This window comes from Lathyrus oleraceus, chromosome 1 (assembly GCF_024323335.1).
Source record: "Lathyrus oleraceus cultivar Zhongwan6 chromosome 1, CAAS_Psat_ZW6_1.0, whole genome shotgun sequence".
In the NCBI taxonomy this organism is placed as follows: Eukaryota; Viridiplantae; Streptophyta; class Magnoliopsida; order Fabales; family Fabaceae; genus Lathyrus; species Lathyrus oleraceus.
In genome coordinates this window covers 29,752,429-29,824,517 of record NC_066579.1, presented here as the reverse complement: position 1 = coordinate 29,824,517, position 72,089 = coordinate 29,752,429, and the positions used below count along the sequence as shown (strand labels likewise).

The 72,089-nt window shown below is 37.9% G+C and overlaps 2 protein-coding genes across 7 annotated transcripts; one reads left to right on the top strand and one right to left on the bottom strand.

Annotated features, from left to right (window-relative positions):
- Nucleotides 1–47,120: 47,120 nt before the first annotated feature.
- On the top strand, nt 47,121–48,770 carry LOC127076560 (uncharacterized). 5 transcript variants are annotated; one of them, XM_051018589.1, is made up of 3 exons: nt 47,134–47,283; nt 47,414–47,503; nt 47,758–48,770. In XM_051018589.1, exons 2-3 carry the CDS (start codon nt 47,474–47,476, stop codon nt 48,550–48,552), a joined length of 825 nt encoding a protein of 274 aa, XP_050874546.1. In that variant the 5' UTR covers nt 47,134–47,283; nt 47,414–47,473; the 3' UTR covers nt 48,553–48,770. The 5 variants fall into 5 exon arrangements, with proteins under 5 accessions (XP_050874473.1, XP_050874239.1, XP_050874314.1 ...); XM_051018516.1 differs by lacking the exon at nt 47,414–47,503 and having other exon boundaries at nt 47,121–47,283; nt 47,542–48,770; XM_051018282.1 differs by lacking the exon at nt 47,414–47,503 and having other exon boundaries at nt 47,126–47,283; nt 47,533–48,770.
- Nucleotides 48,771–50,007: 1,237 nt separating this feature from the next.
- Nucleotides 50,008–52,795, bottom strand: LOC127076417 (ankyrin repeat domain-containing protein EMB506, chloroplastic). 2 transcript variants are annotated; one of them, XM_051018171.1, is made up of 8 exons: nt 52,562–52,795; nt 51,801–52,209; nt 51,283–51,362; nt 51,104–51,202; nt 50,924–51,022; nt 50,738–50,836; nt 50,557–50,655; nt 50,008–50,426 (listed from the first exon to the last, which is right to left on the bottom strand). In XM_051018171.1, the coding sequence occupies exons 2-8, from the start codon at nt 52,198–52,200 to the stop codon at nt 50,331–50,333; spliced, it is 972 nt and encodes a 323-aa protein (XP_050874128.1). In that variant the 5' UTR covers nt 52,201–52,209; nt 52,562–52,795; the 3' UTR covers nt 50,008–50,330. The 2 variants fall into 2 exon arrangements, with proteins under 2 accessions (XP_050874128.1, XP_050874061.1); XM_051018104.1 differs by having other exon boundaries at nt 52,531–52,685.
- Nucleotides 52,796–72,089: the final 19,294 nt, after the last annotated feature.

The window sequence follows — 72,089 nt, the reverse complement described above, 5'->3', positions numbered from 1 at the left end:
ACAGAAGAGGAGTGATAAAAAACCGCACCACTCTCTTCTTGGTTCTTCTTGCATACCACTCCTACATCGGTACTTTATGGAATTTTCAAATGTATTGATCTAAGTAAGCGTATTTTTGAAATGATGCATCTAAACTAGACTTCCCTTTTCTCTCAGTTACTTAATATTTTTGTTTATGCAGATTTTTGAGAGAATGTAAAATGGATTACGTTATGGAGACTTACATTTAATATATATATATATATATATATATATATATATAAATAAATTTTATAATAGATTTGTCATGATTAAATAATGACTAAATAAAATCTTTATTTATTTTATCGTAATTGAATTCAAATTAACTAATATAAAACATTCAAATACTTAAAATAATATTTTTTAACTTTGCTTTAAGTCGGGCCATAATGCCAAACCAAAAATGGACTGTAGGTATCAGATTTAAAGCAAAAGTAAAATTGAAATTGAAGCATTTTATGTAAATAAGTAATATAAAATATATTGGTTAAATTAAAATTTTAATCTCTCGTCAATTCACAAAATTAACTTTTTTATTTTATTTTTAAACAGTTTTAATTCTCTATTCTATTTTTGGTAAAAAAAAAGTGATGATGTGTATTTTTTTTAATTATTGGCACGTTAACATGGGAAGAGGCCACGTGTGTTAATCTAGTTTACATGCCATTTATATTTTTTCTTATGTTTATTTATTTAATCTAACTTTATTTTAAAAATTAATAAATTAAAAAAAATACAAAATAATAAAGTTAGTAAACTAGAAGATGCTTCCTATTTATCATTTTCTTCTTCCTTAAACACCATTACACCAATCACCATAATCACTTTTTTTTTTTGGAGTGTTCATTAATGACTTCAATTTTAAATTCTCATGATGAAGAAGATTAAGATGAGAGAACAAAGAGAACAGAGAATAACAAACTCCAACTGTAACACCCTTCTAAATACCCCAAATTATTATAATTAAAATAACAATAAATTCATCAGAGTACTTATGCCCCGAAGGGTGTCACACAATCATTTCACAAAATTATCAAAATGTCCTGTCATGCTCATTTATTTAATCAAAATAAGATTCTTTTGCATAATTCGCAGCGGAATAAAATTCAACTCAATGTAAAACATGTAACACAATACATGTAAATCATCAACAACCAATATCAAATCAATTAAGACATCCCCTCCCGATGTTACATCTATCAGAGCATGACCCATAAGAACTACTCTAGACTCCAAGCATTAGCTTCTACTCAACTCATTTCTCGTTACCTGAAAAATAGGCGTAAGGGTGAGTTCCTCAATCAATATAATAAGCATTATAGAACAACATGTAATGCCAAGTAATTAACACATTAGTTCACCCTAATTAGACTACGCATTCCGCAACAGTAATATCCATTCAAACATCATACTCAACAGTACAAATCTCCATCATATTCAATCATTAACAACACAACACACAACACACATATGATACTGGAATACATCCATTCATATCATATGCCATACATTCATTATGCAATGAGACTCTATGCATGCGGTACCGACTATTTGTGAACATATAGTTCAACCTCACCGTCCAAATCCAGGCACGGCTACCAAGCTCACTAGTCCCACTCATTTGAGACATAGTGACTCACTCACTAATTCCTCACCATGGGAATTAGCTACCACCCCAAATGGGCCATAAAATGCACGCTAATCACCTAGCATGCAAACATCAACAACAACAATCAAATGATATACTCACTAATTCCTCACCATGGGAATTAGCTACCACCCCAAATGGGCCACAACATGCATGCTAATCACCTAGCAATGCAACATCAACAATAATCAAGAATAGACACATGCTCACACTCTAAGCCATAATACAGTCTATTCACAAACGTATACATTCACATTATCATGTATACCATCACACATCATCAACATAATTAATCACAAAAGCACATCATATCATGCCACATAATCAACCACAATATTAGCCCGCTCTACTAATACCTATACCACTCAAAACAACGGGAATTGACCCCTACAACATCATATCTCAGCTAAGTACATCACTCAGCCTAAACAACCAAAAACTGCACAACAACAGTTCATGAAAATCCCAACTCTGCCCATACGCGTACTGCCCATGCCATACGCGTATTGCCCAAACCTGGCCAACTCCATACGCGTAATGCCTACTCTCATACGCGTATTGCGCATTTCCTCGCCCAACTCATACGCGTATCACCTGTCCCATACGCGTACGCTACGCGTAACAACTTCCCATTACGCGTACCAACAGAGACCAATTCACGTTCAAAATGCCATCTTTTCCACCCATACGCGTAAGGCTTCCCCCCATACGCGTACCAACATCTCATACGCGTATTGCCTAGTGCCATACGCGTATGACCAGAGATCAGAATTCTCAGATCTGCAATGGCTTTCTCTGCTACGAGATCTACCCAATTCAACCTTCTACAGTCCAAATTCCACACACAATTCATTCATCTCATCTAACACGAATCATACACTTTCGATTTCACAAATTTCTAACCTTTCTACCTCTAATTCCTACGAATTTCGTCAATTATAATCCAAATTTTCGTTCATCTCAAAAGTTCACAAATTCAACATATATCATCCAATCACAGGTAAAACAATGGTCTATCACTACCCAGTACATATCATCCCATAATACCCGTTAATCGATGATAAACCCCCCTTACCTGAGTTAATCCGGCAGCCTCTGAGCTCCAAGCTTCTCCTTCCTTCAACCTTCGTTCTTTGGTTCTCTTTTTGCCCTTTCTGCCTCTTTTCCCTTTTCACGTGAAAACCTTTTTCCAAAAAATTGGGACTTTTTATTATTCCAACTTATATACTCCAATAATATTATTCCACTAAATAATTATCCCAATAATTATTATTCCAAAATAATAATAATAATTCAAATATTCTAATTAAATTAATAAACATATTATTAATTTAATTTAAATAAATACATATTATTATCGGGGTGTTACAACTCTCCCCCACTAAAAGAGTTTTCGTCCTCGAAAACATACCTCAAGCGAACAACTCCGGATAAGACTCCTTCATCTGACTCTCAAGTTCCCAAGTCACATTGCCACCTGCTGGTCCTCCCCAAGTTACCTTCACCAAGGCAATCTCTTTACCCCGCAACTGCTTCAACTCTCGATCCTCAATCCCCATAGGTGATGTTTCGACAGTCAGGTTATCTCTCACCTGTACATCATCTACTTGGACTACATGCGACGGATCATGAACGTATCTCCTCAACTGAGACACATGAAAAACATCATGCAAATTCGCAAGCGACGGCGGTAAAGCGATACGATAGGCTACCTCTCCTATCCTCTCCAAAATCTGATAAGGACCAATAAATCGAGGTGTCAACTTCTTCGACTTCAAAGCTCGACCAACACCAGTTATCGGAGTAACACGAAGAAACACATGGTCTCCCTCTTGGAACTCAAGTGACTTCCTCCTCTTATCATGATAACTCTTCTGACGACTCTGAGCAATTCTCATCTTCTCCTGAATCATCTTAATCTTTTCTGTAGTTTGTTGAACAATTTCCGGTCCAACCACAGCACCCTCACCGGACTCATACCAACATAAAGGTGTCCGACATCTCCTACCATACAAAGCTTCAAACGGTGCCATACCAATACTCGAATGAAAACTATTGTTGTAGGTGAACTCAATCAAAGGCAAATAACAATCCCAAGCACCTCCTTTTTCCAAAACACAAGCTCTCAAAAGATCTTCTAATGACTGAATCGTCCTCTCAGTCTGTCCATCAGTCTGCGGATGATATGCAGAACTCAATCTCAGCTTAGTTCCCAAAGCCTTCTGCAAACCTTCCCAGAACTTCGATGTAAATCTAGGATCTCTGTCCGAGACAATACTCGACGGAATACCATGCAAACTTACAATCTTCTCAATATACAACCCAGCTAGCCTCTCTAACGGATAATCCATTCTGATCGGAATGAAATGAGCCGACTTCGTCAATCTATCAACAATCACCCAAATGGCTTCAAAATTCTTACTCGTCCTCGGTAAACCCGAAACAAAATCCATACTGATACTATCCCACTTCCACTCTGGAATAGCCAACGGTTGCATTAGCCCAGACGGCTTCTGGTGCTCAATCTTTGACTTCTGACAAGTCAAACAGGAATACACAAAACTTGCAATTTCTCTTTTCATTCCCGGCCACCAAAATAATCTTTTCAAATCATGATACATCTTCGTAGCCCCAGGATGAATACTCAAACCACTACGATGTCCTTCTTCAAGAATACTCTTCTTAAGCTCAGTAACATCCGGAATACACACCCGGTCACCAAATCTCAAAACACCATTCTCATCAACTCTGAATTCACCACCTTGACCTTGATTCACTAGAGTCAACTTATCAACCAAAAGCATATCGGATTTCTGACCCTCTCTGATCTCATCCAGAATATTACTCGTCAACCTCAACATTCCCAATTTAACACTATTGTGAGTACTCTCACACACCAAACTCAAATCTCTAAACTGCTCAATTAAATCCAACTCTTTAACCATTAACATAGACATATGTAAGGATTTCCGACTCAACGCATCAGCCACTACATTTGCTTTACCCGGATGGTAATTCAAACCAAAATCATAATCTTTCAGAAATTCTAACCATCTCCTCTGTCTCATATTCAGCTCTTTCTGATCAAACAAATACTTTAAACTTTTATGGTCACTGAAAACTTCAAATCTTGACCCATACAAATAATGCCTCCACAACTTCAGAACAAATACCACAGCTGCCAACTCTAAATCATGTGTCGGATAGTTCCTCTCATGAACCCTTAGCTGTCTCGAAGCATAAGCTATAACCTGCTTATTCTGCATCAACACGCCACCCAAACCCAACAAGGAAGCATCACAGTAAACCTCAAATGGTTCCGACGAACTCGGTAATATCAGAATAGGAGCAGTAGTCAACCTTCTCTTTAACTCTTGGAAACCTTCTTCACATTTTGAGTCCCAAACAAACGCTTGCCCCTTTCTGGTCAACATTGTCAACGGTAACGCCAACTTGGAAAATCCCTCAATGAATTTTCTATAATAACCAGCCAAACCAAGGAAACTCTTTATCTCAGAAACTGACTTCGGAGCTTCCCACCTAGATACCGCTTCTATCTTAGAAGGATCAACAGCAACACCACCTCTTGAAATCACATGACCAAGAAAACTAACTTCTTCTAACCAAAATTCACACTTCGACAGTTTAGCAAATAACTTCTTTTCTCGTAGAACTTCCAACACCACTCTCAAATGCTCAGCATGCTCTTCTTCAGATTTCGAATACACCAAAATGTCATCAATAAACACTACCACAAACTGATCTAGATACGGATGGAAAATTCTATTCATATACTCCATAAATACTCCAGGCGCATTAGTCACACCAAAAGGCATCACAGAATACTCATAATGTCCATACCTTGTTCTGAAAGCAGTCTTCTGAATATCTTCAGTTTTCACACGTATCTGATGATACCCAGATCTCAAATCTATTTTGCTGAACACACTTGCACCAACCAACTGATCCATCAAATCATCAATCCTCGGTAAAGGATACCGATTCTTGATCGTCACTTTATTCAGTTGCCTGTAGTCCACACACAACCTCATAGTACCTTCTTTCTTCTTAACCAACAACACTGGTGCACCCCACGGTGACACACTCGGACGAATAAATTTCTTATCCAACAACTCTTCCAACTGACTCTTCAATTCAGCTAGCTCAACAGCAGACATACGATACGGAGCCATCGATATCGGTCTAGTACCAGGTACCAAATCAATCGAGAACTCAACTTCACGTTCTGGTGGCAATTCATTCACTTCTTCCGGAAATACATCAGGAAAATCACACACTACAGCGAGATCGCCCATCACCAGTTTATCTTTAGCCTCCAAAGTCGCTAACAGCATAAACAACTCTGCCCCATCTGCCACTTCCTCATTCACCTGCCTCGCTGAAAGAAACAAACTCTTTCCTTCCTCAATCTCAGGGAATATCACAGTCTTATCAAAACAATTGATAGAAACCCGGTTAAACACCAACCAGTTCATACCCAAGATAACATCAATCTGCACTAATGGAAGACACACAAGGTCTATCCCAAAGTCTCTACCAAAAATACTCAAAGGACAACTCAAACAAACCGAAGTAGTAGTCACTGAACCCTTCGCAGGAGTATCAATCACCATACTTCCAAGCATCTCAGATATTTCTAACTTAAGCTTCACAGCACAATCCAACGATATAAAAGAATGAGTAGCACCTGTGTCAATAATAGCTACAAGAGGAAAGCCATTAATATAACACGTACCTCGGATCAAACGATCATCTGCAGAAGTCTCAGAACCTGATAAAGCAAAAACCTTGCCTCCTGACTGATTTTCTTTCTTCGGCTTAGGACACTGTGGACTGATATGACCCAACTCTCCACAGTTAAAACAAGTCACAGTCTTCAACCGGCAATCTGCAGCTAAATGACCACCTTTTCCACACTTGAAACACTTCTTCTCATTACTAGTACACTCATGGATACGATGTCCAGCCTGACCACATCTGTAACACTTGGCAGGAGCACTAGAGTCTCCCCCACTAGGCCTCTTCATCCCACTCTGTCTCTGAAAACCTTTGCCAGCAGCATACGGTTTTCCACGATCAATCTGATTCTTGCCCTTCCTATCAACCCTCTGCTGATAACTCTCAGCTCTAGCCTTGGAATCCTGCTCAAAAATCCTGCAACAGTCAACCAAATCAGAAAACACTCTAATCCTCTGATATCCAATCGCTTGCTTGATCTCGGGACGCAACCCGTTCTCAAACTTCACACACTTTGAAAATTCCCCAGCAGCCTCAGCATAGGGAGTATAATACTTAGACAACTCTGTGAACTTAGCAGCATACTCAGTAACAGACCGGTTACCCTGCTTCAATTCCAAGAACTCTATCTCTTTCTTTCCTCTGACATCTTCGGGAAAATACTTCCTCAGAAATCTCTCTCTGAATACAGTCCAAGTAATCTCAGCATCTCCAGCAGCTTCCAACTCAGTGCGGGTAGCAACCCACCAATCATCAGCTTCTTCTGACAGCATATGTGTACCGAACCTGACCTTCTGGTTATCAGCACACTCAGTTACTCTGAAGATCCTCTCTATCTCCTTCAACCACTTCTGAGCACCATCTGGATCGTATGCTCCTTTGAACATTGGAGGATTGTTTTTCTGGAACTCACTCAACTGACGAGCAGCTCCCATTCCCACAACATTTGGATTTCCTCCAAGTACTCCAGCTAGCATACCCAGAGCCTCAGCAATTGCAGCATCATCTCTACCTCTTCCAGCCATCTCTATTCTGAAAACCCAACAAGCTAAAACAATAAGTACTGATAGGGTTACACAACACCTATCCCGTACAGGGGAAACAGAAAAACTACGACTCGACACGACCGACTATGCTCTGATACCACTAATGTAACACCCTTCTAAATACCCCAAATTATTATAATTAAAATAACAATAAATTCATCAGAGTACTTATGCCCCGAAGGGTGTCACACAATCATTTCACAAAATTATCAAAATGTCCTGTCATGCTCATTTATTTAATCAAAATAAGATTCTTTTGCATAATTCGCAGCGGAATAAAATTCAACTCAATGTAAAACATGTAACACAATACATGTAAATCATCAACAACCAATATCAAATCAATTAAGACATCCCCTCCCGATGTTACATCTATCAGAGCATGACCCATAAGAACTACTCTAGACTCCAAGCATTAGCTTCTACTCAACTCATTTCTCGTTACCTGAAAAATAGGCGTAAGGGTGAGTTCCTCAATCAATATAATAAGCATTATAGAACAACATGTAATGCCAAGTAATTAACACATTAGTTCACCCTAATTAGACTACGCATTCCGCAACAGTAATATCCATTCAAACATCATACTCAACAGTACAAATCTCCATCATATTCAATCATTAACAACACAACACACAACACACATATGATACTGGAATACATCCATTCATATCATATGCCATACATTCATTATGCAATGAGACTCTATGCATGCGGTACCGACTATTTGTGAACATATAGTTCAACCTCACCGTCCAAATCCAGGCACGGCTACCAAGCTCACTAGTCCCACTCATTTGAGACATAGTGACTCACTCACTAATTCCTCACCATGGGAATTAGCTACCACCCCAAATGGGCCATAAAATGCACGCTAATCACCTAGCATGCAAACATCAACAACAACAATCAAATGATATACTCACTAATTCCTCACCATGGGAATTAGCTACCACCCCAAATGGGCCACAACATGCATGCTAATCACCTAGCAATGCAACATCAACAATAATCAAGAATAGACACATGCTCACACTCTAAGCCATAATACAGTCTATTCACAAACGTATACATTCACATCATCATGTATACCATCACACATCATCAACATAATTAATCACAAAAGCACATCATATCATGCCACATAATCAACCACAGTATTAGCCCGCTCTACTAATACCTATACCACTCAAAACAACGGGAATTGACCCCTACAACATCATATCTCAGCTAAGTACATCACTCAGCCTAAACAACCAAAAACTGCACAACAACAGTTCATGAAAATCCCAACTCTGCCCATACGCGTACTGCCCATGCCATACGCGTATTGCCCAAACCTGGCCAACTCCATACGCGTAATGCCTACTCTCATACGCGTATTGCGCATTTCCTCGCCCAACTCATACGCGTATCACCTGTCCCATACGCGTACGCTACGCGTAACAACTTCCCATTACGCGTACCAACAGAGACCAATTCACGTTCAAAATGCCATCTTTTCCACCCATACGCGTAAGGCTTCCCCCCATACGCGTACCAACATCTCATACGCGTATTGCCTAGTGCCATACGCGTATGACCAGAGATCAGAATTCTCAGATCTGCAATGGCTTTCTCTGCTACGAGATCTACCCAATTCAACCTTCTACAGTCCAAATTCCACACACAATTCATTCATCTCATCTAACACGAATCATACACTTTCGATTTCACAAATTTCTAACCTTTCTACCTCTAATTCCTACGAATTTCGTCAATTATAATCCAAATTTTCGTTCATCTCAAAAGTTCACAAATTCAACATATATCATCCAATCACAGGTAAAACAATGGTCTATCACTACCCAGTACATATCATCCCATAATACCCGTTAATCGATGATAAACCCCCCTTACCTGAGTTAATCCGGCAGCCTCTGAGCTCCAAGCTTCTCCTTCCTTCAACCTTCGTTCTCTGGTTCTCTTTTTGCCCTTTCTGCCTCTTTTCCCTTTTCACGTGAAAACCTTTTTCCAAAAAATTGGGACTTTTTATTATTCCAACTTATATACTCCAATAATATTATTCCACTAAATAATTATCCCAATAATTATTATTCCAAAATAATAATAATAATTCAAATATTCTAATTAAATTAATAAACATATTATTAATTTAATTTAAATAAATACATATTATTATCGGGGTGTTACACCAACTACTCTGCTAAAACGGTTATGAAAAATTGATCGAACACACGCTGCACTCACACTGCTCTGCTGTGCACAAGCTGTTACAGTACTTAATAACTAAGCACACTACTACTTATATACACAAACAATAATGACACATATGCAAAATACTAAAATACTGAATTATCCTTCAACATCATCCCTTAATTCAGGATTTAACTAATCAAAACTAATAACACAAATTTCATTCCTCAAGTGGAGAAATTGATCAGTCTTGATCGCTTTCATCAGAACATATGTCAGTTGCTTATGTGTGCTAGAGTGCATAACTTCTAGCACTCCATTATGAACCTAACTTCTCAGAAAGTGATACTTAGTCTCAATATGATTGCTTCTCCCATGCATCGATCACTGGATTCTTGGCAAGATTGATTGCAGACTTGTTATCAATCATCGTCTTCAGATGCTTGTTTAGCTTGATCTTTCGATCCTGCGGTAAACTCAGAAGTCAAATAACTTGACATGCAGCCACGTCATCTGCAATATATTCAGCTTCACAGATTGACAAAGAAACATATGATTGCTTCTTGGAACACCAAGAAATATGACTTTCCAGATGCTTAAACAAATATCCATAAGTACTTCTTCTGTCAACTTTGTCTCCACACCAATCAGAGTCTGAGTAACACATCAGCTATGAATTAGCTTTTTCTCCAGAAAGGAACAAAACTCCATACTTCAGAATCCCCTTTATATACCTCAGAATCCTGATAGGAGCTTGGTAATGAGACCATTTTGGTTTACTCATAAACCTACTAACCATTCCAGTTGCACAGAAAATATCAGGTATGTATTACACAAATACCTCATAGAGCAAACCAACTGCTTGAAAGTTGTGGCATCTACATCATCATCTCACTACGCCAAAAACTGGAATAGACAGCGCCCCTTAGAGGGCGCTTTATTACAAAAGCGCACTCTAAAGTGAAGAGAAAAAATAAGGAGCATACTATTGGAATAGACAGCGCACTTTAGAGGGCGCTTTTGTAACAAAGCGCACTCTAAAGTGAAGCGAAAAAATAATGAGGAAATGGAGGGACACCAATAGAGGACGCTTTATTAAAAGCGCCCTCTAAGGGTAACCTTAGAGGGCGCTTCTAAAAAAGCGCTCTCTATGTCCATGTACATTTCCAGTTTATAAGGCGCTTTTGGAAAGCCTTAGAGAGCGCTTTTAGAAGCGCCCTCTTAGGCCCCCTTTAGAGGGCGCTTTTGTAACAAAGCGCCCTCTAAAGTGAAGCCAAAAAAAAATGGAGGGACAACAATAGAGGGCGCTTTTGTGAAAGCGCCCTCTAAGGTTACCCTTAGAGGGCGCTTTTGAAAAAGCGCTCTCTAAGTCCATGTACATTTCCAGTTTAGAAGGCGCTTTTGGAAAGCCTTAGAGAGCGCTTTCAGAAGCGCCCTCTTAGGCCCCCTTTAGAGGGCGCTTTTTTTAAAAAAGCTCCCTCTAAGGTCCCCTTTAGTAAACATTAAAATTATAACATATACTGCATGTCTCTTTATTTTCCCTCTCTATAAGCTATTTCGTTTACGTAACTGGGTTTTCTCTCAACTGCGATTACTCTCTACTGCGATTACTCTCGTCCTCCGTTCGTTCTCCCTCCCTCACCGTCATCGTCGCCGTTCGTTCTCCCTCCCTCACCGTTCACGTTCACTGCGTTAACCTCTTCCACCGTCACTGTTCACTTTCTTCTCCGTCGTTACCGTCACCTTTAAGGTATTTCTCTTCTCCATCGTTACCGTTCACTTTCTTCATGTGTTTGATTAGGGCATTTTCTAAACTTAGTTTTTCATTTTGTGCATTATGTTGATTAATGTTGTTTAGGGCAAACTGAGTTTTTTATTTCTGATTGAAAACTGATATATTTGAAGTGTGTTTGAGCTTGTGCTTGGAAGTTTGATGATTATGGATGCAAGTTTGTTCATGTTCCAAACACCATAAGTTTGCATTGGTCTTTTGCATGCAGTAGGTGTGTGTGAGTTTGTATTCAATAATGATAAAAAAAAAGAGTTTAGATTGTTGTAACATGAGAGAAATGGAAGGTATATGAATGTGTTCACGTATTGAATCATTGTCTTACTTGGGTCTTATTGAATCATTTCTATATTACAGATAAAATGGTTAACCAAGACGATACCCATGCCGCGAATGAATCACGTAATAATGTTGAAAAAGAAATCAAACGAGGATTGACTGTTATGAAGTCAATCATTCGTGCAAGAGACAAGGGTGTAAAATTTGAAGTACATTGGAGTGCTGAAGACCAACTAATTGAGCCTAACGGTTCAATGTTGGCAAGTTACATTGGTTTCCTTGTTCGCCAACATATTCCGATTACATGTGATAATTGGAGAAGTCCGGACTTGAAGGTTGGCAAGGAAAAAATATGGTCGGAGATACAGGTACTTACCATATATTGTTATATGTTTTTTTTGTTGACTATTTGTTAACCATATATTGTTATAATATTACTTTATAATAACACACTCTATTTGTATGTTTTTTAGAGATCCTTTCACATCGATGAAAGCCGGCAAAAATATTGTATTCAATTGGCCGGAAAAAGACTCCGAGGATTTCGATCCTTTTTGTGCAACAAATTTCTCAAGGATGAGGAAGGAAAATTTGTTGAAGGAGAACGGCCAATGAAGTATGCCGAGATTATTTCAGCCGATGAATGGGATAACTTTGTCGCCAAACGAAGAAACGAAAAATTCCATGTAATGTCTATTAATTATGGTATTATACAATTGTTAAGTTACTTGGTTCTAATATGCCTTAAACTTTTTTATCCAGGAAGTAAGCGACATAAATAGGAAAAGGGCATCAAAACCCGCGTATCCGTACAAAAAAGGGCGTACGGATTATGCACGGTTACAACAAAGAATTGTGAGTATATTCAAATGCTATGAGCTTATACATTGTCACAATATGTTATAATTGATGATCTTATAATCTAATTCAATGTGTAGCTAGCCGAGGAGAAAAGTGACGCAACATCTCTTCCGGATCACGTATTATGGAAGGCTGCTCGGGTTGGGAAGGATGGGGCTGTCGTTGAAGCGGTCCAAAATGTTTATGACGAATGTGTAAGTATATGTAACATTATTTCTTTAATTATATCGAAAATTTTGTTAGACATATAATTCATTTTTAATCTCCTCTAATAATATTTCAGGAGACTTTATCCCAAACCGTACCTTCAACCGAGGTCCAGGATTGCAGGAGCGTACTTAGTCGAGTACTAAATGTTCCTGAGTATTCCGGTCGTGTGAGGGGTAAGGGTTTTGGTGTGACTCCGTCGTCATTTTATAAAAAAACAAAAACAAAAAATCCTACCAACAAAGAGGTGATGGAGACCTTGGCGGAGTTAAGGGCACAAGTACTCCAACTGCAAAACGAGAATGCAAGGTATAGAGAGGAAAGGTGCGCTTCCGAGGCAAAAGATACTAGTGACCGAGCTAGTATCAATCATCAACCGAAATTTCCCGAGGTAATTATATATGTTATTATGAAATTAAAATAGCACTTTTTTACTTGACACATATACAAGTTAACAATAACATTTATTATTGGTTTAGGGCATTTCACCTTGTCAGTTGTATCTATCGTCACCAACTTATCGCATGGTTGGCAAGGGAAAAGTGCACAATACTTCGGGTGAATTACTTCACCATAATCCCCTCCCGGTGGGATTTATGAAAGTTTCGGTTGACCTCGTATTAGATACGGACGCCCGTCTACCATTACCCGACGTTGTTTCAGAGACAACGTTGATGCGAGATGCAGTCGGATCCTTTGTTGGTTGGCCGTCAGATCTAATTTTCCCTGATGCCGAGGTATATATGTTCTAAATGATTATGAATATTTAGTATTCACATTTCAATTCAGCTACAATTATGATATTTAATCAATCCTTATTACATGGTAATGTTAGACTCCTACAAGACCCACCCCTAAAGCTGGTAAAGGGATTTCAAGACGCATCGAGTCGGTTGCATCTCAAAAAGAGGTACAAATATATATACCCATTGAATTATATACACAATGATTCTTTTGCATCACAAAAAGTAATGATTTATTTTATATGAATTTTTAGGTTCCCGGTCGAAAGTTGAAAAGCGATGGTAAGGATATTCCAACGAAGGATATTCCAACGAAGGATATTCCAACGAAGGATATTCCAACGACGGCCGGGACAAAATCTCAAATTATGATGCGTCTTGAGAAAATGGTGGAAGAGTCCGATATTATGGACGGGTCCATTCGTAGTATAGATTTTGATGAAGGTATTTTCGGAAAAGCTCATTTCGAAATAATTGGAAAGGAGGACATGCAACAACTTTTTGAGCACGACGAATTGGGCATCGCTATCATTCATACATACATATGGTACTCCGATCAATCTATAATTTACTTAGTTGAACAATTTATTTACACATTTCAATGAGTAGTCTAATATTTATTATGTTTCTATTTAAGGTATATGTATGACAAATTGATGCGGGGAACTGAATTGTGTAACCGTTTTAATTTTATTGCTGCTTCCCGTGTCAACGCAATGTTAATATCAAAAAATCCAACATCCGTAAAGAATGATCTAGTCGATAGATTCATGGCGGCCGGCGATAATACTACACGCAGTTTGTATTTTTTACCGTTTAATTCTGGCAACGGGTTAGATTTTCTTTCTAATAATTTCATTCTAATCTATGTATATCTTTTACGTAGAAAATTTTCATTCATCTAAATTTTTGTTTTATTTTACAGTGGTCACTGGGTGTTGGTTGCTATGGATCTTTCGAGACTAATAGTGTATTATCTCGATTCGTTATCGGGTGATTGGAGTAAATATCCGGGTTTGAAGAAGACGGTTGACACGTAAATGAAATTCCCCTAAATATTCGTGTGTATTTCTATATTTAATTATGTCTGTCAGATTGATCTCAATATACGTTTTTATTTTGTTAGGGCAATAATAAAATTTAGATCGAAAAAGAATTACCGCATTAGGAAGGACATTACCTGGGTCAGAGTTCAGGCATATATTAAGTATCTTATTTTTGCTTATAATAGTGTTTGTTTTTTTGCTTATAATAGTGTTTGTAAGAAATTAACTATATATATATATTGTTTGTTTTTCTGTGTAGTGTCCTCAGCAAAATAATTCGGTCGATTGCGGATTTTTTGTATTGAGATTTATGAGAGATATCATTGCGTTGAATCGTATAGACATCCCAAAAATGGTATGGAATAATAACTTAGGGTTTATTTTAATATTATCGGATAACTCATCTAATTTGTTACTAAATCATGAATATGTTTTATTCTCTTAATTGTAGTACTTTGAGGAATACAAATCTTACTCAAGAGCTCATTTGGATGAAATGAAGGATGAATTGTGTCAATTCATTGTTGATCAAAGAATCATATAGCTAGGTTGTATATTGTTGTACATATATGTATGGAATGTTGTTGTTGTATGCTGTTGTTGTATATATGTTGTATATTGTTGTTGTACTTTTACTAAATCATGAATATGTTGTTGTATATTGTTGATCAAAGAATCATATATTAATGTTGTATATATGGAGGATTAATGTTGTATATAAATGGATTCATGTTGTATATATCAATGGATTAATGGTGTATAACATTGGATTAAAGGATGAAATCAATATGAATTTTACACTTTTGCAGCATGCGAACAGGTTACCAATTAAATATCCACTATTTTTCAAACAAATTTTTTTAAAATAACTAACACTTTAGAGGACGCTTTCTGTAGGAAGTGTAACACCCCGATTAAAATAAGAGAATTATTTAATTGAGTTAATATTATTTTATTAATTTAGTTAAATAAAGTTGAATTATTGGATTATTATTATTATTATAGATATTATTTATTTTAATAATAATTAAATAAATAAAATAATTGGAATATGAAGAGTGGAAGGGTAAAAGTGGAAATTGGATAAAAGAGGTAAAAGTGAGAATTCAGTTTTTCACGTGTTTTGTCTCAGAGTCAGAGAAAGGGGAGAAACGCTGAAGAGAAAGAGAAGGAAGAGGAGGAGGCCAAAGATTGCTCAGAGCTCCCTTCAATCCAAAGAGGTAAGGGGTCTGAACCTTATTAAACAATAATATGCGGAAAATGTTGAAATATTGTGTGAGCGAAATTGGGATTTTAGTCGAAGGAATTCGTAGAAATTATATGCAATGATGTTAGGATTGTGAAATCGAATAGGAGACTAATTGTACTAGATGATATGAGTGATTGTGTGCGAAATTTGGACTGTGGAAGGATGAATTTGGATAGATCTCGTAGTAGAGAAAGCCATGGCAGATCTGGAGATCTGGTTTCTGGTCATACGCGTATGGCACTAGGCAATACGCGTATGAGATGGCCTGGTACGCGTATGGCACTAGGCAATACGCGTATGGATGAAGAAGATGGAATTTTGAACGTGAAATGGTCTCTGGTGGTACGCGTATGGGGAAGTGATACGCGTAGCATACGCGTATGGGAATGGCCAATACGCGTATGGATTTGGTCAGGCGTGGGCAATACGCGTATGAGCATAGGCAATACGCGTATGGGCAGACTTGTGGTCTTTCCTGGCTGTTGTTATGCAGTTTCGGTTGTTTAGGCTGAGCGAGGTAACTTAGCTGATGCATAGTATACGAGGGATCAATTCCCGTTGCTTTGAGTAGTATAGATATTAGTAGAGTGTGATAATACTGTGTTTGATTGTGTGGCATGATGTGATATGCTTTTATGATAGAATGTGTTAATGATGATGATAACATGACTATATGATGCTGTTGTTGCTATGTTGATTATGATGAATGCTTGGTGTGCATGCATTCATTAAAGGCCGATGCCTAGTGATGAACGGACTGAGTTCCGATGATGTTGTTGACTCCGGGCTTGTTGAGAGGCTTGGTTCCTTACGGGGAACTCGGATTCTATGGTGATGAATCTGGGAGTGGTGATCCTGTAGTTGGTCACAAAATGGGTATACCGAGTCGTGTTGAGTCATGCATGGGTGTGTGCATTGCATTAATATGTTGTTTTGTTGATGTTCATGAGTATGTTGATTATGATGATTATGATGAGCTGTGTTGGTATATGTGAAATATATTTATGTTTATATTTCTGTCGTTATATTATTATTTAATAATGAAATTCTCACCCCTTCTGCATGTGTTTATGTTCATCTATGATGAGCAATGTGCAGATAAAGCGGAGTAGATATTGTTGAGGTTCCAGGAATAAGTGTAGAGTTATTCTACAGAGTCGAGTCAAATGCTCTGGTCATGTGACACCGGGATTATGGGATTCGATAGATAATATATTATTATTTACGTTGTTTATGATAACTAATGTTGAGATGTTTGTTGAGATAATGTTGAGACATTATTATGAATTTTTATATGATGAATTATAATAATTGTGTTGTTGTCCGCTGCGAAGTTTTAAATATTAAATAATATATGCTATGTTGGAATGAAATAAGTGTTATGTTGTAAGGAATGTAAACTCTTCTACATGTTGTACTCTGATAATCTATTTAAATACGTCGTTTGGGGTAGAAGGGTGTTACATTAGTGGTATCAGAGCATGGTCAGTCCAGTCGAGTCATAATGTGAGGCTTTCCCTGTTGGTCGATTAGTGTAAATGACACTGTCGATATTTAACGGTTGTGGTTGTGTTGTGCAGAGTATGGCTGGAGAAAATGACCGTGCGATTGCTGAGGCTTTGACTGCTATGGCGCAGGCTATGCAGGCGCAGCAGAATCCGCCAGTCGACGAGTTTAGGATTTGGGAAGGTTTCTGAAGAATAACCCTCCTACATTCAAAGGGCGCTATGATCCAGATGGTGCTCAGATTTGGCTGAAGGAAATTGAGAAGATTTTCCGGGTGATGACGTGTACTGAAGCACAGAAGGTGCAGTTTGGTACGCATATGTTATCTGAAGAGGCTGAAAACTGGTGGGATAACACTCGCCAGAGAATTGCAGTACCAGGTGCTGAGATGACTTGGGAAAGGTTCAAGACGGCCTTTCTGGAGAAATATTTTCCTGCGGATGTGCGATGTAAGAAGGAAATGGAATTTCTAGAACTGAAGCAGGGTAACCTGTCTGTTGCTGATTACGCTTCGAAGTTTGAGGAGCTAGTGCAGTATTGTCCTCATTATAATAATGTTGATGCTGAGGAATCCAAGTGTGTCAAGTTTGAGAACGGGTTGCGTCCCGAAATCAAACAAGGCATTGGTTACCAGGAGATTCGTAGATTTCCTACACTGGTTAATAAGTGCAGGATATTTGATGAAGATAGCAAGGCTAGGACTGCTCATTACAAGAGTCTTAGTGAGAAGAAGAATAAGGATCGTGGTAGTCCTTATGCATCTCCGAATGGTAAAGGTAAGCAGAAAGTGGTAGATGAGAAGAAGCCAAGTGGGGGAGGATCTCCCATAGCTGGTAAATGTTTCAAGTGTGGCGAGCCAGGCCACCGTGCTGATAGCTGTACCAAGAAAGTGCTGAGATGTTTCCGATGCGGTCAGGCTGGTCATAGAGTTACTGAATGTAAGGATGCTGGTCCGACATGTTTTAATTGTGGCGAGAAAGGCCATATCAGTTCGCAGTGCTCGAAACCGAAGAAGGCGGCTACTGCAGCTCATACTACTGGTAGGGTGTTTGCTCTGAGTGGGGCTGAAGCTCCTAAAGAAGATAATCTGATTAAAGGTACTTGCTTGGTTAATAATGTTGAATTGCTTGCTATTGTTGACACTGGTGCTACTCATTCGTTTATTTCGTATGAGTGTGCGACCAGGATTGGTGTGATTATGTCGTCCCTAGGCGGAAGTATGGTGATAGATACTCCTGCTAATGGTTCTGTGAAGACTTCTGTTGTCTGTCGAGGTTGTCATTTGATGATCTTTGAGAGAGAGTTCGTGGTTGATTTGGTGTGCTTACCCTTGCACCAAATTGATATTATTCTGGGAATGAATTGGCTAGAATTCTATGGCGTGTTTATCGACTGCTATAGGAAGACGGTGCGGTTTTCTGAAGTTGGTGAGAATGAAGAGGCAAGATTTCTATCTGCTAGGCAGGTGGGGAATTTGTGAAAGACGAAGCGCAGATATTCGCTTTATTTGCGTCTCTGCAAGCGAATAAGAAAGTGGTGAGTGTAGATTTGCCTGTTGTCTGTGAATTTCAGGATGTGTTTCCGGAGGATGTAAGTGAATTACCTCCAGAACGTGAAGTCGAATTTGCCATTGACTTAGTACCAGGTACGAGTCCGGTGTCGATGTCTCCTTATAGAATGTCGGCAACTGAATTAGTTGAATTGAAGAAGCAACTTGAAGAATTGCTTGAGAAGAAGTTTGTGCGTCCAAGTGTTTCTCCTTGGGGTGCACCAGTATTGTTAGTAAAGAAGAAAGAAGGTACGATGAGGTTGTGTGTCGATTATCGGCAGTTGAATAAGGTGACTATCAAGAATCGGTATCCATTGCCGAGGATTGATGATTTGATGGACCAGTTGGTTGGAGCGCATGTTTTCAGTAAGATTGATTTGCGGTCGGGTTATCATCAGATCCGAGTGAAGTCAGATGATATTGCGAAGACTGCTTTCCGTACGAGGTATGGTCATTATGAATACAATGTAATGCCGTTCGGTGTGTCTAATGCTCCAGGTGTGTTTATGGAATATATGAATCGTATATTTCATCCGTACCTTGATAATTTTGTTGTGGTGTTCATAGATGATATATTGATATATTTTAAGACGGAAGAAGAGCATGCAGGACATCTGAGAATTGTTTTGCAGGTGTTAAGGGAAAAGAAATTATATGCAAAGTTATCTAAATGTGAGTTCTGGTTGAAGGAAGTGAGTTTCCTTGGCCATGTGATTTCAAGTGGTGGGATTTCTGTTGATCCTGCTAAAGTTGTTGCTGTATTACAGTGGGAGACTCCGAAGTCTGCTACAGAGATACACAGTTTTCTGGGGTTAGCTGGTTATTATCGCAGATTTATTGAGGGCTTCTCTAAGTTGGCATTGCCGTTGACGCAGTTGACTAAGAAGGGTCAAGTGTATGTGTGGGATGCGGCTTGTGAAGCGAGTTTTGTTGAGTTGAAGAGGCGGTTGACCAGTGCTCCAGTGTTGATCTTGCCTAATCCTGGTGAGTCCTTCGTTGTTTATTGTGATGCTTCTTTGATGGGTCTTGGTGGTGTCTTGATGCAGAACGGTAAAGTTGTAGCTTATGCTTCTAGACAGTTGAAAGTTCATGAGAGGAATTACCCTACGCATGATCTAGAACTTGCAGCTGTTGTATTTGTGTTGAAAATGTGGAGGCATTATCTGTATGGTTCCAGATTCGAAGTGTTCAGTGATCACAAGAGTCTGAAGTATCTGTTTGATCAGAAAGAGTTAAATATGAGGCAGAGAAGGTGGTTAGAATTACTGAAGGATTTTGACTTTGAATTGAGTTATCACCCCGGTAAGGCTAATGTAGTTGCAGATGCGCTAAGTAGGAAGTCTCTACATATGTCTATGATGATGGTTCGGGAGCTTGAGTTAATTGAACAATTCCGTGATATGAGTTTAGGTTGTGAAGTTTCCGCCAATAGTGTAAGGTTGGGTATGCTGAAGTTGACTAGTGGAATTCTGGAAGATATTCGGAATGGCCAGCAAGTTGATGTCGCTCTAGTCGATCATATTACTATGGTTAACCAGGGTAATGGTGGTAATTTTGAGATTGATGGGAATGGCATCCTGCGATTTAAAGGTAGAGTTTGTGTTCCTGAGGTGTCTGAATTGAAAAAGAGTATTCTTGAAGAGGGCCATAGGAGTGGATTGAGTATCCATCCAGGTGCAACTAAAATGTATCAAGATTTGAAGAAGTTGTTTTGGTGGGCTGGTATGAAAAGAGATGTTGCTAAGTTTGTGTATGCCTGTTTGACTTGTCAGAAGTCAAAGATTGAACATCAGAAACCGGCAGGTATGATGCAACCTTTGAAGATTCCTGAATTGAAGTGGGATAGCATTTCCATGGATTTTGTGACGGGATTGCCGAGGACGGTGAAAGGTAATGATTCTATTTGGGTGATTGTGGATCGATTGACTAAGTCGGCGCATTTCTTGCCGATGAAGATTAATCACTCTTTAGAGCAGTTGGCAGAGTTGTATATTGAGGAGATAGTGAGGCTGCATGGTATTCCATCCAGTATTGTGTCTGATAGAGATCCCAGATTTACTTCTAGATTTTGGGAAAGTTTACAGAAAGCGTTGGGAACTAAGTTGAGGTTGAGTTCAGCTTATCACCCTCAGACTGATGGTCAGACCGAAAGAACTATCCAATCCTTGGAGGATTTGTTGAGAGCTTGTGTGTTGGAGCAAAGTGGTTCTTGGGATAGTTATTTGCCGTTGGTGGAGTTTACTTATAATAATAGTTTCCATGCTAGTATCGGTATGGCTCCATATGAAGCATTGTATGGTAGGAGGTGTAGAACTCCATTGTGTTGGTATGAATCAGGTGAGAGTGTTGTACTCGGACCTGAGATTGTGCAGCAGACGACTGAAAGGGTTAAGATGATTCAGGAGAAAATGAAGATTTCTCAGAGTCGTCAGAAGAGTTATCATGATAACAGGAGAAAGGCACTTGAGTTCCAAGAGGGAGATCATGTGTTCTTGAGAGTTACTCCGACGACAGGTGTGGGTAGAGCTTTAAAGTCTAAAAAGCTTACTCCGAGGTTTGTGGGTCCGTATCAGATTTTGAAGAGGGTTGGGGAAGTGGCGTATCGGATAGCTCTACCGCCGTCGCTTTCTAATCTGCATGATGTGTTTCATGTATCTCAGTTGAGAAAATATATTGCGGATCCTTCGCATGTTGTTCAGTTGGATGATATCCAGGTGAGGGATAATTTGACCGTAGAGGTGTTGCCAATTCGGATAGATGACCGAGAAGAGAAGACCCTGAGAGGTAAGAAGATTGCTCTAGTGAAAGTTGTTTGGGGAGGTCCAGCTGGTGAGAGCTTGACTTGGGAGCGCGAAGATCAGATGAAGGAGTCGTATCCGGCTCTATTTGCTTGAGGTATGTTTTCGAGGACGAAAACTCTTTTAGTGGGGGAGAGTTGTAACACCCCGATTAAAATAAGAGAATTATTTAATTGAGTTAATATTATTTTATTAATTTAGTTAAATAAAGTTGAATTATTGGATTATTATTATTATTATAGATATTATTTATTTTAATAATAATTAAATAAATAAAATAATTGGAATATGAAGAGTGGAAGGGTAAAAGTGGAAATTGGATAAAAGAGGTAAAAGTGAGAATTCAGTTTTTCACGTGTTTTGTCTCAGAGTCAGAGAAAGGGGAGAAACGCTGAAGAGAAAGAGAAGGAGGAGGAGGAGGCCAAAGATTGCTCAGAGCTCCCTTCAATCCAAAGAGGTAAGGGGTCTGAACCTTATTAAACAATAATATGCGGAAAATGTTGAAATATTGTGTGAGCGAAATTGGGATTTTAGTCGAAGGAATTCGTAGAAATTATATGCAATGATGTTAGGATTGTGAAATCGAATAGGAGACTAATTGTACTAGATGATATGAGTGATTGTGTGCGAAATTTGGACTGTGGAAGGATGAATTTGGATAGATCTCGTAGTAGAGAAAGCCATGGCAGATCTGGAGATCTGGTTTCTGGTCATACGCGTATGGCACTAGGCAATACGCGTATGAGATGGCCTGGTACGCGTATGGCACTAGGCAATACGCGTATGGATGAAGAAGATGGAATTTTGAACGTGAAATGGTCTCTGGTGGTACGCGTATGGGGAAGTGATACGCGTAGCATACGCGTATGGGAATGGCCAATACGCGTATGGATTTGGTCAGGCGTGGGCAATACGCGTATGAGCATAGGCAATACGCGTATGGGCAGACTTGTGGTCTTTCCTGGCTGTTGTTGTGCAGTTTCGGTTGTTTAGGCTGAGCGAGGTAACTTAGCTGATGCATAGTATACGAGGGATCAATTCCCGTTGCTTTGAGTAGTATAGATATTAGTAGAGTGTGATAATACTGTGTTTGATTGTGTGGCATGATGTGATATGCTTTTATGATAGAATGTGTTAATGATGATGATAACATGACTATATGATGCTGTTGTTGCTATGTTGATTATGATGAATGCTTGGTGTGCATGCATTCATTAAAGGCCGATGCCTAGTGATGAACGGACTGAGTTCCGATGATGTTGTTGACTCCGGGCTTGTTGAGAGGCTTGGTTCCTTACGGGGAACTCGGATTCTATGGTGATGAATCTGGGAGTGGTGATCCTGTAGTTGGTCACAAAATGGGTATACCGAGTCGTGTTGAGTCATGCATGGGTGTGTGCATTGCATTAATATGTTGTTTTGTTGATGTTCATGAGTATGTTGATTATGATGATTATGATGAGCTGTGTTGGTATATGTGAAATATATTTATGTTTATATTTCTGTCGTTATATTATTATTTAATAATGAAATTCTCACCCCTTCTGCATGTGTTTATGTTCATCTATGATGAGCAATGTGCAGATAAAGCGGAGTAGATATTGTTGAGGTTCCAGGAATAAGTGTAGAGTTATTCTACAGAGTCGAGTCAAATGCTCTGGTCATGTGACACCGGGATTATGGGATTCGATAGATAATATATTATTATTTACGTTGTTTATGATAACTAATGTTGAGATGTTTGTTGAGATAATGTTGAGACATTATTATGAATTTTTATATGATGAATTATAATAATTGTGTTGTTGTCCGCTGCGAAGTTTTAAATATTAAATAATATATGCTATGTTGGAATGAAATAAGTGTTATGTTGTAAGGAATGTAAACTCTTCTACATGTTGTACTCTGATAATCTATTTAAATACGTCGTTTGGGGTAGAAGGGTGTTACATTAGTGGTATCAGAGCATGGTCAGTCCAGTCGAGTCATAATGTGAGGCTTTCCCTGTTGGTCGATTAGTGTAAATGACACTGTCGATATTTAACGGTTGTGGTTGTGTTGTGCAGAGTATGGCTGGAGAAAATGACCGTGCGATTGCTGAGGCTTTGACTGCTATGGCGCAGGCTATGTAGGCGCAGCAGAATCCGCCAGTCGACGAGTTTAGGAATTTGGGAAGGTTTCTGAAGAATAACCCTCCTACATTCAAAGGGCGCTATGATCCAGATGGTGCTCAGATTTGGCTGAAGGAAATTGAGAAGATTTTCCGGGTGATGACGTGTACTGAAGCACAGAAGGTGCAGTTTGGTACGCATATGTTATCTGAAGAGGCTGAAAACTGGTGGGATAACACTCGCCAGAGAATTGCAGTACCAGGTGCTGAGATGACTTGGGAAAGGTTCAAGACGGCCTTTCTGGAGAAATATTTTCCTGCGGATGTGCGATGTAAGAAGGAAATGGAATTTCTAGAACTGAAGCAGGGTAACCTGTCTGTTGCTGATTACGCTTCGAAGTTTGAGGAGCTAGTGCAGTATTGTCCTCATTATAATAATGTTGATGCTGAGGAATCCAAGTGTGTCAAGTTTGAGAACGGGTTGCGTCCCGAAATCAAACAAGGCATTGGTTACCAGGAGATTCGTAGATTTCCTACACTGGTTAATAAGTGCAGGATATTTGATGAAGATAGCAAGGCTAGGACTGCTCATTACAAGAGTCTTAGTGAGAAGAAGAATAAGGATCGTGGTAGTCCTTATGCATCTCCGAATGGTAAAGGTAAGCAGAAAGTGGTAGATGAGAAGAAGCCAAGTGGGGGAGGATCTCCCATAGCTGGTAAATGTTTCAAGTGTGGCGAGCCAGGCCACCGTGCTGATAGCTGTACCAAGAAAGTGCTGAGATGTTTCCGATGCGGTCAGGCTGGTCATAGAGTTACTGAATGTAAGGATGCTGGTCCGACATGTTTTAATTGTGGCGAGAAAGGCCATATCAGTTCGCAGTGCTCGAAACCGAAGAAGGCGGCTACTGCAGCTCATACTACTGGTAGGGTGTTTGCTCTGAGTGGGGCTGAAGCTCCTAAAGAAGATAATCTGATTAAAGGTACTTGCTTGGTTAATAATGTTGAATTGCTTGCTATTGTTGACACTGGTGCTACTCATTCGTTTATTTCGTATGAGTGTGCGACCAGGATTGGTGTGATTATGTCGTCCCTAGGCGGAAGTATGGTGATAGATACTCCTGCTAATGGTTCTGTGAAGACTTCTGTTGTCTGTCGAGGTTGTCATTTGATGATCTTTGAGAGAGAGTTCGTGGTTGATTTGGTGTGCTTACCCTTGCACCAAATTGATATTATTCTGGGAATGAATTGGCTAGAATTCTATGGCGTGTTTATCGACTGCTATAGGAAGACGGTGCGGTTTTCTGAAGTTGGTGAGAATGAAGAGGCAAGATTTCTATCTGCTAGGCAGGTGGGGAAATTTGTGAAAGACGAAGCGCAGATATTCGATTTATTTGCGTCTCTGCAAGCGAATAAGAAAGTGGTGAGTGTAGATTTGCCTGTTGTCTGTGAATTTCAGGATGTGTTTCCGGAGGATGTAAGTGAATTACCTCCAGAACGTGAAGTCGAATTTGCCATTGACTTAGTACCAGGTACGAGTCCGGTGTCGATGTCTCCTTATAGAATGTCGGCAACTGAATTAGTTGAATTGAAGAAGCAACTTGAAGAATTGCTTGAGAAGAAGTTTGTGCGTCCAAGTGTTTCTCCTTGGGGTGCACCAGTATTGTTAGTAAAGAAGAAAGAAGGTACGATGAGGTTGTGTGTCGATTATCGGCAGTTGAATAAGGTGACTATCAAGAATCGGTATCCATTGCCGAGGATTGATGATTTGATGGACCAGTTGGTTGGAGCGCATGTTTTCAGTAAGATTGATTTGCGGTCGGGTTATCATCAGATCCGAGTGAAGTCAGATGATATTGCGAAGACTGCTTTCCGTACGAGGTATGGTCATTATGAATACAATGTAATGCCGTTCGGTGTGTCTAATGCTCCAGGTGTGTTTATGGAATATATGAATCGTATATTTCATCCGTACCTTGATAATTTTGTTGTGGTGTTCATAGATGATATATTGATATATTCTAAGACGGAAGAAGAGCATGCAGGACATCTGAGAATTGTTTTGCAGGTGTTAAGGGAAAAGAAATTATATGCAAAGTTATCTAAATGTGAGTTCTGGTTGAAGGAAGTGAGTTTCCTTGGCCATGTGATTTCAAGTGGTGGGATTTCTGTTGATCCTGCTAAAGTTGTTGCTGTATTACAGTGGGAGACTCCGAAGTCTGCTACTGAGATACACAGTTTTCTGGGGTTAGCTGGTTATTATCGCAGATTTATTGAGGGCTTCTCTAAGTTGGCATTGCCGTTGACGCAGTTGACTAAGAAGGGTCAAGTGTATGTGTGGGATGCGGCTTGTGAAGCGAGTTTTGTTGAGTTGAAGAGGCGGTTGACCAGTGCTCCAGTGTTGATCTTGCCTAATCCTGGTGAGTCCTTCGTTGTTTATTGTGATGCTTCTTTGATGGGTCTTGGTGGTGTCTTGATGCAGAACGGTAAAGTTGTAGCTTATGCTTCTAGACAGTTGAAAGTTCATGAGAGGAATTACCCTACGCATGATCTAGAACTTGCAGCTGTTGTATTTGTGTTGAAAATGTGGAGGCATTATCTGTATGGTTCCAGATTCGAAGTGTTCAGTGATCACAAGAGTCTGAAGTATCTGTTTGATCAGAAAGAGTTAAATATGAGGCAGAGAAGGTGGTTAGAATTACTGAAGGATTTTGACTTTGAATTGAGTTATCACCCCGGTAAGGCTAATGTAGTTGCAGATGCGCTAAGTAGGAAGTCTCTACATATGTCTATGATGATGGTTCGGGAGCTTGAGTTAATTGAACAATTCCGTGATATGAGTTTAGGTTGTGAAGTTTCCGCCAATAGTGTAAGGTTGGGTATGCTGAAGTTGACTAGTGGAATTCTGGAAGATATTCGGAATGGCCAGCAAGTTGATGTCGCTCTAGTCGATCATATTACTATGGTTAACCAGGGTAATGGTGGTAATTTTGAGATTGATGGGAATGGCATCCTGCGATTTAAAGGTAGAGTTTGTGTTCCTGAGGTGTCTGAATTGAAAAAGAGTATTCTTGAAGAGGGCCATAGGAGTGGATTGAGTATCCATCCAGGTGCAACTAAAATGTATCAAGATTTGAAGAAGTTGTTTTGGTGGGCTGGTATGAAAAGAGATGTTGCTAAGTTTGTGTATGCCTGTTTGACTTGTCAGAAGTCAAAGATTGAACATCAGAAACCGGCAGGTATGATGCAACCTTTGAAGATTCCTGAATTGAAGTGGGATAGCATTTCCATGGATTTTGTGACGGGATTGCCGAGGACGGTGAAAGGTAATGATTCTATTTGGGTGATTGTGGATCGATTGACTAAGTCGGCGCATTTCTTGCCGATGAAGATTAATCACTCTTTAGAGCAGTTGGCAGAGTTGTATATTGAGGAGATAGTGAGGCTGCATGGTATTCCATCCAGTATTGTGTCTGATAGAGATCCCAGATTTACTTCTAGATTTTGGGAAAGTTTACAGAAAGCGTTGGGAACTAAGTTGAGGTTGAGTTCAGCTTATCACCCTCAGACTGATGGTCAGACCGAAAGAACTATCCAATCCTTGGAGGATTTGTTGAGAGCTTGTGTGTTGGAGCAAAGTGGTTCTTGGGATAGTTATTTGCCGTTGGTGGAGTTTACTTATAATAATAGTTTCCATGCTAGTATCGGTATGGCTCCATATGAAGCATTGTATGGTAGGAGGTGTAGAACTCCATTGTGTTGGTATGAATCAGGTGAGAGTGTTGTACTCGGACCTGAGATTGTGCAGCAGACGACTGAAAGGGTTAAGATGATTCAGGAGAAAATGAAGATTTCTCAGAGTCGTCAGAAGAGTTATCATGATAACAGGAGAAAGGCACTTGAGTTCCAAGAGGGAGATCATGTGTTCTTGAGAGTTACTCCGACGACAGGTGTGGGTAGAGCTTTAAAGTCTAAAAAGCTTACTCCGAGGTTTGTGGGTCCGTATCAGATTTTGAAGAGGGTTGGGGAAGTGGCGTATCGGATAGCTCTACCGCCGTCGCTTTCTAATCTGCATGATGTGTTTCATGTATCTCAGTTGAGAAAATATATTGCGGATCCTTCGCATGTTGTTCAGTTGGATGATATCCAGGTGAGGGATAATTTGACCGTAGAGGTGTTGCCAATTCGGATAGATGACCGAGAAGAGAAGACCCTGAGAGGTAAGAAGATTGCTCTAGTGAAAGTTGTTTGGGGAGGTCCAGCTGGTGAGAGCTTGACTTGGGAGCGTGAAGATCAGATGAAGGAGTCGTATCCGGCTCTATTTGCTTGGAACCTTCAAACTTTCGTGAGACAATGAAACATACCCATTGGTGTAAGGCAATTGTCGATGAATTTGAAGCATTAATAAGAAATGGCATTTTCTCTCTTGTACCACCTAAGGTAGGGAAAAATATTGTTGGATGCAAATGGTTATTTCACATTAAGAGAAATAGTGATGGTTCCGTTTCTCTCTATAAGGCACGTCTTGTTGTCAAGGGTTTCACACAATGTCATGGCTTTGACTTCCAAAAGACATTCACACCAGTTATGCACCCACAAACAATTAAGATTATTCTTACTCTTGCAATCTCTCATCAGTGGTCAATGCTCTAACTTGATGTAAACAATGCATTCTTACAAGGATCTCTTACTAAAGAGGTCTTCATGGATCAACCTCCAGGTATGAAAGACGCAACACACCCCAACTATGTACGTAAACTTCACAAAGCCATATATGGCCTACATCAAGCACCATGAGCATGACATGACTCTCTCAAGGATTTTATTATCGCGTGTGGATTCCAAACAAGAAAAAGTGATCCATATTTTTTCTTTTATCACTTGGGTGATACTAAGGATATTTTCTAGTCTATGTAGACGACTTGCTGCTCACCGGTAACAGCTCTATATTACTTTAAAGCTTCATCAAGGCACTATCTCAATGATTTTTGTTGAAAAATATGGGATAGCCTCACTACTTTATAGGTATTCAAATAATACCAACAAGCTCTGGAATTTTTCTTTCTCAACACCGGTACATTCGTTACCTCCTACCAAAGTTTGACATGTAAGGGGCGAAACCATCTCCCACACTACTTTCTTCCATAATTGTGCTGCAACTTCACGATGGTACTATTGTGGTGCAAAAAATATCTGGGTGTAAGGTACTCTTTAAATATGAACATAACAGAGTCACCACCGAAATTTATTTATTCCCAAAGAGGGTAAGGGAAAATATCGATAAAACCCACAAAAACAAAAAGAAATCATCGTCGCAACCAAACCGGGTTCGGGAGTCGGTTATGCAAGGGGAATTTATTAACACCCCTCACATCCATCATACTCGATGGGACCCATTTAGTTAGTTTCTGCAAGAGTCTTAGCGTGATATTGTTTGCGATCTTCTACTTATCAAGTGAGAAAAGAGAAAAAAGAATATTTTTTATTAAAAGGGTGTTTTTACATTAATGTGTTTGACAAGATTTTGCAATCTTACTCCTACGTATCTCCAGGTGCTAGGGAGAACTCAAGGATACATAGTTATACTAAAAGAGAGCTACTGGATTGATTGATTTTAAGGAGTGATCCTTTAGGCATATTGATTGGTTAAACCTTTACTTGTTGCTCGCTCTTGAAGGCGGAAGTCTTTGTTTGTTTTACGTCGGATATGGATAAAGAATACTCGTTTTTGAAAATGTTTTCGGGGTCATGCAATAGCGAAAAACATGTTTGATTGGTTAAGTTGCTTTTATAAAAAAGATTTGACCTTTGTGGAAGGTGAGTAAACATTTGAGCAGAGGTGTGCACCAAACACATGTTTACTCAGGGTATGCATGGATGTGGTCCTATTGTCCCCTTATTCCAAGTTTGTTTTAACATGTTTTTTATTTTGAAAGACTAATAAACATTTTAAACACCATGTGCTCCGAACGCTCGACTATCAAGGGGTCTAAAGAGATGTGTATCTCTTGGTCCTTTGTCTTTCAATTTTATTACAAAAAAAAAAGATTTTTGCAAAATGACTTAATGTTGGATCAAGTATTGTAAATTTGATTATGAAAAGAATTTGGATGTGAGATGTTTTTTTATATAGAACTTTAGTAAACATTTGGGCATAGGTGTGCACCAAGCGCTTGTTTACCCAAGATATTCAAAAGGATGTGCTTCCAGTTGTCACTTATTGTCCTAATTTGATTAGATTATTTAAGACAAAAGACTAAGGTATTCAAGAGGTGTGCACCAATTATCACTCTGTTTTTCAATTTTTCACTCTCCCTCATTATTAACTTTAAGATTATCATATTCTATTTTTCACCATAATAATGAGACTGATATTGTGATGATAATCATATCTTTGAAAGTTTTTCTAAAAACTTGGAAATCCACTTTCAAAGAACACCTTTTCACATCTATCTTTTGCATATGAATTTATCTTTAAACTCTAACAAGATTAACATCATTATTGCTCCTGAATTCTAGCTAATGTGAGAGATATTGTATATGAGGTTCATTCTTATTGATGTTTGTAAAGTTCTTGAGATGCAAGTCAAGATTCATATTGTGTTGTTTTAGTGGATAAATTGGATGAATTTTTTAGTAGATGGATTGAATGGATTTTGTCTTAATGGATGTAATTGTCACCCCTATCGATTTTCAATCAATTTTATTATATTCATAAAGTTGAAATTTTAAACATCAATCTTCAAAATAAACTCAATGATTCAGCCTTTAAAATAAAATAGAAAATAGTTGTATTGGATAAGAAATAGGAGCCATTGTACTAAGGAATGAAAAAGATATTCAATAATAGAATCAAATTATTAGATAACAATTTATAAGAAGCATTGTTCAACAGAATCCATAAATTATATTATAAATTGTACTTGTACCACATCGAATCTTTGTGATATAACAAAATTTTCATATAACAATAATAACAATTAAGATAACAACTAAGTAAACAAAGGTTACTACATAACAATGTTAGTAATTAAGTTTCTCTGTTGGCAATGATACAACATATTTTTAATCAAATGCAAGAATTGCCAGTTTTTCATAATTTAGCAATCATAGACAAGAAGCGTAGGAAAATTAGCTTTTATAAAATTCAAGCTTTCTAAACCTAACAAATTAGTTTTTCATTATTTTGGATCATTAATATTCTTTGTCAAAATTAAATTATATTTTGTGTAACTATATTATATATTTATTGTTGAAAATTTTACATATTATAAAATTTATTATACATCCTCCATCTAGAATGAGTTTTTTTAAGGGTATATCTCAATATATTAGTTTTACAATACCAAAATAAATCGACGTATTTTACTAGTTAAAATTAAAACATTAAAAAAATATCAACTTTCAATAATTTTCAACACTTTTAATACTTGAAATTCTAATATTTTCTTTTGACTCATACTTAAAACAGAGTTATTAAAATATATTTTTAAAAGAGACATAAATTTTAAATAATATAATAAATAGCTTTTTTCTATTTTGGTGATATTCTCCCTCATTGAAATTTCACATTTTACTTTTGAATTAACGGTGCACATCAAGCACTGTATTCGTATTACTTCAAAATCATTAAATCAAAATCTTTAACTTTAGAGTATACTGTTGTAATTATGTCTATTTTTAAACAAAATGTTGAATTGGCTTGGATAGTGCCCAACAATCAATGAAAATGTTGGAAACAACGAATTCTATTCGTAATAGGACAAATTTACACGTTTGTTTCATTGAATCAGATTTATTTCATTTGTACTTTGTATTATTATTATTCTTTGGACAAAAAATTTCAATTGTTGTTATAAATACAAAGTCTTTAAAAAAATTTCAATTGTTGTTATAAATACAAAGTCTTTAAAAAAATTACTAAATCTGCTACGAATTAAAAGATTTTTTTTTAAATAAGCATATTTTTTAATTAAAATTCTAAAATAACATAATTTTTTAAAAATATTTATGGAAATAATCACCTTTCGTAAAGCATGTGGGGTTGGACTGACGCTTCTATTTTTTACTCTGACATGGGTCACGAACGCAGCTATGGCGGTAGCACTTCATTGCATACTCATGACTACGCAGATTTGTCTGAATATCTTAGGTAATCTCCTGTAGGTGGTGGTGATGTTCCTGGGCCCTCAAATACTCAAACACATGGGGTGAATCATCAACGTGGGTTAGGATCACACGTTAGGGTAGCTAGGGGGTGTGGGACCAGAGGTCGGTTAGGTCATCCCGATTAACGACATTAGTCTTTTTGGTTATCGTATGTAAACACATTAATATTAATATCAATTGGTCTGATTTCGTCTTTTATCTAAAATGTACATTATTTTTCAAAAAAAAATACGAAACACACATAGGTGCCAGAACAATTGACGCCTCCTTTAAAACCTAACACATAGACGCCCATTGAATTGACAACGCTAGGTACATAAGTCAATCCAATTGATGTCACCTCTTTAACTTAAAGAGCAAACGTCAATTCATTTGACGTCACCTCTTCAAAGTGGGATAGTTTGAAAAATAATCTAAAAAATGAATTATTTTAAGAATATTTTTAAAAATAGATTATTTGAGTAAAAAATGTTTTTTTTACAAAAATAACCCACTTTTCATTGAAATTCCCAAAATACCCTCGGTTTCAAAAAAAAATCCCAAACTACCCCACTTTTAGGAGGAGACGCCAATTGAATTGGAGACTCCTCTTAAAAATTGAATGAAGGCGCCAATTGGATTGGCTAGGGCATGTGTCATAGCCAATCCAATTGGTGCCCATGTGTATTACTTGATAGGAGACGCCATTGGATTGACACCTCAGTGTAAAATGCATTTTTTTTTGTAAATGGTCTACGTGATACATAAATTTGAAATATGACCAATTGATATTAATAAAAAGTTTCGTTTACACAAAAAAGCTTTATGGTGATGACCGGGATCACCTAACCGAGCTCCGGTCCCACATCCCCTAGCTACCCTAACCTGTGACCCTAACCCACATTGATGATTCACCACTAGTGTTTGAGAATCTGAGGGGCCAAGAGCGTCACTACCAACTACAAAAGATGGTCTGTTGAGGTAGTTAGATAAGTCGGCATAGTCTTCAATATGCATCGAGGGTGCATCGTCGTAGCTGAGTTCATGACCCATGCCAGAGTAATTGGGTTGTGGTTGACTCATTGGTGGGAGACCGGGACGGTTGAAGGGAGACATGGGTGTGAATGATGCGTCGAGGAAAGGTTGGAATGGTTGTTGGGGTGTTTGGTAGAGATAGGATTGTTGGATGTTTTGGTTTTGTGAGGTTTGGGCTTCTTGGCTATGGTAGGAGAAGGGGCGGTTGGTGTTGAATGATCGTTGGGTGTTTTGGCTAAGGTGACTTTGGTAGGGTGATGAGGTGGGTGCGAAGCGATGTTGGGTCTCAGGTTGATGGTCAATTTGTTGGTGGTGGTATGGGGTATGCTCTTGGTATTCGGGTTAGGTGTATGACATGTTTTGGTTGTATGTTTGTGTGTTGGTTGAACGGAACGTGTGACAGACGGGGGGTTGTGTGTATCCGGTATGACACTGTTGTTGGGGGTTTGATGTTGAGGTGTCAGGTGTGTAAGTCATCTGGCGTGGGTCGTAGAGGTACATATCCTCGGCGATGAATTGAAAACCAATCGATCTGTACCAAGCCATATAAGTACGACTTGGTTTTTCTTCATATGGCATGATTGCGTCAGTTAAGACATGGTCATGGCGGTGCTTCCATTTGCGACACTCCGATCTTGCGAAGCTTTCCATGGATTGAAGTTCCATTGGTCGTTAACTTTGCACAGATGCCACTCTCCTAGGCTTGCTGGGGGATCTGGGATGTTTTGGGGAATATCGAACTGCAACTTCACACGATCATTGTTGTGCATCTCCATAGTTGTGAACTGTATTATCGGTGTGTATGCAGTCCATACGGCCGCGTCTTCAGCGTTGACCTCATGGTCATGATCAAAATTAAGGTATGGACGCCAAATGAATTGAAATGTGAAAGAAGATAGGATTATAATCTAGGTAGAAGAAGTTAACAAATTATAACGAAATAAATTAAGTTATTATCCTTACGTCTGTCGGTCGAAGGTGATCCAACAGATTGTGATACTGAGTAATACAGTGTCTAGGACATCTGTTATAACTCATTCCACGTGCAGACCATCTACACCAAAAAGGTAGGAATATTAGTTAGAGATAATAATCTTTAAAGAAGTAAGTAAAGATATAGCAATTTAAACAACTTACTTTTGTGCATAAGGGAATGTGAAATGATTGTTGTTGACGGGTGCTAGGGACGGTAGTCTTGACCAACCCCATGCTTGTAGCAAAACAGCACATCCAGAAAATATAGATGTGTCTTTGTGTGAGTTTTTGCACAAGGAGCTATAGAGATAGGCTAGACAAGCAGATCCCCAACTGTAACTTCCTATTCTATCTACGTGTCTAAGTAAAGGTAAATATATCATATGCATGCTAGAACCACTACCTTCGGGAAATAAAAACGAACCAATTAACAGCATAATGTAACACCTAGTTTTTACTATTCGAGCATCTTCGATAGAATGCTCATCTAAGTATAAACTATTATAGTATGACTTAAGGCGTGAAAGTAGTATACCTTGACCTCTTGCGTTATCATCTAACAAATCAGTCTCCAAAAGGTCCATGCAAATTGAATTTACATAGTTGGTTTTACCATTAACAGCCTTACCTTCAATGGGCAGTCCCAAAAGCATATAGACGTGTTCTAACGTCACGGTACACTCACCGGTTGGGAACCAAAATGTGTGTGTCTCTGGACGCCATCTTTCACATAAAGCAAGAATGAATTTGTTATCTACGGACCAAGACAAAATCTTGCTTATGTGACCAAAATCGGCGAGTTCAACATAAGGTTGAATCATTAGGTCCATATGGACATGTTCGTGGACCCGAGTCCGGAACCTTGAAACATCCTATAAAAGAAAGAACAAAAAACTTGACTAAGTTGGTATGTTAAAATAAAAGGGACCTCTATTAAAAAAAATAACAAAAGAAAAAAACTTACATAAGTTTCTATGTTCGCAACCGTTCCTCTATGCATTTCGCTCATTGTGAGGATAGACATTTTGTCAGGGAAGAAAATGGTTGGTGCATATGAAACTACAAGAAGTTATTGCAGATGAAATTGCAGAAGAAGTATTGTAGAAGAAGTAGTGAGAGTGATGGTGTGGATGTATTTATAGGAAAATGAATGGGAGCGTGAAAAGTTGTGCTTGCATGGTGTCTCCAATTGAATTGGCACCCATGTACAACTTGTACATGGTGTCGCCATTCAAATTGGCGCCTCCATAGGGACATGCATGCAAGACCTAGGTCTGATTGCTTGGTTTCGAGGTCTGCATGCATGCTTTGACAAGGTGTCTCCAAATGGATTGGTGCCCATGTGCAAGGAATGAATGGGGGCGCCAATTCAATTGGAGTGTGTGTCTGCATGTCTGACACGTGGTTGTCCTCTCTCTTGCATGATGAACATGTCACTTCTTAGTAGTTTGCATGGTTGACACATCATTTCGGACTAGCTTGCATGTGCGACACATCACTTCGAACTAGCTAGCATGTGAGACACATCATTTCCCTATTTAAATGTCTTGCTATCAACATCCAAGACACATCACTCACATTCATATGCAGCAAGAAAATAGTTTTCATCTGCACAATATCATCTTCACCAAAATACAGTGTCAACGTTCACTGCAATGGTGAAACATACGAGTTTGAGTTATATGGTTTTTGTTTTCGAAACATTGATACCATTAGACTTACGATCAAGAGAAATGCAACATTCTTGCATTTGAAAAAAAGAATACAATCTTGTATAGGATCAGGTATTGTGTTAAAGATCACGTATCAAAATCCAATATTTTTTTAGAATAGTCAATGCACGTTTTTCCCGCTTAAGGTACGAGACGATGAAGATGTTGAATACATGTTTGTTAGTCATGAACATTCAGGCTGCAACTGTATTGAGTTGTACATTACTCTTCAACCATGTATACCGTCTCAGCAGTCTCAAATAACCAGTCAGGATGAATCTGGTGAGTTTGATCCATAATGGTCAGATGACATTAACCCAGAAGCAGAAGCAGAAGTTGACGTCATTGATGAAGAAGAAGAGGATACCGAGATACAGTTTGATCAGATGCTAAACAACGACATTGAAGATGATGATCAACCACCACCGATACCTCCTAGTCATGTCTACAATCCGCCTCAACATATGACAATTTTGGATATGCACGACGATGATACATCCAACAGTGTTTTCTATAACCCGTATCCACGATCAGAAGGAGAATTAAAGGTGGGAGACATGTTTCGTACCAAAGAAGAATGTGTGCGAGCTATCAAAAAATTCCACATGAAAAACTATGTTTATTTTACAATGAAACGCATTGATTCAAGAAGGTATGTTATCGAATGTCGTAACATCCTTTGTAAGTTTCGGTTGGTTGTGTCTTACAAAAAGAAAAATGACTCTTGGGAGATCGCTTCAATAGACCCACCTTACAGTTGCATTGCAACTAACGTTGAACAAGATCACTGTAAACTAAGCGCTGCATTGATATGTCAAGACATTTTGCCGTTGGTTAATAAAGACCCATCGGTGAAGGTGAGTATTGTAACACCCTTCTACCCGAACGACATATTTAATTATATTATCAGAGTACAACATGTAGAAGAGTTTACATTCCTTACAACATAACACTTATTCCATTTCAACATAACATATATTATTTAATATTTAAATCTTCGCAGCGGACAACAACACAAATATTATAATTCATCATATAACAATTCATAATAATGTTTCAACATTATCTAAACAAAACATTTCAACATTAGTCATCATAGACAACGTAAATAATATTATAGTATCTATCGAATCCCATAATCCCGGTGTCACATGACCAGAGCATTTGACTCGACTCTGTAGAATAACTCTACACTTATTCCTCGAACCTCAACAATATCTACTCCGCTTTATCTGCACATTGCTCATCATAGATGAACATAAACACATGCAGAAGGGGTGAGAATTACATTATTAAATAATAGTATAGCGACAGAAATATAAACATAAATATATTTCACATATGCCAACACAGCTCATCATAATCATCATAATCAACATACTCATGAACATCAACAAACAACATATCAAATGCAATGCACACACCCATGCATGACTCAACACGACTCGGTATACCCATTTTGTGACCAACTACAGGATCACCACTCCCAGATTCATCACCATAGAATCCGAGTTCCCCGTAAGGAACCAAGCCTCTCAACAAGCCCGGAGTCAACAACATCATTGGAACTCAGTCCGTTCATCACTAGGCATCGGCCTTTCATGAATGCATGCACACCAAGCATGCATCATAATCAACATAGCAACAACAGCATCATATAGTCATGTTATCATCATCATTAACACATTCTATCATAAAAGCATATCACATCATGCCACATGATCAAACACAGTATTATCACACTCTACTAATATCTATACCACTCAAAGCAACGGGAAATGATCCCTCGTATCCTATGCATCAGCTAAGTTACCTCGCTCAGCCTAAACAACCGAAACTGCACAACAACAGCCCAGGAAAGACCACAAGTCTGCCCATACGCGTATTGCCTATGTTCATACGCGTATTGCCCACGCCTGACCAAATCCATACGCGTATTGGCCATTCCCATACGCGTATGCTACGCGTATCACTTCCCCATACGCGTACCACCAGAGACCATTTCACGTTCAAAATTCCATCTTCCTCATCCATACGCGTATTGCCTAGTGCCATACGCGTACCAGGCCATCTCATACGCGTATTGCCTAGTGCCATACGCGTATGACCAGAAACCAGATTTCCAGATCTGCAATGGCTCCCTCTGCTACGAGATCTATCCAAATTCATCCCTCCACAGTCCAAATTTCACACAAAATCACTCATATCATCTAATACAATTAGTCTCCTATTCGATTTCACAAATCCTAACATCATTGCATATAATTTCTACGAATTCCTTCGATTAAAATCCCAATTTCGTTCATCTAATATTTCACCATTTTCAGCATATTATTATTTAATAAGGTTCAGACCCCTTACCTCTTTGGATTGAAGGAAGCTCTGAGCAATCTTTGGCCTTTTCCTCTTCCTTCTCTTTCTCTTCAGCGTTTCTCCCCTTTCTCTGACTCTGAGGCAACAACACGTGAAAACTCTGAGTTCTCCCTTTGGCCTCTTATCAAATTTCCACTTTTACCCTTCCACTCTTCATATTCCATTTATTTTATTATTTAATTATTATTAAAATAAATAACACCTATAATAATAATAATAATAATAATTCCCAATATTATTTAATAATTCCTTTTTACCTTCAAATAATCATATTAAATAATATTTAAATTATTCTAACGATAATCGGGGTGTTACAACTCTCCCCCACTAAAAGAGTTTTCGTCCTCGAAAACATACCTCAAGCAAATAGAGCCGGATACGACTCCTTCATCTGATCTTCACGCTCCCAAGTCAAGCTCTCACCAGCTGGACCTCCCCAAACAACTTTCACTAGAGCAATTTTCTTACCTCTCAGGGTCTTCTCTTCTCGGTCATCTATCCGAATTGGCAACACCTCAACGGTCAAATTATCCCTCACCTGGATATCATCCAACTGAACAACATGCGAAGGATCCGTAATATATTTTCTCAACTGAGATACATGAAACACATCATGCAGATTAGAAAGCGACGGCGGTAAAGCTATCCGATACGCCACTTCCCCAACCCTCTTCAAAATCTGATACGGACCCACAAACCTCGGAGTAAGCTTTTTAGACTTTAAAGCTCTACCCACACCCGTCGTCGGAGTAACTCTCAAGAACACATGATCTCCCTCTTGGAACTCAAGTGCCTTTCTCCTGTTATCATGATAACTCTTCTGACGACTCTGAGAAATCTTCATTTTCTCCTGAATCATCTTAACCCTTTCAGTCGTCTGCTGCACAATCTCAGGTCCGAGTACAACACTCTCACCTGATTCATACCAACACAATGGAGTTCTACACCTCCTACCATACAATGCTTCATATGGAGCCATACCGATACTAGCATGAAAACTATTATTATAAGTAAACTCCACCAACGGCAAATAACTATCCCAAGAACCACTCTGCTCCAACACACAAGCTCTCAACAAATCCTCCAAGGATTGGATAGTTCTTTCGGTCTGACCATCAGTCTGAGGATGATAAGCTGAACTCAACCTCAACTTAGTTCCCAACGCTTTCTGTAAACTTTCCCAAAATCTAGAAGTAAATCTGGGATCTCTATCAGACACAATACTGGATGGAATACCATGCAGCCTCACTATCTCCTCAATATACAACTCTGCCAACTTCTCTAAAGAGTGATTAATCTTCATCGGCAAGAAATGCGCCGACTTAGTCAATCGATCCACAATCACCCAAATAGAATCATTACCTTTCACTGTCCTCGGCAATCCCGTCACAAAATCCATGGAAATGCTATCCCACTTCCATTCAGGAATCTTCAAAGGTTGCATCATACCTGCCGGTTTCTGATGTTCAATCTTTGACTTCTGACAAGTCAAACAGGCATACACAAACTTAGCAACATCTCTTTTCATACCAGTCCACCAAAACAACTTCTTCAAATCTTGATACATTTTAGTTGCACCTGGATGGATGCTCAATCCACTCCTATGGCCCTCTTCAAGAATACTCTTTTTCAATTCAGACACCTCAGGAACACAAACTCTACCTTTAAATCGCAGGATGCCATTCTCATCAATCTCAAAATTACCACCATTACCCTGGTTAACCATAGTAATATGATCAACTAGAGCGACATCAACTTGCTGACCATTCCGAATATCTTCCAGAATTCCACTAGTCAACTTCAGCATACCCAACTTTACACTATCGGCGGAAACTTCACAACCCAAACTCATATCACGGAACTGTTCAATTAACTCAAGCTCCCGAACCATCATCATAGACATATGTAGAGACTTCCTACTCAGCGCGTCTGCAACTACATTAGCCTTACCGGGATGATAACTTAATTCAAAGTCAAAATCCTTCAGTAATTCTAACCACCTTCTCTGCCTCATATTTAACTCTTTCTGATCAAACAGGTACTTCAGACTCTTGTGATCACTGAACACTTCGAATCTGGAACCATACAGATAATGCCTCCACATTTTCAACACAAATACAACAGCTGCAAGTTCTAGATCATGCGTAGGATAATTCCTCTCATGAACTTTCAACTGTCTAGAAGCATAAGCTACAACTTTACCGTTCTGCATCAAAACACCACCAAGACCCATCAAAGAAGCATCACAATAAACAACGAAGGACTCACCAGGATTAGGCAATATCAACACTGGAGCACTGGTCAACCGCCTCTTCAACTCAACAAAACTCGCTTCACAAGCTGTATCCCACACATACACTTGACCCTTCTTAGTCAACTGCGTCAACGACAATGCCAACTTAGAGAAGCCCTCAATAAATCTGCGATAATAACCAGCTAACCCCAGAAAACTGCGTATCTCAGTAGCAGACTTTGGAGTCTCCCACTGTAATACAGCAACAACTTTAGCAGGATCAACAGAAATCCCACCACTCGAAATCACATGGCCAAGGAAACTCACTTCCTTCAACCAGAACTCACATTTAGATAACTTTGCATATAATTTCTTTTCTCTTAACACCTGCAAAACAATTCTCAGATGTCCTGCATGCTCTTCTTCCGTCTTAGAATATATCAATATATCATCTATGAACACCACAACAAAATTATCAAGGTACGGATGAAATATACGATTCATATATTCCATAAACACACCTGGAGCATTAGACACACCGAACGGCATCACAGTGTATTCATAATGACCATACCTCGTACGGAAAGCAGTCTTCGCAATATCATCTGACTTCACTCGGATCTGATGATAACCCGACCGCAAATCAATCTTACTGAAAACATGCGCTCCAACCAACTGGTCCATCAAATCATCAATCCTCGGCAATGGATACCGATTCTTGATAGTCACCTTATTCAACTACCGATAATCGACACACAACCTCATCGTACCTTCTTTCTTCTTCACTAACAATACTGGTGCACCCCAAGGAGAAACACTTGGACGCACAAACTTCTTCTCAAGCAATTCTTCAAGTTGCTTCTTCAATTCAACTAATTCAGTTGCCGACATTCTATAAGGAGACATCGACACCGGACTCGTACCTGGTACTAAGTCAATGGCAAATTCGACTTCACGTTCTGGAGGTAATTCACTTACATCCTCCGGAAACACATCCTGAAATTCACAGACAACAGGCAAATCTACACTCACCACTTTCTTATCCGTTTGCAGAGACGCAAATAAAGCGAATATCTGAGCTTCATCTTTCACAAATTCCCCCACCTGCCTAGCAGATAGAAATCTGGCCTCATCATTCTCACCAACTTCAGAAAACCGCACCGTCTTACTATAGCAGTTGATAAACACGCCATAGAATTCTAGCCAATTCATTCCCAGAATAATATCAATTTGGTGCAAGGGTAAGCACACCAAATCAACCACGAACTCTCTCTCAAAGATCGTCAAACGACAACCTCGACAGACAACAGAAGTCTTCACAGAACCATTAGCAGGAGTATCTATCACCATACTTCCGCCTAGGGACGACATAATCACACCAATCCTGGTCGCACACTCATACGAAATAAACGAATGAGTAGCACCAGTGTCAACAATAGCAAGCAATTCAACATTATTAATCAAGCAAGTACCTTTAATCAGATTATCTTCTTTAGGAGTTTCAGTCCCACTCAGAGCAAACACCCTACCAGTAGTATGAGCTGCAGTAGCCGCCTTCTTCGGTTTCGAGCACTGCGAACTGATATGGCCTTTCTCGCCACAATTAAAACATGTCGGACCAGCATCCTTACATTCCGTAACTCTATGACCAGCCTGACCGCATCGGAAACATCTCAGCATTTTCTTGGTACAGCTATCAGCACGGTGGCCTGGCTCGCCACACTTGAAACATTTACCAGCTATGGAAGATCCTCCCCCACTTGGCTTCTTCTCATCTGCCACTTTCTGCTTACCTTTACCATTTGGAGATGCATAAGGACTACCACGATCCTTATTCTTCTTCTCACTAAGACTCTTGTAATGAGCAGTCCTAGCCTTGCTATCTTCATCAAATATCCTGCACTTATTAACCAGTGTAGGAAACCTACGAATCTCCTGGTAACCAATGCCTTGTTTGATTTCGGGACGCAACCCGTTCTCAAACTTGACACACTTGGATTCCTCAGCATCAGCATTATTATAATGAGGACAATACTGCACCAGCTCCTCAAACTTCGAAGCGTAATCAGCAACAGACATGTTACCCTGCTTCAGTTCTAGAAATTCCATCTCCTTCTTACATCGCACATCAGCAGGAAAATATTTCTCCAGAAAGGCCGTCTTGAACCTTTCCCAAGTCATCTCAGCACCTGGTACTGCAATTCTCTGGCGAGTGTTATCTCACCAGTTTTCAGCCTCTTCAGATAACATATGCGTACCAAACTGCACCTTCTGTGCTTCAGTACACGTCATCACCCGGAAAATCTTCTCAATTTCCTTCAGCCAAATCTGAGCACCATCTGGATCATAGCGCCCTTTGAATGTAGGAGGGTTATTCTTCAGAAACCTTCCCAAATTCCTAAACTCGTCGACCGGCGGATTCTGCTGCGCCTGCATAGCCTGCGCCATAGCAGCCAAAGCCTCAGCCATCGCACGGTCATTTTCTCCAGCCATACTCTGCACAACACAACCACAACCGTTAAATATCGACAGTGTCATTTACACTAATCGACCAACAGGGAAAACCTCACATTATGACTCGACTGGACTGACCATGCTCTGATACCACTAATGTAACACCCTTCTACCCGAACGACATATTTAATTATATTATCAGAGTACAACATGTAGAAGAGTTTACATTCCTTACAACATAACACTTATTCCATTTCAACATAACATATATTATTTAATATTTAAATCTTCGCAGCGGACAACAACACAAATATTATAATTCATCATATAACAATTCATAATAATGTTTCAACATTATCTAAACAAAACATTTCAACATTAGTCATCATAGACAACGTAAATAATATTATAGTATCTATCGAATCCCATAATCCCGGTGTCACATGACCAGAGCATTTGACTCGACTCTGTAGAATAACTCTACACTTATTCCTCGAACCTCAACAATATCTACTCCGCTTTATCTGCACATTGCTCATCATAGATGAACATAAACACATGCAGAAGGGGTGAGAATTACATTATTAAATAATAGTATAGCGACAGAAATATAAACATAAATATATTTCACATATGCCAACACAGCTCATCATAATCATCATAATCAACATACTCATGAACATCAACAAACAACATATCAAATGCAATGCACACACCCATGCATGACTCAACACGACTCGGTATACCCATTTTGTGACCAACTACAGGATCACCACTCCCAGATTCATCACCATAGAATCCGAGTTCCCCGTAAGGAACCAAGCCTCTCAACAAGCCCGGAGTCAACAACATCATTGGAACTCAGTCCGTTCATCACTAGGCATCGGCCTTTCATGAATGCATGCACACCAAGCATGCATCATAATCAACATAGCAACAACAGCATCATATAGTCATGTTATCATCATCATTAACACATTCTATCATAAAAGCATATCACATCATGCCACATGATCAAACACAGTATTATCACACTCTACTAATATCTATACCACTCAAAGCAACGGGAAATGATCCCTCGTATCCTATGCATCAGCTAAGTTACCTCGCTCAGCCTAAACAACCGAAACTGCACAACAACAGCCCAGGAAAGACCACAAGTCTGCCCATACGCGTATTGCCTATGTTCATACGCGTATTGCCCACGCCTGACCAAATCCATACGCGTATTGGCCATTCCCATACGCGTATGCTATGCGTATCACTTCCCCATACGCGTACCACCAGAGACCATTTCACGTTCAAAATTCCATCTTCCTCATCCATACACGTATTGCCTAGTGCCATACGCGTACCAGGCCATCTCATACGCGTATTGCCTAGTGCCATACGCGTATGACCAGAAACCAGATTTCCAGATCTGCAATGGCTCCCTCTGCTACGAGATCTATCCAAATTCATCCCTCCACAGTCCAAATTTCACACAAAATCACTCATATCATCTAATACAATTAGTCTCCTATTCGATTTCACAAATCCTAACATCATTGCATATAATTTCTACGAATTCCTTCGATTAAAATCCCAATTTCGTTCATCTAATATTTCACCATTTTCAGCATATTATTATTTAATAAGGTTCAGACCCCTTACCTCTTTGGATTGAAGGAAGCTCTGAGCAATCTTTGGCCTTTTCCTCTTCCTTCTCTTTCTCTTCAGCGTTTCTCCCCTTTCTCTGACTCTGAGGCAACAACACGTGAAAACTCTGAGTTCTCCCTTTGGCCTCTTATCAAATTTCCACTTTTACCCTTCCACTCTTCATATTCCATTTATTTTATTATTTAATTATTATTAAAATAAATAACACCTATAATAATAATAATAATAATAATTCCCAATATTATTTAATAATTCCTTTTTACCTTCAAATAATCATATTAAATAATATTTAAATTATTCTAACGATAATCGGGGTGTTACAAGTATAATCATATCCAATATCAGAACAACATATAATTATACTTCATCTTACAAGAAAGCCTGAATTGCAAGGACAAAGGTTGTTGAACAGGTATTCTGCAACTGGGAGGATTCATACAAAGAATTGCCACGGTTTTTATGAGCCCTTAAAACATATGTCCCAGGAATTGTGGCAATTATGGAGACATTGCCAACAATGATGCCAGATGGAACCTGTGTTACAGGTAATAGAATCTTACACCGTCTCTTTTGGGCGTTTAACACATGCATCAAAGGTTTCGCATTATGCAAACATATTATTCAAATTGATGGCACTTGGTTATACGACAAATGCAAGGGTACTTTGCTTTTGGAGGTTGCACAAGACGACAACAACAATGTCTTTCCCATTGCCTTTGCTCTGATTGAAGGTGAAACAGCTGGTGGATGGGGTTTCTTTCTTCGACATCTCAGAACGCATGTGGCTCCACAAGTTAATCTCTGTTTGATTTCTGATAGACATGCTGCCATTGAGAGTGCCTACAACAACCATGACAACGGATGGCATGATCCTCCTTCTACCCATGTCTATTGCATCATACATATTGCACAAAACTTCATGCGTGCAATAAAAGATAAGAATCTTCGCAAGAAGGTGGTGAATGCTGGGTATGCTCTAACTCAGCCGTCATTTCAATATTATCGTGATCAAATTAGACTTTCTAATGAAGACGCATGAAGATGGCTAAATAACATACCAGTATAGCAGTGGACAAGGGCATTTGACAGAGGTTGTCGATGGGGCCACATGACAACAAACCTTGTGGAATGCATGAACGGTGTATTCAAAGGAATTAGAAATCTGCCAATAACCGCCTTGGTAAGATCGACCTATTATAGGTTGGCTTCTACGTTCGCAACCAGAGGTGAAAGATGGAGTGCGGTGTTAATGTCCGGGCAAGTATTCAGTGAGTGTGCATGAAAGTCATGAAAGAGGAAAGCATCAAAGCTAGCACACACGCTGTAACAGTCTTTGACCGTCATAGGCAAAATTTCAGCGTCCAGGAAACAATGGACCACAACGAGGGGATACCAAATGTAGCCTATGTTGTTAGACTAAACAGAAGTTGGTGTGATTGTGGAAAATTCCAGGCCTTCCGCATTCCTTGCTCCCATGTCATTACAGCATGCGATTATACTCGTCAAGACGCTTACAACCATTTATATTATGTGTACAAGGTTGTCACCGTCATGAATGTATATAATCAAAGTTTCTCGGTACTACCAATGGAGGAATATTGGCCTTCATATAAAGGTGATATAGTTTGGCACAACGACGAGATGCGTAGAAAGAAAAAAGGAATGTCAAACAGCACACGTATTAGGACAGAAATGGATTCCACAGATAAAAGGATAAGATTAAGTAGTATTTGTCGTCAACCAGGATACAACAAGAACAATTGTCCCAATCGAGGAGCATCATCTGGGTCTTAAGCTTTTTGTAACATTGTATTTATGTAACGTTCAATCATTATATATCATTAAGTTTTTGTTACAACGGGGTTCACAACAAACATCAGTACAAAATAAGCTATCTGAAAACAAAAATATTTCTAACTGATTACAACAATCAAATTGATGTCATCTCGACCGAACATCATTTCCCTAGCATCCTTATCAGTCTTCATTCGCACCCAACCAAAGATACCGTCGAGTCTCTCAATACTTCTAATTTTTTCCCCTTCTGGTATTTTCCCATCTAACCAACGAATCAGCTCCCTCTTTCAGTTGATCGAACGTAGTGATGTTCCAGAACAGCATCAGCATTTGAGGTTTGTCTCTCGCATAAATCACATTTCTGTATCGGCGACGAACACCAAACATGATTGCCAAATGATTAAATGAGATGTGGAACAATGACTCGCACAACACATCTATTTATAATATAAAAAAATTGCATTTTACACCGAGGCGTCAATCCAATTGGCGCCTCCTCTCAAGTTATACACAAGAGCGTCAATTGGATTGGTTATAACACATGCCCTAGCCAATCCAATTGGCGTCTGCATTCAATTTTTAAGAGGAGTCGCCAATGATATTTTGAGAATTTTCTTTAAAAAATGGATTATATTTGTAAAAAATTCTAAAAACCTCTTAGCATAACTAAAAGAAAAAAATTCTACATATCTTACGTACATTAATTCGAATATTAATTAAAAAGAACATTTACACAATTTTTTTATGAGTAATTGAAATACACTGACAGTATAAAAGGATTTTACACTGTCAGTGAATCATAGACGTCGGATATTAAAAGAAGTTTGATTTTTATTTTAAAAATTTATAAAGTAATACAAACGGATGATGATGATCAATCGACGGTATAAATTTTTTTACACTGAGAGTATATAGTAATTAACCTTTTTTTTATTTTTTTTAGGAAATTAGTAGAATATTTGCTGGACGGAGGAGTAAAAGAAAATAGCACTCAACCTCTGGTGGCCTCCATTCACTTTCGCTCTCCTCAACGTTACCTCAAAAGCCACTGCATCACAGGTCAATCGCCGCCGCAACACCTCGAGTCTAGCCCGGTACCACTCTCTCTTTACTATATCTTTGAACCTTTGATTTCTTGTTGCAAATATTTGGTTCCCAGTTTAATCAATTCATAAAATATGATTGTTTCTGATTGGGGATAATTGCCATACATATATGAACTAGGGTTAAGAAGCATGAGTTGATCCATTTCGATTGCGAATAATCATACTTGATTACATTTCTATGCTTTTGCACTCCAGATATTTGAAGAAAGTAAGTTCAGTTCATCTTTTTTTTTTAAGAGAATGCAGAATATGAAAGAGGAAGAGGTGAATTGTTGCCAGATTCAGGAATGGTACCCAAACTTCAAATCTGTATCAATCAAGACTTTAATTCACCAACTACCCGAACCTTTCGTTGAGTACCTTCTTGATGACTCTGGACCCTTTCTATTGCCTGCTTCCGTCTTAAACGAAGACGCATTACCCAATAGAATTCGCAATCCTGACGATGAAGAAGATTTTCAGGTGTCAGAGGGATCTGATGATGAAGCAGAAGAATCTCCTCCGCCGCCTTCTTTTCCAGAACTCGAATTGAAAGTTAAGGAATCGATCGAGTCCCTTGGCGGTGCAGTCTTCCCCAAACTGAATTGGAGTGCTCCGAAAGATTCAGCTTGGATAAGTACTTCTGGTACTCTTCGATGCACGACTTTCAGTGAAATTGCGCTTCTGTTCCGAGCTTCTGACTCGTTAGTCCATGACTTGTGTCATGCTTATGATTCTTGCCATGATAAACGTACGTCTCGACCCCAGCATTTCTTTCTTGCTCTCCGTAAATGGTATCCGTCGCTTAAGCCAGACATGGAGTTTCGTTGTTTTGTACAGAATCAGAAACTAGTCGGAGTTTCTCAGCGGGAGGTTACTACTTTTTATCCCGTTCTGCTCGAAAAGAAGAATGATATCATGTTAGTGATACACGCATTTTTCAACAATCATGTGAGAGGTAAATTTGGGTTGGAAAACTACACGTTTGATGTTTACATTACGAATGATGAGAGAGTTAAGATTGTGGATTTCAACCCTTGGGGTGGCTTTACATTATCATTGTTGTTTACATGGGATGAATTAGAGCATGTCCATGGTGAAGGAGATGATGTGGAGTTTAGAATTGTGGAAGATCGATGCGGTGTTAGGCCGGGCCTGAAAACAGCAGTTCCATATGATTACTTGGATACCAGTCAAGGGAGTGGTTGGGATCAATTTCTAAGGAATGCTGATCAAGAGATGAGAAATCAACACAGGTCTCCAGAAGCTGGTGCATGATAACTTGTTTCTTGCTCTCAATTCTTAACTATGAGACTGCAACAGTGTTGTCAATCACAGATTGCAAAAATAGTAAATTGTTTGAAATTTTGTTATGCCGCAGATGCTATAGTGCCTGCCAAAACAATGTCAAATGTTCAAATTCTGCTACATTATTACTGTGCTTGTTGTAATAGAGATATTTAGTTATATATTATTTTGGATTTTTATTATTTAAATTATCCTAGTTACATGATCTTTCTGTTTACTCTTAATTATATATATTTTGTATGATTAGTCAAAGATTTAATTTAGGAAAACAACTCATATTCTGTTTACCCAATTTATTTGTCAATCCCAATTACAAAAACTTTTGGTGTAATTTTATGCAAAATGATTGTAGTCATCCTTCTATCCCAAACCAACAAAACAACTCATATTTTGGAAATATACCTCAAATCCACAACATAATCAGAATTTTCAAATTTCTCTTTTTATCTCAAATTGAGATGATAACTCACTTTGGAAGTTATCAATATTATACATCACCTTATCCATATCATATCAATAATTTTTATCTCAACCAACAAACTCTATTATATCTCACTAGGTTATTAGTGGTGTGCAATCAAACAATATCATAATTTTTATCTCAACCAACAAACCCCATTATGTCTCACAAGGTTCAAATAGTGGTGTGCAATCAAATGATTAAGATTGTGGAAAACAATAATTTTGCATTCAAGTGGCTTGGAAACTATTAACATCCATAACCACACTGACTTTGAACGTGGTGCATATATGGTGAAAATTTTAATTATTCTTATAATTATCTTGATAGAGCAATTTGGTAAGGAGAATGATAACAATTGAAAATTTACTTAAATTTATGTTTTTCATGCCTTTTATGCTAATAGTTTATTTTAACATTTATGTTTCTATATATATATATATATATATATATATATATATATATATATATATATATATATATATATATATATATATATATATATATATATATATATATATATATATATATATATATATATATATATATATATATATATATATATATATATATATATATATATATATATATATATATATATATATATATATATATATATATATATATATATATATATATATATATATATATATATATATATATATATATATATATATATATATGTTGAAATTATTTTATTTGAATTATATATTTTTATAGGTTAATGTAAAATATAAATATGGTGTCTAACTTTAGTTTTTGATGTATTGTATGAATATTTATAAAATATAGAAAATTTATAGTGGATCAGATTGAAAGAATCCAAATGGATACAATGAATATGGGTGCTCTAAGATGGATCACTATTATCAATACTTAAAATATTTAAAATTTCAACCACAAGAGACATTATTTCTTCAAAATAGTTGTCAACTAATAATAATTTTTATCTAAGACTAAGATAGTAACACCTCAACAGAAATTCTTATCTGTCATTTAAATATTATAAACAACTTTTCAATGGAAGACTTATAATCTGCACTATGTATTTGGTTTTTCACAAAACTATGAGTTAAAGCTATGCTGCAAAAAAAATCCCAGGATCATTGATGTCGAAGAAAGATTCGACTCTAAGATCTCCAAGATCTAGACAACTTCATTTTGAGAAAGATTTGTCTCTAAGATCTCCAATGAATGAAGAAGTGTGAAGCACCAATTAGAAGCACATAACATTTAACTGAAACTTCAACCTGGTTCTGCTCAATTACACCTCAGCACATTATAGAACTCAGTTGGCTGGAACTACCTTCAGTAATCTAGCCAGGTCATAAGACATGAAGTCCTTTCCATAACATAAGCTTAGATCCAGTGCTGTTTTTCCATCCTGAATCATTGCCAATAAATGAAGTTCTACTTCAACAACAAGTAAAAACGAATAATTCCACTATCGAGGCTAAGAATAAATAGAATCATAAACAACACATGTTCACCGTGTTGCATTTTAACAAAGTTACCTTATTTTTCATCATCCTATCTGCACCATTGACTAACAAAATTTTCGCTATATCTCTATTCCTGCTTTGAATGGCAACATGCAATGGGGTCCAACCTTCCTGAGAAAATTAATTGTAAATACCCCAAATTGAAGAAATTATTTACATGTAGAAAGAAACTTGTGTTATTAAAAGCGCTCACGTTATCTGCAACGTTGACATCAACATTGTATTTAATCAATAATTTCACAGTTTGCTTTGCACCAACTTGAACTGCATAATGAAGTGGAGTAGCTCCATCCTACCATATTAATAAGTACATAAAACACATAAATCAAATTTCAAGAATGCAGTCAACAGTTTATGAACATGAGGAATTTGTCCATACCTTATCCTTGACATGAGGACTTGCACCTTTCCGTAAAAGATGGCTTATAACCGCTTCCTTTTTACCTATAATTGCCTTATGAAGTGCAGTGAGACCTTCCTGTTGATCAAATTATCTTATTTAAGATTAGGCAAATGCTACGAAAAAAATGACATACATATATAATATAAACAAATGTACCTTATTGAGAAAATCAATATCGTAACCATTTTGAACAAGCTGGTCCATGCTATAAATTTGAAGTGATAAGGCAAGAGAGTGCAGTGGACTCCATTTTTCCTGAATACGTGAAAATAAGAGTTTAGGTATAGGTAAGAAAGCGGGGAAGTAGGATAGATAATGCAGAGTTACAGACTTACAGATGATATCTTTTCAAAGTTAGGAGTTACATTTTGTTGCAATATCTTTCTTTCTTCTGGTTCCAAAAGCTGTTCAACCTCTGCATGTATAAGAGTATCTACTTATATTAGCGGACTATTATACAATGTCAGAAAACATTCTACAATCTAATTGAGGCGAGCCGACAGTAAATATGGATACCTCTGTTAGCTGGGATTTAAGTTTTGGTTCACCACATTGTGAGAACCTACCTAGTCCCTTTTACTAGACCCAAGCCCCGTTGTTGTTTTTTCCTGTCATATCTAATTATTGTCATATAGAAGACAAGTAACTAACAAGGTTTAACACTTTGACAGAGCGTGCTTTAGTAAACCGATCAACTATCATGATTATGGCCAGCCAAAACTCAGTCGGATTATTATTTTTTCCAATCTGATACAGGTGCCTGGTTAGCTAACAAAGAAACATTTGGTCCAGTTTTCAGTACCATGACGTAAGGACTCCAGTAGAGAAAAAGAAACTCGAAAAACAAAAATACCTTTTTTAATACGCTCCTCATACTCGGCCTGTGAGGTGATATTAACACCGGCAGTTTGTGAAGTCTCTGTCTCTTCCCCATCACTTTCAAATCCAAGGCTCTCGTCTTCTTCAACACCATCCTCGTTATCACTGTCACTAGCAACATCTGGTTCTTCCCAAGTTCCATGTTCTTGTCGGGTTTTCAAATAAGACACTTCTCTGCTTGATTTGATTGCAACATTCCTCCCAACTAGGTAATTATCCCTAGAGAATAAGAGACATAACTTTTCTTTGGTCGTGCTTCCGTAAATTCTATTGAAACTGGTTCTCAATTTGGAGTTAGTGGCGGAATTAGTATTGATGGTAGAAAATGGAGCAAACTGATTAGAAAGAACTGATTTTGTAGCCAAACAATCCATTATGTTTTCCTGGATAAGAGCATTAGAGATCCTAAATTAAACTCAAACAAAAACTAGGTCATCTTAGATTGAAATTCTAAATCTTCAATCCAAACATACATTGATGGAACACACAATAACATTTTGCAGATAACAACATTAAGATAATATAACATATTTAAGAATCCGGACCTGGAATGCTAGGTTACAATTTGCACAAAAAAAATACACCCAATTCTAACAGTAACAAAAACAAAAGGGGGAAAATTATGTTTTTTTTTGTTAAAAGGTGTGAATTAGAAGAATAAAGTTACGGTAATTGAAGGTGGAAAAGAACGATGAGTGACGAACATGTTTGTATGTGGGTGTTGTGAGGACATACCGGACCGGTGAAAAGGTCTCGCCGCCGAGAAGGATCCGATGCAATGTTGAATGAGAGAAGTTGGATTTTGAATAGTCGGAGTTTGGATAAGTCTATGTAATGGAGCCGAATGGAGTGAAACAAACATGGTTTGGAATGGAAAAAGATAAATTGTTTGATGAGACTAAATTGGATGGAAAAAAATATAATTATAAAGTGATGGAACGAAATAAAATTTATATCATTTAATTTCGCTTCGTAGTTAGGGTATGTTTGGAGTGCTGATATGGATGAAATAGAATGGGGCGGAGTGGTAATTAACGAGATTCCATAGTTTGAATTTGCAAATATGATGAAATCCATTCCATCCGATTTCATCCAATTTGGGGTATATGTGATGGAATGAGACATTTTTAAATAAAATAACCAAACAATGGAGTGAGATCTATATTTCATTCCGCTCCGCTCCGTCATGTTCCATTTCGCTTCACTCCGTTATGTTTCATCAATCCAAACAAAGTTTAAGGATATGTTTGGATTTGTGGTGTGGGATGTAATGGAATGGAATGGTAACCAATGAGATTCTATTGTTTGAATTTACAAATAATTAATGGAATGGAATAGAACAGGATGGAATTCATTTCATCAAATTCCATCCAATTTGGGGTATATGTGAAGGAATGAGACATTTTAAATAAAATAATCAAACAATGAAGTGAGATATATATTTCATTCCGCTCTACTCCGTTTCGCTTCGTCATGTTCTATTTCGCTCTGTTCCGTTATTTTCCATCAATCCAAATATAATCTTAAAATTTAAATGATTTAAATAATAAAATATTATTTTATTCCATCTCATTTTACTTCGCCGCATCCTATTTCATCAATTCAAACAAAATTTAGGTAATTTCTTAGAATGTCATTAAGGAAAATGAGGTCGTCAAGATGTTAAAAAAAATTGTTTGTGTTGTTCTTACAACTTGTTTTGTTAATAAGGCAAATCCAAAAAAATATTCTGATTAAATTTCAAATTAATTTTTTAAAATTGATTCAAATTGATCAACATATTTTTATATTTATTTATTTTTTATTAATATAATATTTTATGTTAATTTATTATTTTATAATATTTATTATTTTATATTATTCATTAATTTAGTTTTTAATCTATTTATTTATACTATTTTTTTATTTTAATTATAATTGATCATTTTTATTTTATAATATTAATTTTTATATTATATGTTATATATTATATCAAATCAACTATTTATGAGTAATTTTATAATCTTAATAAAAATGTAGTTTGTAATTTGAATATCCAAAAATCGATTCAAATTAAACTCGTAAAATTGAATCAAATCGGATCAGATTTTTTTAATCAATCATTCAAAATCGAGCTGAATTGGATTATATTTATCTTTGGATCGAATGAATTTTTACCTCAAAACCGATCCAAACCGCATCGCGAATACCCCTAGTTATTACAATATTATACCTATTATCAAGTTTAATGTATTAGGTTGGTTAATATTTAGTATTTGCTAGCATAGGATAAATACATTTGTGTTATAAATATTGTTGTTGTTTTTTTCTTAATTAGTGGTTGGAGTCTACCTTATTAAAGATGAGTAAGTAAGATATCGCAAGTTCGAATCCGCAATCCTGCAGTTGATGTTCTTATACAGCTAACAAGTCATATGGACTTTAACGTTAGTTTTGGTTAATGGTAGTCCCACTAGCGAATTTGTGATGAAGAGGGGGTTGAGACAGTTTCATGTCCTAGTAGAAAAAATGTTGGATTTAGAAAATTTTAGAGGCTTCAAGTTTGATAACCAGAGTGATCAAATTTCTCACTTACAATACACAGACGATACGCTAATAATTGGAGCTAAAAGTTGGTATAATGTTAGAACCATTAAGGCGGCTTTTTAGTTATTTGAAATGATCTCAAATTTGAAGGTTGATTTCCATAAAAGTCTTTTAGTGGGGATAAATATTTCTCATGATTGGTTGGAGGTTGCCTCTAAGGCTTTGAATTGTCAATGTGAAAGATCCCCCTCCGTTTACTTAGGGCTTCCAATTGGGGCTAATCCTAGAAGATCAATTACTTAAAAACCAGTCATTAAATCGGTTTGAAAGAGACTATGAGAGTGGGCTAGTAAAAATCTATCAATTGGTGTAAGGGTGATTCTTATCAAATCAGTCTTGTCGGCATTCCCAGTCTACTACCTTTTGTTCTTTAAAGTTGCATCAGGTATCATCTCTCGCCTTGAATCTTTATTTATAAAATTTCTCTAGTGGGAGTTATGAAGAAAAAAATAGTTGGGTTAGTAGGAATAAGAACTGTAGAGGCTTGAAGGTTTGGGATTAGAAATTAAGAACTTGAGAATATTCAATTTGGCTTTACCGGGGAAATGGTTGTGGCGTCTCAGAACTGATAATGATAGTCTTTGGTTTTAAATTCCACCCCTTAAATAAGAAAGCCTTCTGGATCCTAGGATTGTTGATCTTAAATTAAGCTCTTTTTGGTGGAGAGATATTAACTTTGTGGAGAGAGGTGTTTCAAATGTGAGCTCAAATTGGTTCTCCGATAGAATTGAAAACTGGATTCAGATGAATGGAGGTGGTTAGATGGAGCTTCAAATCAATACTCGGTGAAACGGGCATATAATTTCATCTTGTATGACTTTATGGGTGATGAATTCCAATATAGTAAAAGAGTGTGGAGTAATATTATTCCTAAGAATGTGTCGGTTTTTGTTTGGACATTGTGTCAAAGTAAACAAGCTACTGGAGATAATTTAGTCAAAAGGGGTGTCTTAGATGAAGAAAGAGCCTTGTGTCCTTTATGTCATGTAGAATTTGAATATTTATCTCATCTCTTTTTCTGCTGTTGTGTTCTCCCTAAAGTTTGGTATTTTATTTTTGATTGGCTTCGAATTATAGCAAATGTGATAAATGAAGGTGGTCCAAGTTTTCAAAGTTTCATGTGTTTAGTTGGTTGTGCAAAAATGTCGGTGGAGATAATGTCTTGTATTTGGATGGCAAACGTGTGGATTATGTGAAAGTCAAGAAACATTCAAGACTTCAAAAAATATAGAGGTGGATTTAATCAAGGTTGCAGAAGATGTTAAAATTGTGTCATGGAGATGGCTTCGGTACAAATCGTCGAATTTTTTGTTCTCTTAATCTTATTGGATGGACAACCAATTGCAATGCTTAAATCTATCTTAGGAGAGGCCTTTTGTATCAACTGTCGTTGCTCTCGGGAACTATGTGTTGTACCTTCTAGAGCTAGCAGCTTCTACTGCTTTTGATGTATTTTTCATCAACGGTTCTTGTCTCTTTGTAGTTGGGTGTACATGAGTACTAAGTATTGGGCTTTGTAGTTTTTCTGTGTGCAGCAGGGTGTCTCAGAGCTTGTTTATTGTCGCATGTTGTTAAGATTAATTCTTTCCTTTGAGCATTGAAGTTTCTTCTTGCTCTGTGGCGTTTTTCTTTTCAGTTAGGTGGAGTAAAATATTCTTTACCTGTGGTGCCCTCATCTTTTTAGTGATGTTCGGTGTTTTTGGTTAGCAGAGTTTTTCTCTTGATACCAAAATTTGAGTTGGTGTTGTGTTATTCTAATTTTGGACATTGTTTTGAGAAGGTACAATGCAAGTGTTGTTGTTTGCTGGTGTTTTTCTGCAATGTCGCGGTGCGAAAATTACCCGGGTGTAACAAACGCTCGAAATAACAATAGAATCGCCACCGCAATTTATATTTTGAAGGGCAAACATCGATAAAACCCTAAAAGAACAAAAATATGATCGTCACAATGAAATTCGAATTTGGGAGTCGGTTATCCGAGGGGAATGTATTATCACCCCTCACATTTGTTGTACTCAACAAGAACCATTTAGTTAGTTTTGCGATTATGAGTGTTAGCTTAAGATATTTTTTATTTCTTCTATTTATTAAAATGTATTTGCAAAAGGGTGAAAAAAATAGTTTTTTATTAAGGTGTTTGACAAAACATTGAATCTCACTCCTACGTATCCCCATGTGTGATGGGAACTCAAAGCTATGTAGTTCTAGATAGAATATGTTTGTTTGTTGGTTGATTTTAGCGAACGATGTTTAGGTCGCAGTCGAGTAGTTAAGTGTTGCTTGTTCGTCGCGCATGGGCGGAATGAAACGTTTGTTTGTATTTCTTTGGAATGCATAAACATCATTCATTTATGAAAAGGTTTCCGACGTCGCGCTAAGGCAGAAAAGGATATGTTTGATGAGTCAAAATTGTTTTTTATGTGGAAGATGAGTATTCGAACGGCAAGCTCTATAACTTGTATCCAAATGCTTAGGAAAGAAAGAGACTTACACCCAATTAATCCTTTTTAGTCCAATTTTATGGTTAGATATGTGAGGCAAACTAAGTCACGATTCCTTAATGGAAGACAATCATCTGAAAGGCAAGCTCTACAGCTTGTATCCAAATACTTAGGGAAAAAAGGCCTACGCCCAATTAATCATTTTCATCCACAAAAGAATGAACAAAAATGGTTAGTTATTGTGCTTTTGGCCGAAAGACGAGCATTCGAAGGCAAGCTCTACAACTTGTATCCAAATAATCAGTGGAGAAAGAGATATACGCCCAATTCATCATTTTTCATCCATTTTGATTGAGAAAATAAATTCTCAAGTTTGGTTAAACTTTAAGAGAGATACAAGTATTCGAACGCCAAGCTCTACAACTTATATCAAAATACCCGGGGAAGAAAGAGGCATATGCCGAATTAATAATTTTTCATCTGAATTAATTGAATTTAATTGGGAAAAGTTTTTTTGGTTTTTATTTATGAAATTGTCTGATTTTAATTGAAAGTGGTTGTTGTGGTACCTCAAAATTTTCCCTCCCCTTTTCATTTTTTCATTCAATCTTTAACTTGAGATTCATCTACCCACATTCATATTTCATTCATATGCATTCATTCATGCTGACACTTGTTAATCTATAGATTCAAAGCTCAGTGGTTTACAACCCTGGTTTGGTCGACCTTCAAGATATGGGAATTTTTGGATACTCTTTGGGCCTTATCTTGGTTATCTAAACCCTAGTGTGGAGCTCAGACATCAAAACTTGTAAAGCATATGGACCCATTCAGAGGCCTTGATTAAAGGACATACCTCATGAAATCCTAATCAGGGGAGATTTGGTCTTAATGCATCTTATGGATTGACTTTTCACCTTGTGCATGATAGAAACCCTAATTCATTGGGGAATGGTGCTTGACTGCCATATCATGCATCATCCATCATATGTATGCATACATGTTTGGCGTTTCATCTTATTCAAACATTTCTTAGGCCTTTGACTTAAGTCTTTTGGTATTGGCCGAAGCACTGATCCATATGTCCTGACTCATTGTGGGTTAAACAGTAATATGTATTTCATGCCTTGTTTGCAATCCTGTGAAACCCTGATTCATGCCTCACAAGTTGACTTTGGTCAACCAGTTGACCAAAGTCAACCTTCCAATTATGGTCTTTCTAACCCTAACTTGTCTTTTTCACATGCCGTTTCCATATCATTTTAACAATAATCAATGGTTAGGCATTGATCATGGTTCATTTAATTAATTCTTGCTCCTTTTAAATTAACCAAAAGTCATGTAGAACTAAGGCATCCATTTCATAGTACATATTTCATAAGCATTTCAAACTTGAATTTGGTAGAAAGTTTTGTTTGGATTTCCATAAAAGAGCCATTTTTATACACAAATGTTCATACATTACATCATTTTATAAAAAATATAACTATGGTCAAAGTCAACCGATCACCCAAAGACTAAAAACTCACTCCAATTTCTTCATTCATCATCCTCATGATCATTTTGCATAAAACCATGTCACACATAAACATTGGAGAACTTCCAAAACCATTTCAAACTTTAATAACATTGAAACCATTCCCATAAATAAACTTGCCATAACATAGAATCCATAATCATTAATACAATTCATTCAAACATTCAACTTTCACTCAATCTAATAACTTTACATTCAAATTCCATTCCATACAAAATCAAAACATTCATTACATAATCCCTTTCATAATTAACAAAACCAATACATAAATTATAATCTAAAACTCCATAATTTCAGCACACAAAGACAGAAGGCTAATGCACATCAATGCACCAATCTACAAAGTTCAAAAGCACTGACACAGAATCCTGCAAAGCACAATAATCGATCTTCATCAGAACTTGAAGCTAGCGGAAATATACCCGAACTTATCGCACGCTCGAACATACAACAGAGTCGTCATCGAACTTTATTTATTCCCGAAGGAAAGGGAAAACATCGATAAGACCCGGGGAAAAGCGATATGCTAGGTAAGGAAGTCGATTATGCAAAGGGAAGGTATTAGCACCTTTTACATCCATGGCACTCCATGGGAACCATTTTTATTGTTATTGCTCGAATGGGTGTGATATTTGAAGATTACTCACAAAAGAATAAAGGGAAAAGAAAAGAAATAGATAAAGTGCTCGGTGAGGATTGACGCCCTCATGCCTATGTATCCTTATAGTGCAATAAGGAATTCAAAGCTCCGTAGTACAAAGAACTAGTGGTGGGATATGAAAAGAATTGTGATAAAGGTATGGTCTAAACCAAAGGATTATGTTATTTGAACTCCAATGAGGGGTGCAAATATGAACCCAAGTGTAAAACTGGCGTTGACCGATATGTGGACTAGCTGGGCTGCCACTATATGGTATAGCCAATAACAAGGAGAATTAAGTGTTTGGGTACGAGCCAAACAACTCTTGGTTCACAAGGTGACGTAAGATGGAGCTCAAAGAGTTAGTCTATTTGGCTCGAAGAATATCAGGTATATCACATGGAGTGAATGAAGGTAATATATGAATGTATCATGGAGATGAACAGAGTAAATGACCAAATTCAGAGAATTGAAGGGTTTAGTAACAAATTACCGAGGAGGTATAATTTCAAACTGAAGGTCAAGGTATATTGGAATCCATAAGAGAAATGGAATTTGTACCATAGAATGGAACAACGTCTTAGCCAAAAAAGAAGGAATTAAATGTCTGGGTACGAGGCAAACAACTCTAGGTACAAACGCGGATTGCCGTTACATCGTTCTAAAAGGGTGTATATGGATATCCCAAAGAAAGTGTGTCTGATTTCAAAGAAATAATAGGTCACTGGGTGAAAGGTTTTTGATCGAAGGTAGATAGTGAATCATGAAAGATATGAATGATGCCCTAAGGAGGAAATAAGAAGAATAAATAAGTATGCTCACAGAGGATTCAAACCCTCGTGCCTACGTATTCTCATCATGCAATGAGAAAATCAGAGCAATCGTAATTCAGTCTACTAAGGTTGAAAGCAAAAGGGGATAGATGGTAGGATTTCCCAGAGGCAAGTTGCTTAACAAAGCAAGGACGTGGCATTAACCAATTATGGTAATCACCCACAAGGACAAACGAGATATAGCCAAAGTCTGAACTCCACAGGGTAAGATATATGAATGCCATAGTCTGAACTAATACAAAGGCAAGGAACAAATCTGAATGCCAAAGTCTGAAATCCATAAGGGCAAAAAAGTATGATGTCAAAGTCTAAATTGTAAGGCAATGAAAGAGGTAGCCTGAGTCTGAACTCAATGGTTTGGATGAATGAATGCCAAAGTCTGAACTGTATGGCCAGCATAATATGTCAAAGTCTTTACTGTATAGACAAAATCAAGGTGGCCAGAGTCTGAACTCAATGGGTAAGGACGCCAAGATCTGTATCTTATAGGCAAGGAATAGTGGCCAGAGTCTGTGAAGGTGAGAAAAACAAGAAAGGGGGGGTTTGAATTGTTTGGAAAAATAAGCGCTTTTCAAAATGAAAATCACACAAGGATTTTATACTGGTTCGCTTATAACACAAAGCTACTCCAGTCCACCCGGCCAAGGTGATTTCGCCTTCAACAAGGACTTAATCCACTAATCTTGAAAGATTACAAACAACGCCTAAGAGAAAAATCTCTTAGTCCTCTCAAGTCTACAGACTACACTAAGTCACTTGAGGAAATCAACAAACAAAAGATGAAAGATAAATTGTAATCTAGAGTGCTTCTAAGAAAGCAAATATTACAGTGTTAAGAACAAGAGTTTTTCACGTTATAAGCAAAAGCTTCGTGAATATCTTAGAGAGAAAGAGTGTTTTTTCTTGACTTGGTGTTTCAGTATAATTTTGGCTTGTTGGCTTACTGATTGTTCTCTCGTGTGTTGCTGAAAGTTGATTTGCAATCCTTTATATAGATCAGTTGAAGTAGTAGTTGAAACTGGTGGATGTTGAGATGAAGTTACGCCATCACATAATTAGCTAATGCAGGATGACTTTTTCTTCTTGAAATGACTACTTACCACAAGTAGTATTTTCTTTATTGAGATTGGAGATTAACGTCTCTTTCTCAATTAGGAAATCCATTTGAAAATCTTTACTTGTCTTCAACGTTACTCTTTCATGATTAGCAAATCCATAATCAGAGTATTTGTGTTTCTGGAGAACCTTGGAATCTTGCTTCTGATGTTGATTTAAATAGATTCTTCAGATAGCGTTGTTCAGAGTCAGAGGTTCTAGGACTTACTTCCTGTTAAGATGCTTCTGATACTTGTTGTTTAGTTCAGAGTTTGACTTTCTTGAACTTGTTCCTTCTTCAGAGCTTCTGATCATTTGATAATATACTTCTGATCTGGTACTCTATCTGATGATGTCATCAGAGTCCTGCACACTTAGAAACTTTTCGTTAGGGTGCCATTTTTGGTTTCATCCTTTGTTATCATCAAAATCAAGGAATCTGTTGTATCACAATTTTTGTTCTTACAATCTCCCCCTTTTTGATGATGACAAAACAACTTTAATTAGCAGATGAAACATGAATAAAAATAGATCAGATAGACAGAAGCTCCCCCTGAGATAGTACTAGGGGGTTCAGAGGTTCTGAAGTTCTTACCAGAGTTTCTTAAGTAAAGAGGTTTCTGAGATTTTCTGCAATTTCTTAAGTCCAAGTTAAATAATTTTGTTTATATAAAAATGTTGCAGAATGCTTGATGGTTTTAGACACTATTTTCATCAGAGCTAATAATTACTTTCTCCCCCTTTTTGTCAGAATCAAAAAGACATAGTAAAAATAAGTAAAGAGAAAAAAAAATAGATAAAGAGAAAGACTTAAAATTCATAGATAGAAGCACAAAGGCAACAAACAAAACATCAGGTTTAAAAGAACAAGAAAAACATCAGAGTCAAAAGAAGACAGAAGCAAAAACAATAGGCAAGCAAAATAAATCCTAAGTGCCTAAGGGTTCGGAGGCGGAGGCATTCTCTGAAGCAGCATAGCAAGCATGTTCTGGATGTTTTCGTTGACAGAATCTTGCTTGTCCATTCTGGCCCGGAGTTCATTCTGATCTTGCTTGAGTTCTTTCAGAGTCTGAAGAACCGTAGGAATCACAGAAGATGACTCCCCCAGAGTCAGAGCTTGCTGAGCTTCAGCTTCAGCAGCAGCTTGAGCTTCTGCATCTGCCAGAGCCTTGGCTTCAGCTTCCTTTTGCCTTAGGAGTTCAGCTTCCTTAGCAAGTCTTTCTTCTTCTAGCCTTTTTGCTTCTTCTTCAGCTTCCTTGGCCAACCTCTTATCTTCTAGTCTTCTGGCTTCAGCCTCTCTGGCAAGTCTCTCCTGGAGTCTTGCCTCAGCATTTCTGATGTAGTCATTTCTGACTTGTTCAGATATGCTCTTCAGCCTAAAGGACTCAGATGTCATCCAGCCAATGACTCTGTTCCAGTGTGTCCTTACAGTTTCAGGATCATCACTGATTTCAGAGTTAGTGACCAGAGAATCAACCTTTCGAGCTGAAGCCTCTGCAATCATAAAGATGGCTTCCTTAAGGGTAGGTTTAGAAAGCTCAGGTTCAGGTTCTGGTTCAGAGGTGTGAGGTGGAGAGTTTGGAGGGCTGAGATTTAAAGTGAGAGGTTCTGGTTCAATTTCTGGTTCAGGTTGAGGTTCAGAAGATTGGGATGAAGCGTAAAGAGGGTTTAAGTCTAAGGGTTCAGATTCTGCTTCAGGTGCAGCGGGAATTTTTGGTGGGGTGATATCAGAGGTGTGGGGATCAGATGGTTGAATTTCAGAGGGTTGAGTTTCAGAGGGGATGGTGGTTGTTTGTTGTAGTGGTGAAGTTATTTCAGGTTCTGTGGTTTGTGTTTGTTGTGAAGCAAGTCTATGAGCGTAAAGTGTGGCTATGGTTGGGGAACCAGGATCAGAAAATTCAGGGTCAGATGAGAGGGAAACATATGGGGGTGATTCTGGTGCTGAGGATGATGAAGATGAGGTGCTTTGGTGAGTTTGTGCAGGTATAGAGGGAGGTATGAAAGTTCTTGCTATGTTTAGAACTGGTGTAGGTTGGGAGGTTCTGGTGATTGAGGGTGTAATGTCAGAGGTGGTATAAATGGGTTGTGAAGAGAGAGGATTAGAGGAAGCCATCATGAATTCAGAGGTAGCAGGAGGAACAGACTTACCAGTAGAAAATTGCAGAGGAGCTGAAGATCCGCTTCCAGAAGCTCCTTCAAGTCTGGCCTTCTTTGCTGGAGGTGTTATCTTCTTCTCAGAAATACCTCTCTTGTATCTGACTAAATCTTCTTCAGAGTCCAGACAGTCATCGAGGCTGAAATCAGAGATGTCAATACCATCATCCAGCAGACGCTGAAGATAGATAGCAACAGCGTCTCTGGGTTCGTTCTTGAAGAATCTGGCAAGGCCATGAGGCATCTTCCTCTGATCTTTCAAACTATCCCAGGTTGTATCCAGAGTTGGCCTGACTTGAATTTTCTTGATTATCCCCATACTCTTGAGGTTTCTGGCATTCAGAGGCTTCCCCACATCAATTGCCAGATCATCCATCAACTTGGTCTTTTCCAGCTCATCTACCAGTCCATGCTCAATGAAGACGTCAGATAGCAATCTTCCCAGAGGAATGTAAGATCTGGGCTTCATGTTATTCCTGGTTTCTCTGACTGAATCTCTCAGATATCTGAAGAGGAGAGCAGGGAGATTGATCTTCACACCCTTCTGAATACAGTACAGAATGCATTTCTGGTCTGCATTAATGTAATCAGAAGAGTTGGAGGCTGGACGGTGGTGGATAGTTCCCAGAATAATCTTCAGCCACACTCTGAGGTTCTGGTGTAGCTCCTTGTTCTTAGAGGGGTTTCCTTCAACATTGGGTTTGAAGATTGTTGGGTTTATCACATCTGTTTTTGACCTAGGAGGAATGTTGTAGATCCTTTTTCCTCCACTTCTTTCCATATTCAACAGAGAGGCAATGGACCCTTCTGTGATAACTATCTTCACTCCCAGAACAAATGAGACGATGAAGTTGTCATCTGCATCTGCATGTCTCCAGAACTCCTTGACCAGAAGTGGGTAAATTGGACCATACAACCTTTGGAAATAGTTCTCCCACCCTTGTTGACGCAGTTCTCCAGTTAGATCAACGCCATTTCTTCTTAGGTTGTCGAAATCAACCAACGATTCGCACAACACATCCAAGCCTTCAAAGGGGGTTGAAAGGTTAATGTGGCGTTCACGGTCAAGAACGTGAGGTTCTTTGTAAACAGGGGTTATGGTGACACCAGTAACCGTTGGTGTTTGAGTGTTTGAGGTTTGGGGATTAGAACTTGATTCCATCTGTTGAGAGAAGTTAAAAACTTCTTGTTGTTGAGCATCCATGAAGAAGAAGATGAAGATTGATGAAGAACTTGCAGAGAATGCTTTGAGAGAGGGTTTAGGGTTTTAGAGTGAGTGAGAGTGATAAGTGTGAAAAGTGAGAGAAAGTGTTTATATACTCTAAGTAAAAACATGCAAAACGACACACATTCCAGCGTTAGCACAAAAATCAAAATAGCACGTTTGGGGGGAAAAATGATTACAGCTAATAAATGAATGTCTAATCCCAACAGTACGCACACTGCTCTAGGAGATTTCAAACGTTCTGACCTTTGATTTCTTTTGACAGCTGTCTAGAAGTTCTAGGGTTAGACGTTTAGAGCTCCTCGTGTTGATGTATCTGATCTTCAGGAATACCAAAGGATTGGTTTCTGAAGATTTCTAACTCAGATATCTTCTTAACTTGGTAGAAGTATCAGAGTCAGAGGCAGAAGTACATTTGTTTACATCAGAGTCACATTTTACATTTTCAGAGCCATACTTCATTCAGGACAATTTTTAATGTTCAGATGTTCTAAGATAAAAAGAAATCTATCTTCAGCTAGAGGCTTAGTAAAGATATCCGCCCATTGATGTTCTGTATCAATGAACTTCAATGTTACTATCCCTTTCTGAACATAATCTCTGATAAAATGATGTTTTATTTCTATGTGTTTGGCTCTGGAATGTAGAATGGGATTCTTACTTAAACAAATAGCAGCAGTATTATCACAAAAGATAGGAATGTTACTCTCAAAGATTTGTAGATCTTCTAGCTGATGCTTCATCCAGAGCATCTGAGTTGTGCACAGTGATGCTGAGATGTATTCTGCTTCTGCAGTTGATAGAGCAATAGTTGACTGTCTTTTGCTAGCCCAGGAGATTAGATTGTTTCCCAGAAGCTGGCAATTTCCAGAAGTACTTTTTCGTTCTATTCTATCTCCTGCATAATCTGCATCACAATAACCCGAGAGTCTATACTCTGATGTTTTCTCATACATCAGGCCCAGGTTAGGAGTTCCTTTCAGATACTTAAGGATTCTCTTAACTGCTGTTAAATGAGATTCTCTAGGATCTGATTGGAATCTGGCACAAAGACAGACACTAAAGAGAATATCAGGACGAGTAGCAGTCAGATAGAGAAGAGAGCCTATCATACCTCGATAGAGCTTCTGACAAACCTTGTTGCTTACCTCTTCCTTTTCCAGAATGCAAGTTGGGTGCATGGGAGTTTTTGCAGAATTGCATTCTGTCATGTCAAACTTCTTCAGAACGTCTTTAATATATTTACTTTGATGGACGTACGTGACTTTTGGAGTTTGATTAATTTGAATTCCCAGAAAGAACTTTAATTCTTGCATTAAACTCATTTCAAATTCTGCCTGCATTAACTTAGAAAATTCTTGGCAAACAGAGATATTAGCAGAACCAAAAATAATATCATCAACATAAATCTGGCATATCATGAGATCATTATTAAGGTTTTTACAGAAGAGTGTAGAATCAACTTTCCCTCTGATAAAATTTTGTTCCAGAAGAAAATTGCTTAAACGTTCATACCAAGCTCTGGGAGCTTGTTTAAGTCCATATAAGGATTTCTTAAGTTTAAAAACATGTTCTGGAAAGTTTGAATTTTCAAAACCTGGAGGTTGATTGACAAACACTTCTTTTGAAATATAACCATTAAGAAATGCACTCTTGACATCCATTTGGTATAATTTGATAGAATGATTAATAGCAAAAGATACAAGAAGACGAATAGATTCTAACCTCGCGACTGGAGCAAAAGTTTCATTATAATCAATACCTTCTTGTTGACTATAACCTTGAGCTACCAGTCGTGCTTTGTTTCTGACAACTTCTCCTTTCTCGTTCAGCTTGTTTCTGAAAACCCATCTGGTTCCAATGACATGAGTGCCTCTGGGTTTAGGAACGAGATCCCAGACATCATTCTTTGAGAATTGATCTAATTCTTCTTGCATAGCTGCCACCCAATCGTTATCTTGAAGAGCTTCATCACAGAACGTAGGCTCAATCAGAGACACTAGTCCCAGAGGAATATCTTCAGAAGTTCTGAAGGTAGATCTGGTTCTAACAGGTTCATCTTTGTTTCCCAAAATCAAATCTTCAGATACGTTAATACGATTTTTAACTTTCCTTGGAATTTCTGGAGATTTAATTTCTTCAGAGTCTTGAGTGACAGTTGCTTCTGGAGTTTTCTCAGATTCTACAAGAGTGATTTCCAAATCTGCAAACTTTTCAACTAGCTTTGACTTTTCAGGGTCAAGCTTATCATCAAATCTGACATGAATTGATTCCTCCACAATTTTGGTTTCTGTGTTGTATACTCTATAGCCTTTAGAGCGTTCTGAGTATCCTAACATAATACCTTTCTGTGCTTTGGAATCAAACTTGTTCAGATGTTCTTTAGTATTTAATATAAAACAAGAGCATCCAAAAGGATGAAAATATGAGATGTTGGGTTTTCTTCCTTTACACAGTTCATAGGGAGTCTTTTCTAGAATAGGTCTTATAGAGATTCTATTCTGAATGTAACACGCTGTATTTACAGCTTCTGCCCAAAAGTGCTTTGCTACATTAGTTTCATTGATCATGGTTCTGGCCATTTCTTGGAGTGTCCTATTCTTCCTCTCTACAACTCCATTTTGTTGTGGAGTTCTAGGGCAGGAGAAATCATGGGATATTCCATTAGAATCAAATAATTCTTCAAAATCTTTATTTTCAAATTCTCCACCATGATCACTTCTGACTCTAACAATTTTGGAGTCAAATTCTTTTTGCACTTTGGAACAGAAACTGGTGAATACAGAGTGAGACTCACTCTTGTGCTTTAGGAATTTTACCCATGTCCAGCGACTGTAATCATCAACAATGACTAGTCCATACTTCTTTCCATTAACTGATGCTGTTTTCACAGGACCAAATAAGTCAATGTGAAGAAGTTCCAGAGGCTTAGAGGTAGAAACAACATTTTTCTTTTTAAAAGATGTTTTTGAAAATTTTCCTTTCTGACAAGCTTCACACAGAGCATCTGAAGAAAACTTCAGTTTAGGTAGGCCTCTGACTAACTCGAGTTTAGTTAGCTGAGAAAGTTTCCTCATGCTAATGTGGCCTAAGCGTCTATGCCATACCCATTGCTCTTCGTGAACTGACATTAGACATTTAACATTTTGATCTTTTAAATCAGAAAGATTTATTTTGTAAATGTTGTTTTTCCTCTTGCCTGTGAAAAGGACAGAGCCATCGTTCTGATTAATGGCTTTACATGTTTTTTGATTGAAGATTACATCATAACCGTTATCACTTAATTGACTTATGGATAACAAGTTATGCATTAATCCTTCTACATAAAGAACATCAGATATAGAGGGAAGAGTACCATTACCAATAGTTCCGGAGCCTCTGATCCTTCCTTTCTGATCTCCTCCGAAGCCTACAAATCCAGCGTCTTTAAGTTCCAGACTTTGGAACATAGACTTTCTTCCCGTCATGTGTCGCGAGCATCCAGAGTCCAGGTACCATGACTGGTGTCTGAACTTTGCTGCATAGGATATCTGCAACATAGATAATCTTATCTTTCGGTACCCAGAATCTCTTGGGTCCTTTTAGATTAGTTTTCCCAGAGTTTCTTATAACTTTGGGTCTTCTAGCATTTTTAAATTTGTGTTCTTGTGTGTGTGTGTAGTGATATGAAAAAGGAGATTTAATTTGATCACTTGTAGAAGTTTTATCTTCCTTAGGATCATACCCGATTCCCCTTTTATTGTTCTGACTTACTCCATAAATCATGGATGCCATAATACTCCTATCTATCCCATTCTTCAGAAATTCTTGAAAGGCTTCTTCATATTTATAAATAATTTTATTTGAAGTTTGTGGTGCTTGAGACAACGCTTCTTCTAATTCTGAGCTTTTTGTTTTTGCTTCATCTCTTTCTAACATTAAAGATTTGATTGTATCTTCTTGTGATAGAATTGTTATCTCAAGTTCACTACACTCTTCAAATTTTTCTTTAAGACAGCCTTTAATATTTTTAAACTTTTGTTTTAATTTCTGGTAAGAGGTAAGAGTTTCTGACAAACATGATTCTAAGTCAGATCTAGAAAGTTCAGAAAATACCTCTTCAGATTCTTCGTCTGAACAGTTGGATGTGGTAGCCATGAGTGCTACGTTGGCTTGTTCATCAGAGTCAGATTCTGATGATCCAGATTCACTGTCATCCCAGGTAGCCATCAGTCCTTTCTTTGTTCTGAAGGTGTTTTTCTTGAAGCTTTCTTTTCTAGGGTTGTCTTTCTTCAACTTGGGGCATTCATTTCTATAATGACCTGTTTCTTTACATTCATAACAGGTAATATCTTTGTTAGCTTTACCTTTTGAAGTTGACTCTGATCGATCCCCTCTGGGTCTTGATCTTCTGAAGTTGTTGTTCCTCTTTTTCCAGAGTTGCTTGACTCTTCTGGTTAGTAGGGACAACTCTTCTTCATCATCAGAGTCTTCTGGTTCAGAATCGTCAGTATCTTCAGCTTCTTCCTGGAGAGCTTTGGTTCTGTCAGGCTTCCGTCTTTCAGATCTGGACTTAAGCGCTACGGACTTGTTCCTTTTCTGAGGCTCATCCTCCTCTAGTTCTATCTCATGGCTTCTGAGAGAACTAACAAGTTCTTCAAGGCTGATATTGTTCAGATCCTTTGACAGCTTTAGAGCAGTAACCATAGGTCTCCATTTCTTTGGCAGACTTCTGACTATCTTCTTAACATGATCTGCAGTCGTGTATCCTTTGTCTAATACTTTAAGACCTGCAATAAGAGTTTGAAATCTAGAAAACATAGCCTCTATAGCTTCGTCATCTTCCATTTTGAAGGCTTCATATTTCTGGATAAGCGCCAGAGCCTTAGTCTCCTTGACTTGTGAGTTTCCTTCATGGGTCATCTTCAGAGAGTCAAGTATATCTTTGGCTGTCTCTCTGTTGGTGATTTTTTCATATTCGTTGTATGATATAGCATTTAGAAGTATTGTTCTGGCCTTGTGGTGATTTTTGAAGACACGTTTCTGATCTTCTGACATTTTGCTTCTGGGAACTTCAGCTCCATTTAAGACTGGAGGTGTGTATCCATCTGTGACAATGTCCCAGAGGTCAGCGTCATAACCCAGAAAGAAACTTTCGATTCTATCTTTCCAGTAGTCAAATTTTTCTCCATCAAAAACAGGAGGCTTGGCATTGTAGGAATCTCTTTCATTTGAGTGGGCCATTGTTTTTCTCGTACTGGATCTCTCTACACGGTTAAGTGTTTGATTAGAAAATCAATAACAGAGCCGGAGCTCTGATACCAATTGAAGGTGAGAAAAACAAGAAAGGGGGGGTTTGAATTGTTTGGAAAAATAAGCGCTTTTCAAAATGAAAATCACACAAGGATTTTATACTGGTTCGCTTATAACACAAAGCTACTCCAGTCCACCCGGCCAAGGTGATTTCGCCTTCAACAAGGACTTAATCCACTAATCTTGAAAGATTACAAACAACGCCTAAGAGAAAAATCTCTTAGTCCTCTCAAGTCTACAGACTACACTAAGTCACTTGAGGAAATCAACAAACAAAAGATGAAAGATAAATTGTAATCTAGAGTGCTTCTAAGAAAGCAAATATTACAGTGTTAAGAACAAGAGTTTTTCACGTTATAAGCAAAAGCTTCGTGAATATCTTAGAGAGAAAGAGTGTTTTTTCTTGACTTGGTGTTTCAGTATAATTTTGGCTTGTTGGCTTACTGATTGTTCTCTCGTGTGTTGCTGAAAGTTGATTTGCAATCCTTTATATAGATCAGTTGAAGTAGTAGTTGAAACTGGTGGATATTGAGATGAAGTTACGCCATCACATAATTAGCTAATGCAGGATGACTTTTTCTTCTTGAAATGACTACTTACCACAAGTAGTATTTTCTTTATTGAGATTGGAGATTAACGTCTCTTTCTCAATTAGGAAATCCATTTGAAAATCTTTACTTGTCTTCAACGTTACTCTTTCATGATTAGCAAATCCATAATCAGAGTATTTGTGTTTCTGGAGAACCTTGGAATCTTGCTTCTGATGTTGATTTAAATAGATTCTTCAGATAGCGTTGTTCAGAGTCAGAGGTTCTAGGACTTACTTCCTGTTAAGATGCTTCTGATACTTGTTGTTTAGTTCAGAGTTTGACTTTCTTGAACTTGTTCCTTCTTCAGAGCTTCTGATCATTTGATAATATACTTCTGATCTGGTACTCTATCTGATGATGTCATCAGAGTCCTGCACACTTAGAAACTTTTCGTTAGGGTGCCATTTTTGGTTTCATCCTTTGTTATCATCAAAATCAAGGAATCTGTTGTATCACAATTTTTGTTCTTACAGTCTGTACTCCATAAGCTAAAATAAGTTGCCAAGGTCTGCACCTTGTGGGAAAAGAATAAAGGATGCCATATGTAACACCCTTCTACCCAAACGACATATTTAAGCATATTATCAGAGTACAACATGTAGAAGAGTTTACATTTCTTACAACATAACACTTATTGCATTACCACATAAAGCATATTATTTAATATTTAAAACTTCGCAGCGGACAACAACATTATTATTATAATTCATCATATAACAATTCATAATAATATTTCAACATTATCTCAACAAAACATCTCAACATTTAGTCATCATAAACAACGTAATCAATAACCAACTATCTATCGAACCCCATATCCCCGGTGTCACATGACCAGAGCATTTGACTCGACTCAGTAGAATAACTCTACACTTATTCTTCAAACCTCAACAATAGCTACTCCTCTTTATCTGCACATTGCTCATCATAGATGAACATAAACACATGCAGAAGGGGTGAGAATTACATTATTAAATAATAATATAACGACAGAAATATAAACATAAATATATTTCACATATGCCAACACAGCTCATCATAATCATCATAATCAACATAGTCATGAACATCAACAAAACAACATATCAAATGCAATGCACACACCCATGCATGACTCAACACGACTCGGTATACCCATTTTGTGACCAACTACAGGATCACCACTCCCAGATTCATCACCATAGAATCCGAGTTCCCCGCAAGGAACCAAGCCTCTCAACAAGCCCGGAGTCAACAACATAATTGGAACTCAGTCCGTTCATCACTAGGCATCGGCCTTTCATGAATGCATGCACACCAAGCATGCATCATAATCAACATAGCAACAACAACATCATATAGTCATGTTATCATCATCATTAATAGCATGACATACAACCCAACAAAACAACAACAACATCATAACGATATCACATCGTCACATAACACATTCATAACTAACACGTGAATTCAACATCTCATCATCATAAACACCTCATACACAATCATATAATCACTATTAATTGTTTATAATACAACTACAGCGACTTACTAAGAGTCTCGCAACTCAACGTACTCAAAACCCACCAACATTAGCTTCTGCATTTCTCCAGTTCGCGCCGCCAACATAGGGACGCGCCGCGAACTCCTCCAATACAACACAGTTCGCGCCGCGAACGAAGGATCGCGTCGCGAACAATTCATTTCGCTTCAGTACGCGCCGCGAAGCAGGGTTCGCGCCGCGAACGATGAGTTACAGAACTCCTCTGAATCCTGCCCAGTTCGCGCCGCGAACTGGGCTTCGCGCCGCGAATCGCGCGCGAACAGAAGCCCTCTGCTACGAAAACCAGCGCAGCTTTGCTTCTCTACTCACCATAACCCGTACCCCACA

Coding starts and splice junctions, on each gene's coding strand:
- LOC127076560 (XM_051018282.1), top strand. CDS start 47,536: ATGCAGAATATGAAAGAGGAAGAGGTGAATTGTTGCCAGATTCAGGAA.
- LOC127076417 (XM_051018171.1), bottom strand. CDS start 52,200: ATGGATTGTTTGGCTACAAAATCAGTTCTTTCTAATCAGTTTGCTCCA. Junction 51,363..51,800: donor TGAGGAGCGTATTAAAAAAG/GTATTTTTGTTT, acceptor TTATACATGCAG/AGGTTGAACAGCTTTTGGAA. Junction 50,837..50,923: donor GTCCTCATGTCAAGGATAAG/GTATGGACAAAT, acceptor TTAATATGGTAG/GATGGAGCTACTCCACTTCA.